Source organism: Anas platyrhynchos, chromosome 1 (genome assembly GCF_047663525.1).
Source record: "Anas platyrhynchos isolate ZD024472 breed Pekin duck chromosome 1, IASCAAS_PekinDuck_T2T, whole genome shotgun sequence".
In the NCBI taxonomy this organism is placed as follows: domain Eukaryota; kingdom Metazoa; phylum Chordata; class Aves; order Anseriformes; family Anatidae; genus Anas; species Anas platyrhynchos.
Window position 1 is genome coordinate 33,592,021 of NC_092587.1, and position 72,089 is coordinate 33,664,109.

The following is a 72,089-nucleotide window of genomic DNA, read 5'->3' on the forward strand; positions in this document are numbered from 1 at the left end:
TTCTAAGATTCAGTGTAAGCTTTATTCAGTGTTGGCTGCAATTTATTTTCCCATCACATCAGCTTATGATTTAGTTTTCAGCTGTGTAAACATCAATCTACCAGCTCCCTAATCTCTGTATCTTCAGAGGAAAGAGAATGAAGGTAACACTTGCAAGTTTTTAAAAACAGATGTTTGGTTATATCAACAGTTTTTAAAAGAACTAGTAAGTCATCACAGCTATCTTGCAGTTTACAATTACCACCGTATTTAAGCACAATAAACATGAAAACTCAAACTAGCAAAAGGACTTATGAACATTCATTTCTGAGTATTTAAGGCATCAAATAAAATTGCAGTCATTTGTATTTTTAGGTTGCTAAAAGCAACCTGCTGATGGGAAGGGTCTAAAATTCAGGCGTTGACCCTGAACCTCTACTTGGGTACAGGGATCCACATCCCTGGAAGATTAGGATCTTTATACTTTTGGACAGAAAGTCCAAAAATAAAGTATTTAAGGGTGAAAATGAAAGGGATAAATAAGCGACGCTGCCTCCGTTCCCAACCTTACCCCAGTTACAGAAAACAAACTTAAAGCTTGTTTTTCATGACGGACCTTTAACATGGAGTCATAAGTATAAACATTAATTCTGGAATGAAAGATGTACTTACTTTTTAAAACTTTTTTCTTTTTTAGATATGTCAAAAAGCAAAGCAATCACACACCCCTCCAGCTTTCCTCCCCTTAAAAAAAAAAAAAAAAAAGAAAAGAAAAAGCTGGGATCAGTGGTGGGAAGAAATGATCTCAAGTTACTGACTGAATCAAATTTAAGATTTCTTGCCTTATTGACTTATAGCTTTGTGCTTAACTCAGGAAAAATTAATCTCTTTCAAAATGCACTTAATTATAATCAAATACCCATATCAATGTCTGTCACCACATCAGCACATCTGGCAGCAATGAAGACAAATTAACAATAAGAGTCAGAAAATCTGGCAATATGATAAACTAAGGCACGCAAAATCCATTCTCTTCACTTAGACCACCAGTGACTAAGGATGGATTAACTTCCTGTCTCTAATACTGGCGCCTAAATTAAAGGAAAATTGCATCGCAATCTGGGTACCAGGTTTCTGGCTGCAAAAAACAAAAAGCCCTTAGCTCAGCTACACTAGGCAGCGAAACCTTTGCTCTAGCTTTAGCCATGTCTGTGATGGCCTCCTCTAACAGCTGCTTTTAATTTAGTTTAAAAGAAGTGATTTGGCAACCATGTAAGTTTGCACCTTCAAAGTAGACAGATTTAAAAAGCCAGTGTCCTGTAATATTAACCATTTTGGAGTCTCACTGTTTTAATGCAGTGATGACAACAGGATTCACAGCCTTTTTAAATAGTAGACATCTGTAAATAGAAATCTAAAATAGAGTGTTTTCACTTAGTTTTAATTACCATTTTAGAGTAAGAGAGCCTCTTTCTCTGACTTTGTATAGTTAAAGACATTGGGTTCATTACTGCAAATTTAATCCAGCAACAATTTACAATTGCTCAACTTGACTGAGCAATTGAATGAAGCACAGATCTCATCTATAACCAGAAAAGGGCTGCTGAAAAAGGAACAGAAGCGTGAGTTAAACCAAAGAAAACATTATCTTGTACTTTGATTACCTTTTCATGTTGGGCATGGAAGTGGTTGCAGAAGCAAAAAATAGGAAGAAAGGGTATGGGAAAGCAAAGACTCAGACATGCACTGCATATTTGGCAAACATTTAACAGTACACCACTTAGAAAAGAGTGATGGTACCAGGCAGACTTCCAGCACCTTTTTTTTTTTTTTTTTTTTTTTAATTTTCTAAGTAACTTGATATGGATTTGTGCATATCCTCCACCAGATGCATGCACACTAGTTGCAGGCACAGACAGTGTTACAGTCTTGTGTGCATGAAAACTGAGAATGTGTGCATACATAGTTGATTGTGGGAATGCAGAAAGTGGAAGATTTGCATATTTATTTTCGCACAAATAGATTGAAGCTATCTTACCAACCACCAGGAGTTGTGGCAGGACCACACCCACTCTTAGAAGATGAACACATTTAACACAGTAAATCCAGAAACACAAGTTTCAGGCAAATCAAGGTGAAAACATGCAACAGAAGGCACCTACAGATGCAATACTCCTTTTCTCTATCTACAAACAGAATTCACACTTCTCATTCTTCATACAGTAATGTGGGTCAGAGACCACATGGCAGCATAGTTTATTAAAAGTAATGTGCAAATAAGATGCATGATACCTGCAAACAGCATGGAGTTTCCATTTATAAAAAAGGTACAAGTAACAGTACAAAATTAGAATGCTCACTACTCATTTCAATAAAATGAAGTCTGACATAGAAATACATATGCTGTATTATTTACACCATTAATTTACAAGATATTATTTGCATAAAACAAAGCTATAAAATAATTAGAAATATAGTATTTTTATAAGGAATGCTTTCCCTGTATAAAAACTTAGAGCATTTTGGCAATTTTGTTTTATTTGAATAAAAATGCATTTATTTGTTCTGAGTTCATAGCATCATGTGGTTTCTTTCTTCCCTTCTTCCTTTCCTTATTCCCTTTTTAAATAAAATTCCACACTGAGGTAGTAGTATGTCAAAGTATTTCTTTGGTTCCAGATATCAATGGCAGGTCTGAAAGAAGCTATGTATCCAAATCACAGGATTGAAAAGTAGAAGTCCTGAAGTTTTCAAGTGACTGTTTGTAAGTATAAATGCTATCTTCTCCTCTAGAAACTGTCCTTTCCTTTCCATCTTCATCTGCCTCTGAATCAAAGTCCAATGAAGCATGAGGATTAGTATGGGAGGTTTTTGGTTGGCAACTTGCTGGCTGTCTATGACTTGAAAGAGAGTCCAGCTGAGGCCTCCATAAAGGCTTTCCAAATGTTCCTGAAAGATAGCAAATGTGTAAGTACAGAAACATTGATGCAGACAGATTTGTGTTTCACTGAGGGCTTCACATTAGAATGAAAGCCAAGGACTGGCACAAGCAAAAGTTCACAAAGGTGAGATTTTATGTAGCTATTATTCTTCCTGTTAGAAGAAAACCTAAGTGTGATCACAGCTATATGGCAAGATTCTACCACCTGAGACATTATAAACATTTCCAACGTAAATGACTTGACAGCCACATACGACATAACTTCATTACCTTTGTTTTCATGACTACTCCCATGCCTGTTTTCTTTGGGGAAGGACAGAGACCAAACTATAAACAAATCACAAGATTGTTCTAATGCAGAACTGTTCTAAGTCAGAACAGTCACTCTGTCCTGTTCTTCAGTGAACCAATGACACATGAAATCTGCAATGCAGTTCAGCACAAATTAAAAGAATAATTAGAATATGGTTATACAACACCCACCATCATGCAATCTGAATGCTAAAACAGTCTTTCTTCTGGCTAACATTTCCTATTAGTAATAAAGGTCCTGTCAGCCAAACTGTGCTTTCATTCACACCTGTTCATTTCTCTGCCTGCAACTGGCTAGAACAGATATAAACCAAAGGAGAATGTTGCATTTCAGTTGAATGTCTATTTATAAATATCTGTATTCACTAGCCAGAAAATAATCAGTGTTCCCCTCACTCTTCGCTATTGGTAAGGTGCTAGTGTTAACACCTCCACAAGAAGGTCTTTCTCTGATGCCCTAATACAGCTGATACAAAGCGTAGTATCTGTGATACCTAAAACACTTTCTGCAGAGAATGTGTCACAGGCTCATTTTTGAAGCCATACTTCTAGTTTCGCCTATTTGCTAAAAGCAAAAGTTTCAACTGAAATTTTAATTTGAGATGTTACTAAAAATGGATTTGGATGAGATCCATATTTGTATCAGTGATTTGCAAAGCAATTTTGCTCCTAACACAACATAAAAGGCTGTGCCTCAGCACCAAAGCTACAAATAAACTGTCTTTAAAAAAAAAAAAACCCAAGCTGTGAACTTTCTGCCTCACACACCAGCAGTGCTGTTAATGCCTTTCTTCATTGTGATTGTAGGGGTAAAAAGGGGGCTGGATTTGAAGACAATGATGCTGAAGAAGCAACTCCAAAATTAAAGGCAAGAAAAGTATCAAGACCTCTTCCACACCCATCTCCGAGATCTAACCACAGGATCTTTTGAGTGAAGAGGTCTAATGATAATGAATATCCAAGACAGTGATAATGCAGCTTGGGTTGGTAGTATCTCAGAAAACTGACAAGTAACTCTGTATAGGTTTTTAGGGCAGAAAGGGTGGTATGAACCCTCAAGGCTGTATCCTCACACAGCAGAGCCACTTTCTTTCTGAAGGACATGTGTGGTAAAGCCCTATCTGCAGAGTCCTACCACTGCAATAGTGGCAGGCAGCCAGGAGGCTGTGTGCAGTCCCAGGGCCTCTGCCAGATGTTGTGGCATCTGCAATGTTTTATGTTCTGAACATCTGGCTTTTGAAGGGGTAAAGCTTTAGAACTTCTACCTCCCTCCCTACCCCTGGAGAACAAAGAGCCCTGTGATACACATTCCCACAGGTTCCCTCGCCTCAGCAGGCAGATCCAGGCCCTGAACAAGTCTGCTGACACACGAGCCAGGAAAGAGTCGACAGTATCTGAGTGCACTTGGCACTCAGATATCACAGGCATGAAAGCAGTACGTGTGTTTATATGCATTTTAAATAAACCAACCAAACCAACCCAAAAAATTAGTGAGCTTCAAAATTAAAGCAACCATTTTCCCCTTCAGAAACTCTTCTGTCATTCACACCAAGAAAAAAGGAGACTGGAGGGGTGGACAGAGCATTTTTCTGTAGTGCCTTATGTTGAAGAGTAAATAGTTGTGGCTGACAGCATTACAATATATCCTCACACACTAGAGTCAGTCTCCTCACCTGCCCCAGCCCTCCTGTGCACCTTTTGCCTGGTAGGCAAAACTTCTGTTATGCCTGAAGTTTGAGAAGATGTACTTAAGAACCCTAGCATTTATGGAAATCTGCCAGCTACGTTAAGATAAAAATCACACCACTGAAGAGATGTGTAAATGTGAGCTATTAAGACATTCTGGTAATCTAAAATCTGCTCATTACACAGTTTTACTGCAATCACTTTTCTGTTCCTGAGCTTCAAACGTTCACTTTGCTGTACCTAACACTCCTTAGAAGAGGGCTCACAGTTACAACCAGGGGTGAATCACCTCACTGGGCTACCACGTCTGTGGTACAAGTCCATGTATCTGAGGACTTCTTTGAAGAAGGTCAATTCTGCTTCTGAATAAGCCCCAAGCCACCCTCTCTGTAACACAGGAGAGGTCCCACATCCTGCCTAACTCCCAGTTCGATCCAGAGGGCACACCCAGTTCGGAAGCATCCAACTGTACTGGTGCACTGCTGTGGAGATACAGCTTATACATACAGTTCTGTATCTCATCATGTTGGGCATGCCTTAAAAATAGACACTGCCATATTGTGAATTACTTGGGAAGGAAGAGGAGAGGACACAAGAACACATGCAAAATGTCAAGTACAACTCTCCAACTGCCTTTCCTCAGCTACTTCCCATCTCTCCTCTCCTCCTTTCAATAGTACTTGTATTCCACATGCTGTATTATCTTACTGAATTTGCTGACACCTGCTGAAAGAAACCCATACAACATTGAACAAAAATATTTTTTCACAACACTAGCTATATGAGCAAAGCACTATTGAAGAGTTACTTATTTTAGGAGGGGGAAACAAAAAACTGAGAAATCAGATTTGCGTAGTGTTGCAAATAGGGAACGGCAGATGATAAGAACACCAACAGCTTGAGTAAAAACAGTGAGAAACATACCCATGAAAGTGCTGTTACTGATAATAGATGATGGTTCCAAACTTCTGTTTAAATCAAATTTGTCTGAGTTAAGACTTCTGCTTTTTAGTCCAGTTCCTTCATTTTGAGTATAAATGGAGGTAATCAATTTGCCACTTGCAGCCTGCATTCCAACAATGCCAACACATTGGTCAAAGGGATCTTCCAGTGGAGGCGAGTATTGATAACAGTCCTTTTTCTTTAAATATCCAGACTCATATGGGTCCAGGTTTACTGTTCTTTGGTCAGGACTGCAACCTAAAGAAGATGACAATTTTTTTTTATAAAGATTTATCATTGCGTAAAATTGAATTAGAATTATTTTGTTTTCCAACTTACTTGTGCTGCAGGCTTCAAAGGCCTCAGAACCATACGTGTTTCCTTTTAAATACAAAGTCCCTGAAGTCCCCAGATAGTGGCATAGGAATGGATCTGCAACGCCCTCCATGTCTGTTTCACTGCCATTATCTAGGTGGCAAATACCTTAAAAATATAATTGACATGTCAGCATATGGTCTTTTATTAAGCTTCCATTTATGCTTTTTTGAGTAAATTCTGCTAAAAACCTAAGCTTTTCAATTAAATTTCACAGTATATTTAGAGCTTGCTTAAGTTTAACCTAACCTTTTGATGAAAAGGCTAATTCTAGAAAGCATTCAATTAATTAGCTTGACTGAGAACGTTGTCACACTTTGCTTCATTATATTATCAGAACCAAGGACTTGCTTCCTCTAAAACACTGGAAGCCAGGCTCATTTTCTGTTGCATAGCAGCGCGCACTGCTCCTTTTGGAGCAGAGAGAGGTAATGATAAATTTATGGGTGGAAAAGTCAGAGGGAGTCACTGGCTGCTCCAACAGCTCTTCTGCCTTACAGCTCAGCAGCCTGAAAGCTACGGATTTGCTCCATGGTCCTTGCTCTGCAACGAGGCAGCTCCTCTCACTACCTCACAACTGCTCCACTGACATCAGCTGACGGCATCTCTATTGCTAACTCTTTCCCAGTAAGATGCATTTTCCTCCCAAACTGAGGTATGCTTTAGATTCTTAGTGGCCAAATACGTAAAAATACTGCAGCTTTAAATCTACACTCACCTTAAATTGCTTGTTAACTTTGACCCTAACAACTTTTCTAACAGGAAACTTTACCAGTTATATTATACTAAAGTTACGCCGGTATTAGCACGCATCTCTACATTGCATTACAAGCATCCTTTTCAAGCTGCAACAGAGGAAGACACACAATCCTTTTTGGACACTCTTGTTTCAGAAATGTGAACATCAGTTTAAAGTTACCCTTGAGACTAGAGAAAAAGATTTAAGCAAAACCATAGTGTCACCTAGATGGACAGAACCAAGTTTCTGTTATTAGCTTGTTGATGCAAGCACATGCAATAAGTCTTATACCCTCTCTTCAACTTTGGTGAAGATGTTTCACTAGTGCTATTTCAATAAGTTTGAAAGACAATAGCCAAACTGTAGCTACTCAAGTGAGCTGGAAAATCTGCTTAACATTTCATACTTACCATTACTGTCCCTCTGCTGTAAGAAACACCCTCCCACGGAAGACGTGAGAAACTGATGATGACTGCCATTTTCAGATGAACCATATCCATCCTGCCTTTCAGCCAGTGTGCCCTGGGATGACAGGTAACTTGGAATGTCAGCAGGCAAATTTGTTTCATCTGTGGTGAAGCAAAACATGCACAAAAGCCATCAGCATACTTCAGGGTTTGTAGAGCATTTTTAAATTTGTCAGCACAGTGCTGAAAGTAACAAGCAATTCACTCTTCTGAATGAGTAAAAGCACATAAATGTTCCTACAACAAAGTCATTGGAAAGTAACCACAAACATATTTTTTTACTTCCTTCCAAGACTAACCTTCAGTTTACACACCTGTATTTGTGATGCTGCAATCTTCATTTCTCCTTCTGGTGTGATAGATGATGACCACCCACACCAAGGAAGTGCCCACCACGCAGCAAACCACAGCTATGATCACAATGCCAACTGTGGCCCATCCATCATCATCAAGTGATGGAGCAATGTTTTGAGGAGAATCACAGGTGGGAGTAGGAATTACGTTAAGACGAATGTTGCCTCGTTCTGTTCCAAGTGTATTAGACATTTCACAAGTGTACTTCCCAGCATCTTCTACATCTGTATCTACAATAATCAGTAACTGATTGCTTGCAGCAAAGAAATGTCTTTCTGTTACCACGAGAGGGCTGTCATCCTTAGTCCAGTTCAGTCGGGGTGGAGGGCTACCACCAGCAATACACTGCAAGACTGCAGTTTCACCTTTTGTTACAGTTCTATCCAGCAAAGGCCGCAAAAATGATGGTGTTTCTGAAAAGAAAGAATAGGCTTTATGTGACCTTGAAAGAATGGGAATATGCCCCTTTCCTTCACAGCTCAAGAGGAAAAGCTAAATTAAATGCATCAGTAAGGGCTAATGAAGCTTACTGTCGTTCTGAGAGAAAACACTTTCAAGGAATTTGAACGAAGAGCCTGCAGTCTGCATGTTAGTTGATCAGATTTAGATGCTTGTTTTCCTTACAAAGATAAAATCACACACACTTAAGAGTGTAAAAGAATAGGTTAAAGATGGTTAACAAAACATCAGGAAATTAAAAGTAAAAAAAAAAAAAAAAATCTCTAAAGAAAGACATCAGCCCATTTTTCTTTTTCTACATATTATAAGTTGTTTCATCTATATCTGAGAAATGAAGCATAACTATCCTTTATTACTGTGCATTATAATAGTGATTGTGTGCTGGAATACATATTTCTAATCTATAATTATGTGTCAATACATAATATTTCAGAAGATTATAATTACTATTCTATTACTACTATGACTAAAAATAATGCTATTTTTAGTCAGCATACAATTTTAAAACTGCTCAGCAATAGTTCTCATCTTCGAGAAGACTTATGTCTTTAAGGATTGCCAATTTTTTACCTAGTACTGTTAACGTTGCATTAGCTGAAATGCTTCCAGCAGTGTTTTGAGCTGTACAGCTATAAACGCCTGTGTCCTCTATTTTCACGTCAACAATAAAGAATACGTCATCTTCAGGCATGACATGCATACGCCTCTTGCGTGCTGCAGGAAAATCTGTTCCACCATCTTTCTGCCAAGCAATCTGGGGGACAGGATGTCCAACTGCAGCACATTCCAAACGTGCCATTGCCCCAGCACGAATGGTTAAGTCCATGGGAATCTTCGTAAATGAAGGCAGCACTAAAGGAAAATTAGTGATACCAAAATGAATAATAAATCATATATGAAAGACAGATTTATTTTTTAGCACAGCGTATTCATTATTTTAACACCCTTCTTAGGCCTAAAAAAGCACTAAACCCATACAACCTTAATTTATCAATAGACAGCTAACAGAAAAGGAGGGAGATATGAAGTCTACAAGACTACCAAGATCAAAATCTAATTCTGCTAATAGCTTCCTTCATGATCTTGCCACAGAAACTCTTTAAACAGTATAGACATACCCCCTGTGAAGAAAATATTAGTATTTAGATTAGTATTTTCCTGTTGTGTTACACAGACTTTGTCACATTTACTAAAAATTTGGTTTGTTTATTTCGCTATACTAGTTCAGCACAGTGGGCCCAGATGTAAAACTGGACGGTGATCTTGGAACCAGATACATTTCAAGAAGAAATCTCAGCTTATTAAGGGATCTTCTAAAAGATGCAGATGATGAGAATGGAAAGAAATATGTTTACATATCTTGATTAAAATGATTATATTTCAAATCCACAAGCAAAAAGTAACATACTTACTGTTTACTGTAAGTTTGGCTTTAACAGAGTAGGATGAACCAAAGTGATTTGAAATAACACACTGGTATTTCCCTTCATTGCTGAATTCAACGTTGCGTAGCCGAAGGATGGTAGTATACTCCATCACTTCACCACCCTGTGCCCGGAGGTGTGCATAATTCTCCATTTCAGCATCATGCAGTAATTCATTGTCTTTCTTCCATGCAAAAGTCATTGGGGAATCACTGCTGCTGGCTGCCGAACATACAAAACTCAAATTGGAGCCTTTAATTGCTGACTGAGTTTCTGGCTGGACAGTTATCTGTGGCTTAGGAAAATCATCTGCACAGAGGGGAGAAGGGAGAAAAACAAAAAGTAACACTGAGGAAGAGAAAAATATATGTGAGCCCTGAGGACTCTTTTTAGAAAGAGTTTGTAAGACTTGTTTTTATAGGTTTGAGAGAAGAGTCAACTAAGTATTTATAAAATGGATACACAATGCTTTCATTTTAAGTTTTGTCAACCTTAGGGCATTTAAAGATGCCGTATTTATGATTTTTTTGTGCCAAGTCATCTCTTATTGAAGAGAAAGTACATTTAAAAGCAGACTGCATGTACAGTTTGTTCAACAGAAGCACTGAAAAAGAACTACCCCTTGACATCTGTAAGAACTATTTCAAATGTCAGTCATGAAGCCTACCCTTCATATTTACAACACCTGAGGTTGCTATGATTTTTTCTTTATTGAAAGCATAGTTCTTCTGCTATCAGAAACAGCAAGTTAAAGTCCAGGGTTTTCCCAAAACCCATACACACACAAAAAAAAATCATGCACAAAAGTAATTTTTCAGATTATTTGCAGCTGTTCTGTATACCTTGCAAATGCAGCAGTGCTGAATCCCTTAAGAAGACACCACACAAAAATATCAAACGGTTATTTTCTGGAGGTCCTTTCATGGAGAGTAAGTTACCCTAACAACACTTATGTTACTTCACACGGTTAGTCACCTTCTGAACTAGTTATTTTGTCAAATGCATGTAGACGCATATACAAAAGGAATGGGCAATTAAATGCTTGGTCTCCCAGAAGTAGAAGGCTTAGAGTATTCCCAGCTCCCATGATGTCTCCTATCTACCAACAAAGGCTCAAGCCCAAACTCTGCACGTAGTGAAGGAAAAGCCTTCCTAAACCCAAACTACTCCTCACCACAGACTTGCTCGCACTGCAGAGCGTTAAAGGCTTTACCTCACCCCTTCACCTTTTTATGCCTCATCTGCTTCAGAGCAACAAACAAAAGGATCAAAATTTCCTTGAAAAACCTCAACATAGCATGTTACAAAAGAACATACAGATAGCCCGTACCTGAACCATCTACAGAACACCTGGAAGTCTGGAGCTGAGCTCCAGCTACAGGGTAACATGGAAGTCCTCCTGATCTGGGACTCCTGATCTTGATGTGCATCTTAAAAATCTCCCAGGCCACTTAGTATTACCTCCTTTATACCTGTGTATTAATCTGTCCCCAAGACAGATTACAGCAATTGCAAAAACACTTGATACTTCATTGACTTTGCTCAAAGATAACTAAGAAAACATAGTATATACTTAAATGAGCCACATGAAACTACAGCAGGACATATTTCACTCTGTTTCAGTTGTATTATCAATGGAATAACAATATAATTTAATGTGGCAATTATTTGGGGGAAGCTGTGAGAAAGTCACTCAAATAATCAGATATTACAGAATACAAAAGAACATCTCAGGATAAAATAGCAAACCTGGTTTGTTTGTTTGTTTGTTTTTCAGTACAGCATGTTTATTTGAGTACATGTATCACACAAACACAGTTACACAGACGTATCACAAACATACACTCTTTCACTTTTGAAGAATATATTTCTTACTTTATAGAAGCCACTCGACTATTATATAATGGATAACTATTCCTCACCTGGGCTATACTTTTTTTTTTTAGCAACATTGAGTTAAACTGAATTAATTCAGGTCACAAAAGCATCTCTTCTACTTTTCTTCCAAAGGTATCTTTGGTACAGAAATGTTTCGTGATTTGTTTCAACTTGAAATACATGCTTTTAGAAAATATAAATTATATGGTTTTCCTATTTTTTAGCTTCACAGAAGCTTGTCTAATATGTGTCTTCCTTTAACAAATACAGGATGACTCCCTCCTGTCTCCTGTTTTTAAAAGTGTAACTTCACATGATTTGAAGGATTTGTACACTTACACAAATAATATGTAATAGATTATTTTAGTTTCAGTTTCAATCTATTCCTCCTGAAAACTCTATAAAAACAAAAGTGGTCATTTTAAACTTATAATGCATGTACATCCAGAAGTCTAATGATAGCACACTTTTAAAGATTTAATAAAGTAAGCAGTGAAACACCCACTGATTTCATTAACAGATTCTAGTTACTTCTGCATCACAGTTACTTTGTGTGTTAAATGTATCTACTTACTCTTAATACATCCCTTTTTGCCAACACATTTTAAATGTTTTAAAATTAATTCATTACAAATGGCATTCAGCAACTAAAAGAAAGATCGCTGTCCCCTGTGGTTTAAAAAATAAGAGATACATATTTAAATCCCTCAACTGAATATATTGCCTGAGTTTCTCATAAATAATTATATATTATTCATATATACTTCATTAACTATCGAACAATCAGTAATTTCCTGCACTATGTCAACTTCTACTTTTCAGCACTAGCTAAATTATGCACTATCTACTCATTATTTAACATTAATATATTAAAACATTTGAATGCTAACATGAAAGGATAATTATTATTTTTTTAATGTATTATTTTATATTCTGTGCCTGCTTTGTCACTAAAAACAGGATATGTTTAGAAATAGCAAAAATTAAGCAATCCGGTTTGCAACAAAATGAAAGTTATTGAGAAGACAAATATGATAATTGTTGTCTCTAAAGAATATAAAGTTTGAATTGCATTAAGAGAAAAATCAAATGTGCACAACAAAATATGACATCCTGTTAGCTTTCTGTTTCCTGTGATTTTCCAAGATCTCACATAATGTATCAGAGTACTCAAATACACTTGTATCTTTGCTCTGAACTCCTAGTGTATGTTCACTATTCTCTCCCTCACGTACATCAGGGTGATAATGAATGCTACTAAACATATGAAGAGATATGTTATTTTAAGGCAAATGCTATCACCTCAAATTCTCACACTGTCAAGTAAGAATATTTTATTAGCATTCACTATCTGGTATACTAAAATACAAAATATTAGTAGCACAACTGTGGAAATTGGATATTTCAAAATACAGTTGAAATACAAGCAACAATTTGATGATCCCAAACACTGTTAAAGTAGACTTCAGGCACACACAAAAAAAGGTCAGAATATGGCTATTTTACCTTCAAATTTTCTCAGCTTTGGAATAACATCAAATCCGATGAAGTATGAAAGTAATTTACAAATAAACAAAACCACAAACGGCATCCTAAGTTTGCCAAAATATGTCTCACTTAAAAATGATAGTTATTTAAACAATATCAATCCTTTAAATCTAGAAAAGCATATACATTTGCCACCACAAACTGTTGAGCTTTCGCTTGTACACTATGCTATGTTCTATATAAGCTGTACATGAAACAAAAGTCAGAAAAATGTCAGTTCCCATCTTGTAGAAAGCCACAAACTTTTTTTCTACATCAGAGTTTGGGAACAGAGAAGAAAACGTTAACAAATATTAAACCCTTTCCATTTTACTAGTGAAAAAAAAAAACATATCAGAGAAACCACAACAAAAAAATTGATTCATTTAGCAGATTTTTTTTCTATGAAACGAGGAATAGAGAACATACTCACCACAGACAAATCCATCAAGGCTGACGGCAAAAATACTTCTGCCTTTTAGCAGCTGAGGATGGGCACAACTGGCATTTACAAAGCTCTGAAAGTTGTTCTCTGATAACCACTGTGGTAGCCATTTTAACTGGCAGTCACACAAGAGACTCGATGTGTTTAAGTGCCTAAGAAAAAGCAATTACATTCAAAGACAGTTTGCCTTTTTTTTCTTTTAGACAGGTCCTTATGAACACAAGTCAATACAAAGCTAAGCTTCAACCTAAATACATACATAATAAGAGAAAGATACCAATACTATTTAGTTCAAATCTGATTACTGTATTGTCAGGACTTCAGTATTTTACAAAGCAGATATGTTATCCTCAACTCCTTGTTTCTACTACATACATGATTCCAGGCAGTTAGGCACATTTCTAGTGTTTTGGGTACAAAACTATCATCAGCAGTGGAAGACACAGAATGGGCACTTAGGACAACAGTCCAGAAGGCTCTCTGAAAGCTAACATCAAAAAAAAATCTGAGGCAATTTCCTCATATTCCATTTTTTTCCCCTCCTTGGGGAAGGATGGTTAAAAAGAAGATGTGGTGATGAAGAACAGTCAGTGGTGCAATAACAAGTGTAGGAATGATTATTGGCTTACCTAATTTACATGAATAACTACATCCACAGAGAAAGAAAGAAAAAAAAAAGGCAAAAGAATAAGCCAAAGGTATATTCTGTTTGTATACAATCAATAGGTAAAGTAGGGAGAGTTTCAGTTTCAGCTGAAAACTTAGAATGACCTTTTTAAAGAAATAATTAAAACACAGTCAGTAATGAAACTCTTATCAAAGTCTGCAATATTACCTACTCTTAGAGAAAAAGGAAAAGTAATTTATGGATCCAGCAAGAAAAATAGCTGTAAAGGTAAATGGAGACATACTAATTAGCATAAAATTGTTGTGTTTTTTTTCTTGAAAAGGAAGAAGCTCTGTGCTATCTTTTCACCCTAACACTGCAGAAACAAAAATCCAGGGATATCAGCTGACCATTTCACATCTAAATGAAATAGGTCATCTTTCATTGAAGTTCTAAGGGCATTCTTGTTATTCTCAGGAGGCAGTAAAAGCACAGTAGTTTTAGCTATTCTGATGCACAGGATACATGTCATATTGTTTTCAGATTTATTCTCTAGGGGCCTTAAAATAAAACAACTAGATGGGAATTTTTATTAAATAACTGTACTTCTGCGAAAGTAAACATAGCTGTAGACATACATATTGTTTAATATAATTGTCTACATATTGTTTAACATAATTGAGGTGCACCAAATGTTTCAGAAGTAATAGGGAAACAACTGCAACTTCTCAGTAGTTACTTCACTTAAGTGTTCATTGACCGGTATCTTGTAGCATCTTGTATCTCCTGGAGCAGTGTTTTAGCCTGTCATTCTATCACATTTGATCACTCTTCAAATCATCTCCATCAAAACCCGTCAGTCCTGGGCTCCCACAGCTTCTCTTTTGCCAAATCTAGCAATTGCCCTGCAACTGGCTAGCTAAGTTCAGCAAATTAATCAAGTAATACAACCAGATCCAAACTAAGGAAGTGGAAGGCAAAAAATGGCTGGCTACGTGTAGGAATATGGCTGCTGCTTTCTACAACTATGCCACAATATGAGTCAAACTGAACTTTAAATGAACCAAATACGTAAGGTTTCTTGATACCCTCTCTACTGTGCCCAACACGGTAATGGTAATACTGGAGAACACAAGTGAGAGGCTCCAAGTACTCATAATAAGAGCTACATCATTTTGCTATTCTCCAGTTTGTTGCTGCAGTACACAATAGAGAAACTCAGAACAACAGATCTGACTACAGAAGACTGATATGAATAGAGGAGAAATAAGGAAGTATGAACTGTGATCAAAACACCAGGAACAATTACTAAATTTTTCTCTTCAGCAAAATGCAGCTATAAAATCTAATGCCTCGATCTACAGAAAAAGAGAGGGGAAAAAAAAGCTCACTAAAAAAATACAGTCTTCCCATTGACCGCTTCACAACTTTTGTGAAGATCTGTTCCTTTGCTACTACAGGATAGAAGGACCCAATTATAAGCACTGACAACCAGGTCTTTACAAAAGAATTACGTTACTTCATTTCACTGGTCCAGTAAGCTTCAGCTCAGCAATAGCATTGCTGATGTTATAGCACATTACATCAAAGTCTGCCTTACCTAACATCTATTAGAGATCAGCCAATTTAAAATCAGGACCCCGGACACCAAATGTAGCAGAAAATGAACATTTCCTACCCTACACTATCTTACTTAAATATATTCATCACTTAAAAAGTAAAAAGTAAGAAAACTTTGACACCTTCAGAGATGTTAAAGTAAGAGTTCACCACTGCATCAGGCAACGTCTCACAAGGCTTTTTTATTAATATATTTATATGGATATACGCATTTAATAGATGTGACATTTTTAGACAGAAACTTACAATTCTTTGAGTTTCTTCATTTGTGAGAATGCATTTCCTTGAACTGACATAATTGCATTGTTACTTAGATCTCTAAAAAAAAAAACAAAAAGAATATAAAAATCATTAGGGGAGGAAAGAGTAATTTATTAAATTGAATGTATTTAGAATGAAGACTCCAGGAATAGTTTGCTACATTACTGATACACAAATGGTTCCCTAGCTCAAAAACCAAAGCAATAATATTAAAGAATTTTATAGCATGCTTAATATATGTAACACTTTCTGCATTAATATCAAAGCTCATATTCAGCAGATTTCCGAATTAGAAGAAAACTCTTAAGAATACTACATCATCCAGGGTAGGAGTGTTCCATTCAAAGTCATGAGTAAAGCTTGTCAGTCCTATTTTTGATTCAATTAGTATCAAAATTCATTTTTTCCAATGTTGGTTTAAATGTGAGTATCTACTACTTACAGGTGTTCAAGTGCATCCAAGCCAGAAAATGCTTTCTTTGTAATGGATCTGATCCTGTTTCCTTGCAGTATCCTGAAAAATATTAAGAATATAATGCAAAAAAGATGGAAGCATTTTTGGAGCTAAACAATTGCATTTGTGGCATTTGTTTCTAAACTTGGACTAATTAGCACCATTCAATCTTCCCCAGTGCAGGCAAATGTCTCACCTTTAAAATATACCCATTTATTGTACTCAACATCTCAATTTTACAATGATTTTAAAAGATGTTGAAAGTATAGAATTCAGTGATGTAGGTTACTTAGAAGTACACACGTAAGCATCTTTTTTTATTTGTAGACGTGCATTTGCAAATTATATCTTTTTTGCACAGAAACCTTTTCTATTGGATGCTGCATTACTTTATTAAAGACTATTCCTGTCACTATGCCTCTGTAGTATTTGATAATACACTTATCACTTCCTATATTATAGGAAACCCTCATTCCTTCTAAAATGTTTCTATAAATAGTACAGCATTTAAAATTTGAATGTATATTTCAGATTAATTTGACTTGAAGTCTGAAAGTTCTGTTTATAGAAAGGAAAATTTTATAGCAAACAAAACGGTAAGGGAGAAAAATCATCTCAGCTATGGAAAATATAACATCATGTTGGACTGGCCCCTTGGAACAGGCATAATATAAGCTTTTTTTTTTTTTTTTTTTTTTTTAAGGAATCAGACAAAATATTGTAGCAGTACTCACAGCTTTGTAAGTTTATCCAGACCAGAGAAGGCACCATTCATATCTTCAATAGTCCATGATATTTCATTGTTTTTCAGATCCCTATTTAAAGGGAAAGGGCATAGGGAGAGAAATCAATGAGAACTATCAGTTATGCCTTTTTCCACTGAGAATTAGAAAGATCACAAAACCAAAGCTTTGAGAACTGTCAGAAAACATACCCACATTCCCCCATTCCCCTGCAAGGTTTTTCAGATATGGGACTATCACTGAAGGAACATCAGATCAACTGCAGCCCCTTTCAATGAAAGCACATTTGCGCCTTTATAAGTTCTTAACATTAACACACAGAGAACACATGGATTTATTAATAAATCAATCATTTTTATATCCTGTAATGTCTATAGTAGTAGTTAAATTACCTATGAAGCACAAAGATTAGAGAGATTTGTGAAAAGATGGTGTCTCAACAAAGAAGCAACAGGGTAGGGCTACAGGAGAACAAGTCTAGGGTAAGTCTACTACCTAATTCCTACCATGTCAATGTAGGCAACTGACAAATCTCTGACTTCATCTTTTTCTGACCCATATCTCTCCACATACTTAAAAAAAAAAAATAATAATAAAACAACAACAACAACAAAAACATAGCATACACCAAGTGTATGAGGAATGAATATACCTCTGAATGTTAACAACTATTTCAAAGCCTAGAGGGAAAAGTAACTATTTCATTGATCTAGGTAACAGATGAATTGGTGATACAGAATTGGAAGAATCTAATGAAGCAGAATATTTTAAGATTAATTTACTTCTTTATTCTCCCTTTAAAAATGCTATTTCAAATATATATATATATATATATATATCAAATGCTTACAACAACTGCTCTACCAGTGTAAGCATCAACATAAGCAGCGTTGAGTTGTGCCACCCTAGCTCTACCACGATGGAAAACATTGATTCAGTTAAGACACAACTGTGACCCAGATCCCAAAAGCTGTGGGTAGCAGTGCTGCCTGCTGCCTTTGAATTTGCCTTTACTCTAATAATGTCACAGGAAGTTTGTCTTATAATTACCAGCATCCATTGCACACAACCTTAAAGAAAGAAGTCTTTCCTTTTACAACTACTCTGAAAAGAATAACTTACTGAAAAAAAATATATGCTTATCTAGGAAAATTAAGAAAAAGTTTGTGCATTATTTTAATTAAAAACACACAAAACAAAACCCTTCTGTGCACTAGGGTTTTTGTTTATTTGTTTGTTTCCTTTTCATTTTTTGTTTGTTTGTTTTACATCAAAAATCAAGTCTGTCAACTTACAAAGTCTGTAGACTGGAAAGTCCCCGGAAGGCACAATCAGCAATGTAGTTTACTTTGTTGTTTCCAATATATAGTCCAACCAGCACGCTTAAGCCAACAAAGCTTGAATCATCTAACCTTGCTAAGTGATTGAATGTCAAATCTCTGCAAGTTCAAGGAAAAAAGGACTTTAATGTTTATGTTGCAGCATTTATTACTCAGTTCAACCCAGGTGATTCTTTCAGGCAGGGAAAATGTTCTTTCCCTTACAACTATCACAAAATCCACTACAGTATTTTTGACCATACAGCTTATGTAGCATTGCTGATTATTCACAAATTACTGCAGGATGAATTTCTTTTATTTGAAAATGACTGTGTTACAGCTTTCATACAACTGCCACAGTAAAATGAAGCAGTCATGGTTGGCTTCAATTTCTTCCAACAAAATGTAACTGTCTTACACACAAAAAAGTTGCTGTCACCTTGGAAACTTTGTTATGAAAAATTCACAGATCAGTGGTAAGAAGCTCATGCTTTGGCACGCACCCAGGTTTCAAAACTGGAATAGAATAAAAGCTACTCACAGCTCACTAAGTTTTTGGCAAAATTCCCAGGCATCAGGACTGATCCTGCTGATGGCATTTTGGCTGAGATGGAGCTGCTGCAGCATCAGCAAGCCATAAAGCCAGCCTTTGGTTACCTCTGTTAAGTTGTTATGGTCCAGCTGCCTGTACACACACAAACAGACAAAAGTCCTAAGATTCAGAAACTCAGTGCTGTGCGTGCTTTGCCATGGGTCCACATCTGACTTCACGACACCAGCTAGATAGCTGCAGCCTGTTTACATTTAGAGTTGTATGCATGCATTCAGAGTATGTTATTTTACACGCGTAGTGCTTAATACTAGCTGCTTTTCAAGCCACACCAGAACAGTTTATTTCAAAAACATCTTTAAATCTTAGCAAGCAATTCTGTTCTTTATGTGCTATTCTGCTTAATATGCTATCAGCAGAATCTATGAAAGTTGATACTTACAAGACTTCCATGTTGGTTAATCCCCAGAAAGCACCATCCATGAGCCTAGTAACACCATTTCTCTGTAATTTTAATGACTTCAAAGCTGGAAGTCCTTGGAAAGTGAGTCCATCTATTTTTTTGATTTTGTTGCGATTCAGCTCCCTGCATCAATAGATTTTACAGTTACAGCAAAGCAAGTTTACCTGCATACCAACAACCTTGCCTACCTCCCTGGAAACAAACCTTATTTAAGTACATGTCTTGCATATAAAACAACAGAAACGAGATGCAATACAAATTGAACATGTTACTGTAATATGTTATGTTTAACTATTTGAATGCTGTTCTACCTTTCCGATACTGAGGACAAGTACTTGATAGGTCCTTGATGTTCAGCTATAAAGAATACTTGTACATGTAGAATGTTATGATTAATTCTGTTCTCAAAAGTGAAAGTAAATTCCTGGTGTCTATCCAGAAGTAAAGTTGTAAATTTGGGCTTGTAATTGCAATCAATAATCCAACCTAGCCGGTATTAAATATGCTGCACATTTTTTCTCTCTTAATCTGGAGTCAAGCATTCTTCCCTCAGTCTCCACAACTAGTTAGGGATAGTTTCTTCCCTCTTTCTCAGTGGTTTTGGCACTCACCCTCCCACCACTATACACACACCACTTTTAAGTCAGAGACTGTAAATGTACCCAAGTTAGTTATAAGTCATAACTAGCTGGAGAACTAGCTGCAGTGACGGTAGCACTCTGTATTTTCCATTTCCCTGCTCTTCACAGCATTTTCTTGGTTTTGGACGGTTTCAACCATAACACCTGCATCAACCCCAAACAGATTTCTGAGCTACATGAAAAAGGAAATCTACCCCCATGCAATCACAGAGAACATTAACTACTTTTATAATGGTGAATTTTAAACTAGCTACTCTTTGCTAAGTTAACAGTTTTCTTGTAATCCTTTTTTTCTTAGCAGCAATTGATATATGAAGAGACAGGATTGTACAATACTAAGAAAAGGCCCTCATATAGCAGTGAGTGATCATTTGCCTCTTCAAGATAGTCTTTGGTCTATCAACCTGCATCCCATCAAACCAAGAAGAATCCTCTTCTTCCCTCCAGGATATAAAGACCTCAATAATTCTCTCTATATACTTATCATTCTACAGTTGCTATACAGTTATTTTATTATACAACTATATTATTACACAGCTATTTTGCAGAGTCTCGGTCTTGGAATAATTCAACTTTCCTCTCATGTGTATACAAGCTCTACCTGATAATAACAAATACCCGACATAAAACCCTACTCCTCAGTGTCTGACCATCCACAAGCTGTAAAGAACATTAAGTATAACCTTCAGTTCTTCCCACTCCTCCTCTGAATACCTCTTTCAGGTGATAATACAATTTTTCTGCCTTCATTGCAAATTAGCTACCTGACATAATTGGATCTGCCTACTGACTGAATTGTGAATGGGTAGAACTTTTGTAAATAAGAATATTATCAACTTACAAAATTTCTGTTCAATCTGAAGATCAAAAAGTCTACTGAGATCATTAACAAATCATGAGCTTTTTATGACTATTTTCACACACTTCTGCAGAGGCTTAAGTCAAACAAAGGTTTAACTTTTAAAAAAAAAAGTTTAACTTTAAAAAAAAAGTTTGACTGTGTCTTTCCTGGGTGCAAATGCAGTTCCCAGTTCCCACAATTCCCAGTTCTGCCAAGCATCCTAACACTTCACTGTTCTCGTGACCTTTTACTTTCAAACTTATTATAAATTATAAACTAACAGGGTTTTTAATTTTCAACTCTTGACTAACTTATATGGAAAATAATTATTCACGATTTAACAAAGCACAGTTCTAGCCCATCCTCTTGTCAACTTACTACACTCAGGTTTTCCAAAAAGTGGAAAAAGATGTTTCCCCAGCCTCTTTCATATTCAATAGCCTTATCTGTTATTTATTAAGCAAAATATTTATAGACAGCACTATATCAGTGAAATCGATGGAGGTCTATTTGCTTGAGCATATTACTTATTGTCCTACCTTCTGAAAGCAAATTAATTCCCTCCATTTAACCATAATGGTTGGACTTGATGATCTTAAAGGTCTTTTCCAAACTAAATGATCCTACAATTCTAAATATTTCTATAAAAATAAAGACAGACTGATGTAGTGAATGAAGTAAGTATATTTCACTATTTTCCAATGTTTTCTTACAAAAATACTATCACCCTTTCTCCATTTTGTCTTGCCTTTTTTTTTTCTTTTGAAAAGCAAAAATAATTTTAACACAAAGACTATTCACATCTCACCAATATATAAAACTAGTTTTGTTCAGTACAAAGCTGTGGTTAGCAAGGGTTGTAGTAATATGTTTTCTGTGTCTGTCTCACTCTGCATCTGGTTAAATTAAAGGCTAAAGTTCAAGCACTGCCAGTGCTTTGGAAAATCTGAAAACAATTAGCCAATTGTAGGTTGCACTTACAGGTGCTGCAGATGGGAGAGTTTAAACATCTTTTGAGGGATTGCTGAAATTTTGTTCCTGTTCAGTTTCAATACTTGAAGTGTGGTAGACAAATTGTCAAAGGTACCAGGCTCCATGGAGGTTATTCGGTTACTGTTAATGTACCTGTTGAAACAATGTCTAGAAAGTTAAATTTACAGGTATTTAATAATTTTTTAATACCTAATAGTGAAACACAAAGCTCTTACACTGCCTATTCCACGATAAACTCAATTTCATTAATCGGAGCTCTTGACAACTTAATCCACAGTCAAATAGTATTTCACCACCAGTATTTTCGCTCCACTCTACAAGAGTGTGTTATCGGCAGATGATAGCATGTTGCCAAAATATATTATGTTGCAACCCCATTACTTTATTCTCAGCATAGCTTTGGCTTTGCTGCATTACTATAAAAAGAATCGACAGAAATTCAAAAAGTCCGTAAGACCCCATGTAACTCAAGACTTGACCAACCCCCCACAACTTAAGTTCACTTTGCTACATAATTATCTCTCTCCAGACACATCTATTTGTTTCATCTTCAGATAATGACCTTCACCATGGACTAAAACACTTCATTGCACCAACTGATGTATTCAAATTTGTAACTGATAATAAGAACGGTGCGTGAAAGTAGGAGTATTTAGTGGGTATCTAATTAAAAAAACATTTAGTGCCTCAAAACACAGCCAAAAATTTCCATCAAGATTTTTTGAAAGTAACTTGAAAAGAAAAAATGCAATACTAGGTTTTACTTACAGATACTTGAGCTGTAAAGAAGGAAATGAAGATATCTTTAGCTCTGATATGTTGTTGTTGCTCAAATCCAAAGTTTCTAGACTCTGGAATGGCTTCAGATGTTCAGACAAAATGTTGGCAATCTTGTTACTGGTCCTGAAATTTAAGGACAGTAGTTGAAAGTCTCTTGTCATTTTCAGAGTAAAACTTGTTAACTATGCACCACTTACAAAAGTTAGTATTTCATTTCCCTGGTTGTTCTCTAAGCAGACCATTCATTTCTAGTCATCCCAAATCCCAAACCAGAATGCTATAAATAAACGTGTTCATCAACAGTTCTTAAAAAATATTCCCAGGACAGTGGATGTAAAAAAGTACTTTCATCCAATTACTGCATTTCACAACTTTTAAAACAAGACATGAAGCTTTATGATCATTTATTTCTGAACTATGCAGAAATATCTGGTATTTGCACTGAACAATATATCACAATATTATAATGAAATCAGATATTATTTTTTTTAACCAAACTAACATCATAGTAGCCATATATTCTCCTTCTTTGTTCTGAAAATTCCTACAGCATGAAAATCAGTCTGAATTTCCATTAAAATAGAGCTAGATGAGATGAATGACAGTGTGCCCTCCCCTCCCCCCCCCCCCCGAAAGACATTCTATAATTTTGCAAATAGATCTAGTATTTCATCCTGCAAATTTTTCTAGTGTCTTAGCAAAGAATAAAACTTGTGCTTCTCACAGCTCTTCACAGAGGGTCTGGACTTCATGTCTGGTCAGGCTTCAGCAAAGCATCACACCCAATTCCACAACATAAACTGCAACTACTTAAAGACATGGGTATTCTGGTCTACTATAAGGAACACACCTACTTTTACTTCCAGTAAAATGTACTTTTTCCAGCAATCCTATTTTGTGTTCATATACAGCTACTACCAGGCTTTTCATTCCAGTTGCATAATGTGCAGAATTGTATGCATACATCAGCAACATGAACAGGGTTACTCGTTTGGGGTTAATGGTACATAGAGGAAAAGTGATCATGATTAATTAAGCGAATGTAACCCAAAATGATCCTTGCTACCTTGTAAGTTCAAGTCAGTTCTGGCTGCAGTACACTCTGTACCTAGTATAATGAATGACCAAAATTTAGGCACTCTCCCCAGCTTCGAGAGATCGCAGGCAAATGCGATTTCAGGTTAAATTATCAACAAAAACATTGATTCTGGAAAGTGTTTGCCTTTATTGGAAATAATTGCTCTGGATTAATAGTAAGCTACTCATTTAGGATAAGCATGGACAATCCTCACATATGCAAGGGAGGGATTACTACTTAAAACAAAAAAATCCTGACTCAAAAATTAAACCATAAGTTAGATTAATGGGCCTTCTGACCACATGTGGGAATGGGTAAGTGATCTTGCAGCCCCTCCAATGCTGCCCTTGTATCGTGTTTCATTCCTCAGGCTGTCTGGTAGAGCTACCTTTTTTTTCTTTTAGCTTTTTTTTTTTTTTCCAACTCTTAACTGAAAGTATTTATAATAAATGGTAACAAATTACTTTAATAAAAAACAACAACAAACACCACCACCATGTGTCAGTTCCACTGGCCAAATGAGACTGTGAGCTAGATAACAGGTCATAGAGAGTTGCCTTTATGCATTAGTTTGTTTATAAGGTAATTACTAACAAGGTATTAAAACTGCCAATTACTTGAGTGACGAATAAAATTTTCCTTGCAGTAAAAGTGTGCTCCAGCAGAAGCCAGCAATTTCCTGAACTGCACGCCTCCTAAATTGCAGTGTGAAAGTGTTCAGTTATAGACATGGCTTACACAGTGCTGTCTTTGTGTCAGCATTGCTTCATAAAACAGAAATTCCTTACAGCTGGCAGGATAATAGCCCCTGTATTACAAAGTTTAGTTGGACCTAATGGAACTGAATAAAACTCTTATACAGCCTTCAGATTAGCACTTAAACTAACTGGCAAATTACCTGACACAGGTCAGGTTACAACAAAAACAAACAAAACAAAACAAAAAATACAGCTTATTTGTTTCAGGGAATGTTCTTTCTCAGTGATGACAAAGTCATATCAGGAGGAAAAAGTAACTTCTTTTGTTCACTGAAACAGAGCTACACATCAAAGTTCTCATCCATTTCACAGTGAAAATCCAATGAGCCCCCACTGTACCCCCTGCCTAGTAGAAGGTACTGAAATGCAAAATATCTGTTTCCCTTCTTATTGCCCCAGACTGTTTTCTCTTGAAAAAAAATTCTCAGCAGTTCTACCTTAAGGTCCAACTTTAGTTAAAATGAGAATTTAATTCTAATTCGATTTTTCTTCACAACATCATTTAAGTAAATCAAATAAAATTTCTACCAGCTTCCTCATCAGTGCCAAATACATGTCAAAATTAGTCAAGAAGGACATGTTTGAAAATGCAAGCATGCTTAATTGTCACAACACAACCAAAGAGCATCCTCCTGTCTTGTCACAATGACGTACATTTGCTCACCCTACAAAAAAATTCCAGTGAAATTTGCAGTTGCTGTGCTCAAAGGGAGCTGCACATACTACACTGGTTTCATTTTTCACATCCTCAAGGGAAGATGATCTCCGTCTGGAGATCCCCCTCTAACAAGCGAACCAGTGCACCAAGTTCTCACAGAAGCATGCCTGTGGGAGTCAGATCAGTTTCTTCATATGCACAGGGAACAACAGCATGCTGCAGCTTCCTTACAACTTTTCCTGATTCAGGTGAAGAGACAGGAGCACTGAGAAATATAGGCAAAACCACCAACATACCTGCATGAATTTGGATATATGTCTCTTGCCATTTGAGTGTCTACACTCCAACTTCCAGGAGAAAAAAAATAAGTGCATGCAGACTGATCTAATTATTCTCACACAAGTCCATGTGAATAGCATCTTAAGACAGAATATCAGTTTTTCATTAGGGATATGAGAAACCCTAGCTTTTCCTCTATGCATTCATGACTTTAGCCATACCACTAGTCCAAAACATTTATAACAGCCCTATCAATCATGATCTCAAGATTCATTTCATATAAACAACAGCTACAACACATTTGACATATTGACTTGTACTTTCCTTGCCTCTAGGGAAATATAAAGTGGGACAGCAACTGCTGTATCCATTTTGTTAAGGATCTAGTTAACACTACTTCAACACATTTCTTACATACTGAAAAAAACATTTTTTAAGATCTGAGATAGTATGACTAAGAATCTTTTGATTGTCAAAATGCAATGTGTTCAATTTCAGAGAAGTAACTATGTAAACCTACAAATTAGACTGCTCATTGCTCTCATTCTGTAACACGGAAGCTGCAACTCTGAGATAGATTAAGACCTGAAGTCTTGATCTGCTGTGTTTTGAGAACCTCTTCATCTTTTTATCCTACACCATGATCCTGACAAGGAGCATGTGTATGAGTCTGGAGGTGGAGCAAACTGGTAAAACTGCAATTGTCTAGAAAGACAATTTTGGAGAGCTTTGTCTGTGCAGACTGTTTTCCAAAGTTGTTAGGTATAAAACAACTCTGTTTTAACACTTTTGTAATTCTGGACTAAGAGTAACTCCTGTCCCCCAACTAACCCCTTACTGAAAGGATATATTAAATTTGTCTTAGGAACATGCAAATGCAATCATGCTGGAGTCTCTTGTTAAAGACTATGAGTCTTTAAGGAGAAAAAAAAATGAGAAATAATAAGGAGAATAAGGAGAAAAAAAAATGTTCTGCTAGGGCCAGATATGTCTTTCTGAGCATTGCTGAAGCCAAGACGCTGGGGTTCATAGATGTTTAGTTTGATGATCTTATGTTTACACAGCTTCCAGATTAGAGCTGGCTTGGAGGCAGCCATGTCAGCACAGGCAAAGCAGACATGACTGTCCACATCCGAGCACGTACAGGGTGGTCTCCATTACGTTGCAGCACAAAGCCTCCTTTCTGATATTTCTTTAAATCTTTGTGGTTGCTCCAACCTGTCTTCTTTCTGTTCACCCACTGGTGTCATACAACTGCTGTCATACAACTATTGCTTCTTGCACTTCCCCTCCACCCTCCCCCCAAACTCCTCCAGACTTTTGGAGCTCCCACAAGAAACAATGATGTGAAGACAATGAGAAGAAAACTTAACCAAAAGATAAGAAATAATCTTCTATTACTTCATCTTGTAAAGATGAAAGATCAAGATTGTAATAAATTTCCTTAGAAAGTGTTGGAAGACTCATGTTTTGTGGCTTTTAGAATGAGGTTAGAAAACTTTAAGGAACGCATACCACAAAAAAAGTCTCAAGAATAACTCCCCAGAAGAGAGAAAAAAGATTACATTTTTCCACTGATTTCTACACAGTTGACTACTAAAATTAGACAGAACTTAATGAACAATTGCATTACTTAAAATATTGTAGTTGCAATTTCAAGCTTAACACTCCCCTTACAAAAATTCCCAGATGTGAATGAATGGGACTACAAACTTCTCATCACCAGACATCCAATTAATTGTATTGAATTTAGACCCTCCAGTTTTTTAAAATCTTTGCAACAGTTAGATATGGTGAAAAAAAAGGTTTCACATGAAATATTTCTGAGATGATAGTGCCAGAAATAGAGCCAGGAGCTGGCTCACTTCTAGTCCTACTTGTAAGTCTACAAGTCTGCTGCCCAGTTGACACACAGGCTCCACATGTTCCTTGAAGCAAGCAGGTCTTTCTTCTGAAGGCCTCGTTCATTCCACATTCCTTGTCTGTTATTGTTCTTTCAGGCCAGATGTCAGCAAGTCTATGGTTTTATTTTTTGTGCTTTTTGATATATAGTCGTAGCTTTATAGTATAAAACCAAAACTCAGAAGACCACAGCCTATCGATTCCTTGTCCAAACCTTGGGAATTATGAAACCACACATAAACTGAGAAAAGGTGTAGAGAAAGATGCAGAATAAAACTACTCCAGGATTCAGAGATGATTTCATCATCAAAAAGAAAACAGAGGCAAATACAAACTTACAAACACTTGATACTTCACAACAATTCTCTCCTGATTCCAGTCATAATATCAGTACGTAATATAAGTTTCCTTCCAAACTCTTCTCTTGATACCCTGGCCTCTTCCCATTCCACTTCTTGGCCTTTCCAAAATAACCATGTTACCTAGCATGTGATAGCTAAATGAATGCATAAGCTCATCACTTTATTTTAATGAAGGTAAACAAAAGCAATGAAAACACAGCTATTTCAGCAGGAGCTGACAATAGAAATAATAACCCATTGCAGACTCGCTGCACTCCATGATTGTTAATTAATGCTAAAATCTTACACAACTTTAAGTATGACTTAGATTAAACCCAGCGTAACACCCTCCAATGTTATAAACCACATTCTTGATCTGATTTATGGACTCATTAAGTAAAAACTTCTATCCTTTACTTTCAGAGACTATTCTCCCTTTCCTAGAGTGCACTGAAGACTAGGCACTTCAGACTGACCGCCCTTCTAGGTCCACTCCAAATCTCAACTGTTGAGGGATCTTCTCCTTGTCCACTTCTATTTCACTCAAGGCACTGAGTCACCACATACCACTCTTCCTTGCAATAACCATCTACCACATCTCTATGCTATAAACCCAGTACTTAACGCTTGGCATCTCAGTTCATTCCAACTTTTAATGGTAAAATTTCCTGCCATTCTTCCATTTTGTCCCATGAGAATAGTGCTCTCTGTTTTTCTGATCCATTATTCTTTTTAATTCATCTTTTTCTTTAACGGTGTTTCTCAGAAAATCATGCCAGTTTTTCCACTGCAAATAGCTCACAGAATTTGCATTCTTTTCCATTCTCATTGCAAAAGCATTTGTCTAGGCTCTCACTACTTTATATTTCTGCTACAACAAACTCTGAGTTTCTAGATACTTCTTCCCTTTCCCATCATTCAATCTAATTGCTGTCATAAAAATCTAGTTTTCATGTCTGCAGGTCTGACTAAGGCAGGTTCCTTTTCAAATTCTTTCATTTACCTCCTCTTAGTCTCCACACCAAATGTCAAAGACTGCAAAAACTAATTCCAGTAAGTTTCTTTGCTCTAGCTTTTTGCTCACAACTTCAGCCCAAGTCACACATGGTTTACCACCACTCTCATTTTTGGGACTTCCTCCAAGTTGCCTTATGCCTGAAGCCCAGTCTGGCATTCCTCTATCCCTTTTTTCAATCCTTCTTCAAAACAAACTCTTCCAGGCAGCATCCAAATCTTAATCCTTCCCATAATAAAGTGGTAACTGAAGAGATGACAAGGCTGTAAAATATTTGACCAAAATTTTCTTAATATTGGGAGCCAGACTTCAGTTCAGTATGCTAGATTTATAAACACACAATACCACTTTCTCTGGCAAGCATAGAAGGGAAAGGCATCCACTCCTACTGAATGCAAGCTTTCATTTTCAAGACTTGCATCTAACCTTCTTTCTTGTGACTGCAGCTTTCTAAATATGAACTGAGATAGCAGTCTTCTGAATTCCACATACAGCTGCTTTTCTCAGCCTACTGCAAGATGGCAGTCTGATTTGTCATTCCTACTCTTACTCCAAATAATCCTGCAAACAAGGGCTATGAAAAAATGTCTTTACTGAAGGCACTTTACAAAAGCTTTCCTCACTGAGATACTGCCAAACAATGAAAATTATCACTCTTATTTCCTATATTTCTTATAGGCAGTTTAGCAGATGTATAAACTATTTTACATGTTTGCTTCAACTAATTCAATTCTACTTCTCAAGATGACTGTTTGAAGCATGATCTGGAATGTCAATATTTAGATATACATTTCCCTATTTTAAACAGAAAAGGGCACACAATATTACCCAGGGAAGTGGTGGAGTCACCGTCACTGAGGGTGTTTAAGGAAAGGTTGGACGTGGTGCTTAGGGACATGGATTAGTAGATGACATTGCTAGTAGGATGATGGTTGGAGCAAATGATCTTGAAGGTCTTTTCTAATCTTTACGATTCTATGATTAAAATAAGACTACTACTAAATAGTACAAAGGATTAATCACCACTTTTTTCCAGTAAGTACATTTGTGCATAAAATTAGATAGGTATTTTTGTCATGTCAATTAATCAAACCAGGATGAGATAGCACACAAATTAAGAATGAAAAACAGTGATCAGTACATGTTCAAGTACTGCTCCTCCAAAAAAGAAGTGGGTGCAACACCCTCTTCTCATGGTAAAAAAAAAGGAAGAAAACACAAAGATGCCAAAAATACAGATGAATTTACAAATCTTTCATCATAGTTCACCATCTTATTTAGCAAAGATCTGAGAAGCCACTTCCAACTTAAAAGAGTTAGTTTAGTTACATGTAGGAGTGGAAAAAAAAAACACCTTTTTTCAGACTATGTATCTGAGTTAAGTGGTATGGAACACTCCCATTTTTATTACTTTTAAGAACCTGACATTGCAATACCATAAACTATACAAAGTAAAGGTTTGTAACACAATGGAGTTAGCTCTGCCTCCACTGCCTGAAAGCATAAGGCTTTACCAATCTCAGGGAACAACTGTGTTTTAAGTGGAGCAAAGCGCGCTGTCCACAGAGGAAATTTTACTGATGACTGAAATCATGATTAATGAGCAACTAAGCAAGATAAAGGGAAGAAGCTAATATAGTAAGACACAGAGATAAAGCTAGGTTATTCAGATAATATAGCTTTAAAACTTCACAGCTTGCTTATGCAACCTAGTATATTAAACTTGCAGATCTTCTCCAGTAAGTTCACCACGGCCACTGCACAGATTAGGTGAGCAACAAGCAGAACCAGCCTTTCAGAGCAAATACCTGTCTGCACCTGAAAAAACTTTTTAGTCATTCCCTGTTACTTTTCGTTTGTTTTGCTTTTTTTTTTTTTGGTTGTTTAAAAAAAACCTTTTTTTTTTCCTCCAAACCTTTGTTCTTGACTTAGATAACTTTGCTGCTTTATTTTCCCTGTAAAGATGAGGACCTGGCACTTTTTCAATATAGCAAGTGACTTTTAACTTTGCTTTTCAGAAGTACTCCTTGAACAGCAAAGGCCTGAAATTAAAAATTGAATAATTAGTCATTTTAGAGTGGCTCATCAGAAAACTACATTTAAGTTAGAACAACTTTGCTTACTATGAAAAATTGTGATGCCCTACAGTTAACTGACTATTTACTTCCTAGTTCTTTTGGCCCATTTTATCTCCTGGACATTTTTTTTTCCATTTACTTTTTAAGCATCCAGGATGCAACTTCATGTGTCTTCAAAGCATTTAAACTCAGCATATATCAACAAAAAGATGTTACAAATTGAATGCTGTTGAAAGTCTACTGAAAACCAACCCATGGATTCAGTCTAGCAGCTAACAGACAAGTGTACACTTTTCAAGAAACCTCACATTTCAAGATACTGTCGATGTTTTTATCATCTTAGATAAACTGAACAGCTATGTGGTTCCTTGTTTCAACCGCCCTAAAGGCTTCCTGTGCAGATGGGTTTAAAGAACCCTCCCAGGTAGCAAAAAAAAAAAAAAAAATCTACAGTGTTGCATATTCTTTGTTGCATATTAAGTAACAATGTAAAACTTGAAAAATAGAAAAATACTGTTGAATCATTGCTCCTTTGTTCTGTGTCATGAACTTTGTATTTTCCACTCTGGCTTACTAAAACTGACGATGTGTGTTCTAGATTAACATGATCATTTTTTACAACATCAGCTACAGGAATACTTCTATCTAGATCACCTGTTCCACATATATTAGTGCTTTTAAATCAAAAAAATTCTATTCATCAAGATGGAAAATCTCTTAATTATTTAAAGCACTTCATAATGTTAGAATTTCCCTATATACATGTTGCCGCTTAACCTGGCTGGCAGCTAAGCACCGCACAGCCATGGACAACATAATAGAGACTTTGGCATTTATGTCTTTTCAAGTCCCTATTGCTGAGATGATTATTGTACAGCATAACCTGGGTGTAGGTAATAAGAAACTTTTTTTTTTTTAATATTAATTATAGTTCTTATATTTTGATAAGAACAATATAATTTATTTGGGGAGGCAGAATACTCTAATACATGAAGTTGTTCCATCTCTCCAAAGTCACTGACTGCTGTCTTCCATTTTCTAAATCACTCAAAATACAGTACACTGACGATGCTGGATGATGTTCACTATTTATTTAGTTATTTATGTTCTACATATGAAAGAGCATGAGTTTACAGTTTTCCAAAGATATTAACTGAAGTAGACTCTGCAGACAAATGATAGTTGGTAGTTAAATGCCATACAGGACTTTCATATAAGGATGGTGCACTTATATTACTCAGTTTCAATTAATTTCTTCAGCTTTAGTTGCACCGCTTTGCCCTTAGGTTAAAGCGCAACCCGAAGCATCTTTAAATGCCCTTTATCACTGACTGTTGGGAGGTTCCCAATTATTGTGAATGTAACCCAATTTAATTCCAAGTCATCTTTTATTAAACCAAATCATTTCTTGAGCTCTTAACACACCATGAAAACACATACTAGACCCACAGGCCTTTTTCGTATCACATACATTATGCTTATGCATGCATACACAAAAATGACAACATTGAACAAAGCCTCAGTCTTGTATGATCATACCTTGATTCTGGTATATAGTAACAGCATTACCTATTTCAAATTAATCAAAGTTAAAGCATAAAAAAGTCACACTCAAACAACATTTGTTTGTTTTACTTATGTGGGTTAAATATCTCTTCCCAAAAGTGGAACCAAGACTTCTTAGTACTTTGTGAAGGCATCAAGTCTACTGCAGTAAGCTCAGATCCTGTGTGCTAGCACGTTTTTTTGTTTGTTTGTTTTTCCCTCTAGGAAATCATTAAAGAGCTTATCTATACTACAGAGACACTATGGAAAAGTTCTGGTAAGTCTTTTGAACATTACTAGCTTACAACCAAAGCAATCATGCTGAAACATACTTGATTTTAGTATATACTACCTTTATACCAGTACATATAATGGACATCTGAAGTGTAAATAAATAAATCACTTCCACTCTTCAGAGTACAAATATAAAGAATCCGGATTCAAACTAGGTTCAAAACTTTACAGCAATGAAAGACCTAATAGGCAAGGTTTTCTTCCCATGTATCAATATCATGGATTCTAGCAGGTTTTCATGATCCACAGGACAGAATTAGTATATCTTGGTTAAGGAATACCATTAGAATGGGAAACAATTTGAGAATTTTGCTTGTTTTCCTAGAACCAGAAAATCTGTGTCTGGTAAAGAAATGGGCACTGAGATCCACTTATCCAGAAATAATGGAGAATAACTCATTCATTCTCCCCTAAGTAAAGAATTTTCTAACCCAGCTCCCTGACGGTGGCAGGGGGGTTGGAACTAGATGATCTTTAAGGTCCCTTCTAACCCGAGACATTCTATGATTCAAAGCAATTTCTACATCGATTTAACCAATTTCAAAAGAACTTCAGGAATGCAAGTTAGGAAACATAACTTATTTCAGGTTCTATAGGTAAATATGGCTACATTAATACAGCTACATTACTGTGGATGGCATCCATACTCTATATATTTGTGGTAATCAGTTAGCAAATCTAGTATTCCCTCCAAAACCTGATGTTGACCAGCACCTGGAGTGACCTGGCTGCCAGCTACAGCTACTGTTCTGACTGGTGAGCTGGAAGTCCCTGGAATCAAATGCCTCAACTTCTCTCTTTCTGCCTTCTCTCCCAGCAGATAGTGAAAGACTGTGTGTCTAGGCAGAAAGAAAGCCTGACATTTCAGTTTCAAATAATTGACTTAAATGGTCAATCATGCTGAAGGATATTATCAAACTTTTACAAGTAACAATCACTGTAAAACATGCAATGCCCAAGTACATTTGCCAGACATTTAAAAAGGAACCTAATTTCAGATACCTAAAAAGTAGTTTGAAGTAGATACCTGGATGGGCTTTAGTGGGCAAGTCATCCGAACTTAGAAAAGACTTCAGGAAGAACAGTTTTCTCCATTCATTCTGAAGAAGATCTACAGTTCCCAACTCATCCTTATTGTGTTGAACTCTCAGGAATTTAGGATAGGGAAGATAAGTCCTACTCTTTGCTCTGTCCAGCAGGTATTACATCTATTAATGTCAGGGAAACCATGACAGCTTCACAGCCAAAGGCCTTCAGAACAGATTTAGCTCAAAGTACCACCCATTTAGTTCACAGGAGTTTCTAGATTCCCAGAAGGCTCAGCAGCTCTCCTATGTAGTCTGATATGATACATATTCATCACATTTTATCTATGCAATGAGCATGTTAGATGCATCTCCAGCCATATAATGAGGCTACCTGCATTTGCTTGTATATTCCTTCACACAGACATATGGTCTTTCCAGGGAAGTGGTGGGGGTGTGCGGGCCCAATACCTTTCTCTCCCATGGTATTCAACTCTGTTGGCGTCCATACAAAACAAGAAGTTGGCATCAATGTTTAATATTACCAACAGACTTTGACCATGAGACTGGGAACATCTATTGCTCCAGGTATGTTTACCCTGCATAATTCAGCAGTATGAAAATATCTAAGCTAGATAAATATCAATTAGATAGCTAGAAGTGAGGTAGCTCCAGAAATAGAAACTACACTAACATGATAATCCACCCATGCTTGTTTATACTGCTAAAAGAATTCAGACATTCAGTACTGTACCCAGATACCTGCAGTATCATTCACTGTAGACACACCATCAGTGCAATTCCTTTTGCAAGGCAAAAAAAAATCTTGCAGAACAGGTAAAATTAAGTCTCCACTGCTGATTTGACAAGTACTTGGAATAATTTTATCCACTTCACAGAAGAAAGCTTCTTGACCAGTAAAGATTTTGGCCAGAAAGGAGGGCACCATTTTCACAGCATTTCTTGAGGAGACCTTTGAAAAAAGAGCTGGCTTTTCACTGACAGTAATGAATGGACTTATACGTATCTTATAAGAAACATAATCAAATCAAGTTTCAGAAGAATAACCACCTCTTTTCCACTACTATATGAAGCAGGAACAAAGACTCAACAAAGAAACAGTGGTTTGTTTTGGAAAGGTTCCATAAGCTTCTTTGATTTTTCAAGTTGAAAACTGCAGAAAGTCATCGGAAGTGTATTTCAAGCAGTTATTCTTTGAAGAGCATAAAAATTATATTCTAATTGTTCCATATGCGTTTCCTTCGCTTGACATAAGTATCATATTAACTAAGTTTGATACAACCCCTCCAATAACTGAATACATTTTTTTACCTCTTAAAAAAAAGAACTATAATTAGATAGAAACATCTGCAGATTTACGAAACTGGTTTATTACGGATTTTTTTTTTTTTGCCAGACAACTGCTGCATATTTATTCTTATTTACTTATATCCTTTTTTTGTAAATAAGGCTTAACATCTTTATACAGAAATAATTTTTAACCTGCAAGAAGTTTGAAAAAGAAACCTTTGCTAAAGGAACAAAATGCTTTGTTTTTGGAACAATGTAATACCACTCTAATTATCCATGCCATATGCAAATTATGTAGAAGGAATAAGCAATTGTTTTTAACTATTACATACTGACAATTGTTAGCCAATGTAAAACTTTAATGTGGTTGAAATAGTTCTTTAAGTACTTAATCTCAATGAATCTTTACAGTGGTCATACAATTAGTATTAAATCTGAGTTTGGGCATACCTATATTCAGTAATCTCCCAAAACCATACAGAAGTAATTGAAATTTGAATAAGAACAAGCTATCACCCAACCAGACCAACTTTAACCGCACTGGTTGTATGAAAACAACTTTTAGAACCTTCTTCCCCCCCCCCCCCCCCCCCCCCCCTTGTATGTGTCATAGTACAGAAAACAGATCTAGTAAAGTTTTTTTTTTCCATGTTTTACCACCTGTGCAAAAGAACCGAGCTAGTAACCTATGGATATGGAACAACCAATCCAGCAGCGACTGATTTTCATTCTCTCAAAGGAAAACAAGAATCTTTGCACAGCTGCAGAAGAATGATTTTAGGTTCATCTAAACTAGTTAAGTTTCCATGAAAAGGACTAGAGGTGATGTTAAGACAAATTCTCAAGTTTGTATTCATCACAAATAAGGCAAGACGGTATAAAACTTTATTAAGTTAGTATTTCCAACCTTGTGGTATAAAGAACCTTAACAAGGTAAAAAAAATGAACAGGAATACATTCTTTAGATCAATGAAATGCTTAAACTACAGAATGCTATGCCAGTGTAAAAATAATGTCAACACTAATGCAAAATTGAAATAGATGATACGCTTAAATTCAATAGTTATTTGTCAGACACCATCTGCTTTTTCTTTCACTCTTTTCTGATTCTGATCTGTAAGAAACCACATCAGTATCAAATGTCACTTAGTTCTTATTCAAACAGAGCAGTCCAGACACAGCGGCTGCACCAGCTGACTTAGCTGACCTGGGCCTAGAGTAAAAACAAACCCCTATAAATCACCAGATGTAAGCAATTGAATAGTGATCAATTTAATTAGCTGAACAGCTTTCTGAAGTTTACTGTATTGTTTTAACCCTTCAGGCTTCTTCAAAAAAGGTAACTTGCAATTTGTATTCATGAGTGGGATTTAGCCAGAGGGCTACATATTACTAGGCTTAAACACTTTAGATTCCCATTGATAAAACTCAAACCCCACACAAGAAAACATGTTGGCTTTTTTTCTCCACCTAACAGTAGGATACAAACTTTTTTTTTTTTTTTAAAAAAAAAAAAAAAAGCATTATTCTCAACATTTTGGAGAAATTAGAACACAAGAAAAAAAATTAACTTATTTCAGGTGAAATGCTCAGGAATAAGATTTCTTCTAAAAATCAGGAAATTTGGTTTGGGGTCCTATACACCTTTTATAATTGTATGCCTGTATTATAGATACCACATCAGGCAACCTATTATTTTTTTCAAACAAAGCAATGAATGTGTACATAATTGTGTCACAACCATATGTATTAACTGCAACTGGAAAAATTTTATGCCACACATAAGAATGGTCACAGAAGGATATTTTAAAGATATTGACAAAACATCTTCTAACCTAGGTATTTGTCCTAAAGCTGCGTGTCAAGGGGATTTCCCCACACTGCCCACTGAAATTAATGGATTTCTGCCATGATTTAACGCAACTGGGATTTCAGCCAAGATGTGTAAAGAGTTACACTCTATTATTAAAGTCTGCATTGTATGAGTTTACGTAACATTTACTAATGTTTGTTCAGTGCCTAGCACAACAGGGCTGAGGCTTCTGGGCACTACCACAACATAAATTTATTCTAATGCAGTCTTTGTATCTGAGGGAAGCATAAAAACTACAAGGATTAAGCTCAATTATACACATTTTAAACAACCTGCTAAATAATATGACATAATCAACTTCCTAACCACAAGCCGCTCTATTTCCAATTATTTTACTTTAATCTCTGCAATGCACGTATTTCCACTAACTCTAGAGAGTTAGTTCCACTACATAGGGACAAGAGCGAGATCTACTTACAAAGACAGAAGAGTTATATTTGCAGATACTGGCCCCAGATTTGGAATCATCTCCAGTTCATTGTTGTTCAACTTGCTATTAATATTAAAAAAAAAAAAATGAGTTAGCTTTACCGTAAATCAGAAGACTATACATTGGATTTTTTAAATTGCTGGTGTCAACCCAAATTTTGAAATTAATTCCAGTTTCACTTGATGTAAAATATCAGAGCATAATTGTCAACCTATTATCCCAAGTTACTGATATCCTAGTGATACAATTAACATACACAAACCATTTTTTTAAAACTAAGACAAATTGACTTACACTTCCCGAAGACTATGGAGGTGATCCAAGAAACCGGTCTTGATTGAAGATAATTTGTTGTGACTTAAGTCCCTATGAGGTTACAAAAATAAACAACCTGTCAGTTTTGCCATAAAATATTGCATATAACAAGACAATTACAATCAAAAATATGTTATCATTCATTTCCAAGTACATAAAAAGTTATTTGTTTTACGTTAGTAGAACCAGAATAGAAACACATTTAAATTTACAAGGTATATAAGTGCTAACAGTTTGATCACTGCCGACAGTGTCAAAGAATTTCCTGAACCTTTTAAAAGAACTGCTCATTTTGTGTTTTGTGTGCGCCTGCGTGTTTATGTATTGAAGAAGCATGAAAAAACACCTCAAAATGTTGATTTATACACATCAAAAAACCCTCTCTTCCAGGAAAAGTATCTGGCTAAAGCAACCTGTTGGCTACAAGGAAAATTCATAAAGACTCATTGCCATTTCAGCCTTGAGTCAATTATTATACTTGCACCATCTACTCCTCTCACTTGCTTCTGCAAAGCAACTCACAAATCTTCAGTACCTTAAACAAGAAAATATACACAGGAAGGCCTAACTTCATCTTGAATTTTAAGGTGTCTGTGCACTATTCACATTATCATTGCCTTACTTGCCCTTGAAGCTCTCAGCTTGTGCCACTCCACACTGAAGATCCCAAAATACAAATTGATGCAGTTTATGAGAGCCCATGTTAGAGCCTTTGCCAACAACAGTTTTCTGTGAAACAGGCTAGGGTACTAAGAATGCAACACACCTTGACCATTGTCAGGGAATTACCTTCCCTACAGACACTGTGTATCTTCACCATATGGCCTCTTGACCATTTGAAAGCCATCATGAATCACAGTCCTAAGAAACATTTGCTGTGGTCTCGGAAGTACTGGAAACATCACAGAAAAAAAAAAAAAAAAAGAATGGCTATACAGTAGAAGACAGAGAAGTTAACTACAGAAATTCAAACTTGCAAGTCTATAGAGATCCGTGCAAGCAGTACAGATTTACATCTGGCCACGTTACCACAGCTAGCCCTGCTTGAAGACCTCCCTCTTTTTAGTCATCCATTCCCACAACCTGCAAGTTCCTGCTCCCATACTACGACCTGTCATTACCTTATCTGCACTGACAGCGCTGTCTGCAAAGTGCTTGCTGTACATCCTAACACTCAATTTTTAACACAAGCCAGGAAACAAAAGTTCCACTATTCTGAAGGAGTTCTTAACCTCACTTCAGTGAGACCCCCAAAGAATTGCATCAGCACACTTTTTCCCTGTGCTAATTGAGCACTGAAATCTGGAGCACTCAGCAACACGCCTGGTTGTGATAAAAGCTGAAAGTGGCTTGGAAACAAGGGTGCCAAGCATTACTAGAAGGGTCTGGAAGCCAATGCCTAGGCCAACACCAAGACAGGTCCTCATCAGGCCATGCAGAAGTGAAGCACATTTCCGTTTGATTCTTGGGGAAACTCCCATAGTCCCATACTTTTTCTGGAGAACATAATTCAGTACATGGTTGCCTATGCTGAGAGTGCCAAGCACAAGTCTGTGACTGTCACAAACATGCCTATTCTTCATCTACAGTCTTGGAAGTGATGATACCTGATAACCAGCATAACCATGCCGCACATGGATCAGAACTGGTTTAAACCAAGCCAGCTTTGCAGTCTGTGTGATACTCTGCTGTACGACTAAGCCCTGAGCAAGTGTGGATCTACAGAAATAGTTTCTCTTCACCCACCACCACAGGTCCTTGGACACAGATGTAACACTGAGACCCAGCCAGGTACTTAGGCTTCTTAAACAGCGCAGGGAAACAGCATAATCGTGCTTTAGCCTCCCCCGTTTGGTGCTTTACACAGTACTTTTCCAGTATTGCCAGGACTAGGTATCTGCTTTACAGGACTCTAGCAGCATCTTCCCTGCTATGCCCAGGATGCAGGCAGCCAGCCACCTGCCCCAGTCCTCACCTACGGCACCAGCACAGCCTTGGCAGAGGCTCAGCGACTGCCCACTGAGACCCCCACATGAGGGAGGACTCGGGTCACCCACTTCCCAAGTTAGCAAAGGATAGGCAATGCCACCCGTCCCTCCCCCTTTTTAAACCAGTCTAAGTTAAATAATAATAATAATAAAACTCAACAACCACCAGCATTACAAACCATCCCAGCCACATGCACACATTACCAAGGGTACCCCAGCACTCAGCCACTCACTGCAGCAATGGATCAGGCCCAGGGAGCCAGGGTGCAGCCGCCACAGCCTGGCTCTGTCGGGCACAGGGAGGAGATGAACGTCACCTTTCCCCAGCTGGGGCACTTCAAGAATGCACACAGGGCAGAGCTGCAGGTGTGTAATGCGTTTTTCAGCACAAAAAAAGTTGGGCGGGTGCCAGGGGGAGCCACCTAGAGAAGAGGCACACCCTTCACCACATTCAGGTGGCCACAGAAGGATGCCTTCTGAGATGCAGCTCTGGACTCCCACACCTAAAATACACCTGTGTCTTCTTCCAGGTGTCTAAAACCCTCAAGATTTTCCTCTTTAAAAAAATGGAAAACCAATACAGTGTTAACGTTTTCAAAAAAGCCACAAATGTTAGTTTCATCACTATGATTCTGAGTTCTCCTGTAAATGAGGTTAACCACACTTGAGTTAGAGGACTGCATCTTTCACTGCTTAAAAGTCTAGTGCAAACATTTGTCTGGCCATAGACTTGAGAAAAATCCGTTTGTTTAACATTTGAAGACATCAGCTGTACAGGTTTGATATTCTCATACTGCCTCCTGAAATGTAAATACTGAAAAAATATGCTGTTACAAAAGATCTAGGTTGTAACAGCAACGGGAATCTAACTTGTTCCTTTAAAGCAGACAAGAGTAGAGACAATTTTTACCCTTCAACTTCACTCGGTATTTGGCTTTAGCCTGTAGGGATTATAAGAACTATGCAAATAAACAGCCAAAATTTAGTGAAGCCATGGCTGTTAGTGCCTAATTTGTTACTGCTCTTCATACTTTAGACAAGACTTCAGAATCAGTAATTATTTCAACAAAGAGCTTTCAACGTTAGTGCTAAAAACCTGCATTTCTTCATTTCATCCAAAAACCCTGCAAAAGGTTTATTTAAAACATGTTTGCCTAAAGGACCCACCAGACAGTAACAGACGTGAGTAGATTTGTTCTGCTGGAGTTATAACATGTTTAAAAAAAAAAGAAAAAAAATCTGGCAGAGTCCTTAAACTATAAAAATCCTGCAATTACAACCACTGCTGTGCATGATCACCACACTGGAGCCAGACACTTTCACTCATAGCTCAAGCTCACATCCATCTGGAGTCTATCAAGGCAACCGTGAGCGTAACAACTTGCACTAGGTTTCAAACTATTCTTTCGTGTTTGTCTTTTAACACTAAAGATTTTAACACTCTCAGATTTTCCATATAGCACCTACTTTAAAAAATACATCCATACAAATTCCTTATTCGTGGTTTACTCACAACAGGTTGTCAAACACAAACTGCACCTAAAAAAAAAAAAAGCCAAAGCAGAACTGTAACAACAAACTCCAGACAATACTGAACTGCATGTTTCACATAGCTGTATACATGTTTGTCTACCAATTGTTGGATAAAGGATGCATTGGATTTATTTTTGTAAATATTATTTCAGTACTGCTGACATAGAAGCTTCAAGAAAAAAAAAAAAAAAGCCTTACAAGTTACATTTGTAAGTTAAATCAGAAAGGCTGAAAGTGAACCAAGAGTTAGAACTTTAGTAAAAGACACGCATTGTAAGTGAAACTCAAGCCTAAAGAAGTTTCTGAGACTTATAAGCAATGGATATGAGGCATTTTAAGATATAAAACTCTAGCATCCCTGTCCAGAGCTACAAGAGCATTTCAATTCAATGCATTTCTCCATGTGTCTTAAAACACATACAAGGAAAAGATTTGAAAATGGATCAGTATTTTTCCCTCACTTAGAAATGAACACTGACAAAGTACTAAGATTATTACCACGCATTTTCCATTTCTGAATTTTCCTTGTCTGTTGAAACCACATTACAAGTGAGGAGAAAATCTCCTCTGTGATTTCTTCTACTTCTAGAATTTCAAAAGCCATTACAGATGTAATAGCGAATACCCTCAGAAACTATATTTTTATTAAGAAATTCTTTATAACAATAAAAAATATATATGCCTGTTCTTCACCTCAGATTCTAATGAAAGTGATCAAGTTTTTAAGGGATTGTACCTACTTTAAAAAGAATGCCATAGTTTGAGGCCCTTTAAGAACCTGTTTTATGAAAGAAAATATTTTCTATACACCATTCCTTTCATATAAACACCTTTCATAACTCAGCTTCTGCATTCAAAAACTAAAACGTAACTCTGAACATCAATCTTTATATGATAAAAAAAATGAAAGGAAGGCCTAATGCATAAAGGGAGAGGGTGAGTGTTTCTTCACACATTTTATAAATATAACTTTTAGACTCTAACTTAATTTACAACACTTAGTTACAATTATCATCTTCTTCCTTAGAGAACTCCGAAACCTGAGCCCCAAGTCAAATTTTAAAATGCAAATCCAGCAACAGCTTCTTAATCAGTCCCACTGGGGCCTATAGAGCTGCTAATTCAGCAGAAATCAGGAGAGCTGAAAAACAAAAAGCCAGGCTGTAGCTGTTTTAAGACACTGATCCAAAGTGACTCATAAATCAGCTTGCTATGTTCGAGTTTTAGTCTGGAAAATATTGAAAAACAGCTGTGAAAACCATACGGCCCTTTTTTCTGGCAATTCTGGTAAAGAACTAGAGGATTTATAAAATGTAAATACTAAAGATGTAATACAAACACAAGTGAAAGCCATCTTTCAGATTTTCCCTTCTGTCTTGCTGACAGTTTTTAGCATTCCTAGGTGAACCTGGCAAGGCATACACGACAATGCCTCTGAGAATTTGCAAACATTGAGGACACTGGCCAGTGTTCAAACTCTCTTCCTCCCTCCACTTCTGGCTATGAAACATCAGCAGCTCTAACGCAGCAAAACGTTCTCTCCATCTCAGGACACACATAGTAGAAGTAAATTGAAATTTGACTTTAAAACCATTTGTACACAAAGTCACTATAAATATTTATCTGTGGATTGTTATCATCTGTGAAGGCAGCATTACAAAAGATGGTATTTATGGCTAAAGTCACAGCAAAGCTGGCAATTATACCCTGTTTACACCCCATTTCATAAAGCCTTTTACGTACAAAGCACTAGCCTCGCATTTGCTACAAAAAGGGGGAACATAACTCAGTATTCAGGTTTATCTCCTGATTTCCCCCTTTGCCCACTAGAATGTCACACAGCATTTTCCACATCATAAACTCTTGGTTTATTTCACCAAAGGTTATGAATACAAAAGGAAGTGGAGACTGAAACAGAGCTTCAAAAGCCAGCTTCATCAGATGTCCTTTCTGCCTGGGTGTGTAGACAGCTGGTCAGAGGAAGGTGTTAAGTCCAACATGGGCCTACACCTTTGCAAGCACAAGAGCTTTCCCTACTCAAACACAAGAGTTTTCACCTTGTCGGCTATAGTGGGTTTACGTTGAGAACATGGTGTAAGAGTTGTTTTCTGAAGAGTATTGGAAATAATGCAATTAAACTACTAGCCTTTGGCTATAAATGCTACGGACTCCCATGGAAAACACAGTCACCATATACCAATAAAATTCATAAACAGTCTTTTACAATTTGTAAATGCATAGTTTGTTGCAACAATAATACAGGCTATTCAAACCTTTTTTACGTATGTAAAAAAGAAGAGCGTTATAATTGTACGTGTTGTGCAATCAAAGCTCCAAGCAGCTGAGTAGCTGGAGGTAACAGGCAACGCCACACTCCTCTTGGTCCCCTTATTCAGAAGAGGGGAAAGAAGAAAGAGCAGGGTACTTCTAAGGCATTTGACACAAACAAAAGAAATATTTACACAAAAGCAACCAGACCACATGGCTTGGTGACACCTACAAAGATGTACTCCTGTGAGTTTAAGACCAAGTGACACAGCTGTCCAATGAGTAATCACAGCGGGGTTTCTTACAACAGACCAAAGCTTATTTATACAAGTGGAACTTATTTTCTCACACTTTTAAAGGAATGTGAACTTACATAAGGACAATTTACACTACCAAGGGAATTCTAATTAGAAAAACCTCCCCTGTGCTAACAAAAAAGCCCTGCAATGTGTTTTATTGTCTCTTGGTAAAGTAAGTGGAATAGACAAATTTAATTACTGCTAATGCAAAATACTTTTAAAAACAGCTCTACAAATGAAAGTTCTGTGACTTTTCCATTTGTTTTTTGTTTAGTGGCCATCACATCTGAATTTTATCTTAGCAGCACTAAACTAGGCTCAACTATGAGATTCAGCAGTGAAGCTTAACTTAGCATCAAAAATACCTTAAGTTTGGTCAGAAAACTTCAGTTACGTTAGGTAACTGAAATAGTTCAAAAGAACAGGAGGGATGAAATCTAATAAGAAGCAAAACCAGTTGTTGAATGTAAAGCAGATCCGGTATTTGATTCATATGCTTCAATCACATAAGCCAAAAGAAAAAAAAAAAAAAAAGTTTCTTTCCCCTCACACTTTCCTACACTGCTCATGGAAACATTCACCTCCTGGAGTCACTCGTATGTTTAGTTCCATATGGTGTCAATACAGCCATCCACATTTCATGAGTAAAGCAGCATGACCTCCAGACGAGGCAATTGAACAGAATTAGCCACAGCTAATTGAAAGTCTTCCTGTTTACTTTAAAGTCCTTATCTCGATCTGCTTTGGAAATGTAATAGAAAATTAATACGACTAATATAGAAGATACCAGAGTGACAAGAGATTAAAAACAAATGTGCGAAGTCCCTCAGCACTTTTCAAGCTTTTAGAAAGTTCTCATGATTTATGCTTTGTCCATAAAAGTTTGTCACTGCAGGTAAGTTTTCCACACATGGCATTTCACTACGTGCTAGTAAGTTTCATAAACCCGTGTCACCGAACCAAACTTGGCGAGGTCCAGCCCTAGTAAAGTTGTTTAAACCAAAACCATCAGTGAACGAAGCCCAAGAGCTGCACAAATAAAACCTAGGCCAGCATGAAAGTTTGGTTTTTATTTCCTGACTCAGAAATCGATTTCACTTGGCGATTTTTGCACGTTCCTAGAGAAAGTCATTACAACAACTTTCCTCACCCCCCTCCTTCACGGGGGCCAAGGCGAGCGCCGCCGGCCGGGCGCGGAGGGCTCGGGCTGGCCGGAGCTCGCTGACAGCCGCCCCCCTCCTGCCCCCCCTCCATCCCTCTCCTCCCTCCCCACACTCGCCCCGCTCGGCCGCAAACCCGACATTTCCCTCCCCGACCCCCTGCCCTCCTCGGCCGCAGACCGAGGCACCCCGAGGGGCAGAAGATGGCGGACGTGCCCCCCCCCCCCAAGTACGGAGCCCCCCATACTCACAGCTGCACCGCCCCCCGCGGCAGCCGCTCGGGCACCCGGCTGAGCTCCAGGCGGCTGCAGGCGACGAGGTGCCCGGCGCAGCGGCAGGGCACGGGGCAGCGGGCGGCGGGGCTGCCCCCCAGCACCGGCGGCAGGAGGAGGAGGAGGAGGAGGAGGGCGGCGGGCGCGGCGCGGTGCCGGCGGGGCATGGCGGGCTCGGAGCCGCTGCCCGCGCTGCTCCCGTCCGTCGAGCAGCCCGGCTGACACAGAGCCTCTCAGCGCGGGTGCATGCCCCGGAGCCGCCGCCGAGGGAGGTGAAGGCGGTGAGGGTAGAGAGGAGGAAGAAAAAAGAAGAAGAAGAAAAAAAAAAAAAAGTGAAGGGAAGAAGGGGGGAGTGGGGGGCACGCAGCGCCGCCAGCCACTCGGCAAACTTTGCAGCGCCTCAGCCCGCCTCCGCCCGGCCGGGGGAGCCCCGAGCGCGGCGCGGCCCGCCCCGCCCGCAGCCCCCTCCCCCTGCCGTGTGACAGCAACAGCCCCGGGCCGCCCCCCGGCCTCGCCCCGGCTCGGGGCGGCGGGGGCAGGCGGGTCCCGCCGGGGGTGCCCGGGTCCCGCTTCCAGCCCCGGGAGGTGGCTGAGGGCCGGGCCTGGCAGCGCGGCGGGCCCCGGGGCCTGAGGGGGAGCGCGGCGAGGCCGTGCTGCGCCCGGGATTCCCAGCGAGCCCGCTCAGCGCCGGTCGGAGCGGTCCCGGAGCTGCTCCGGAGGCCCCGGCAGGTTCCCAGCCAAGGCTGGGGTCACTGGCATGTAAAAGGTGAGGTGAGGTTAACTCCTGCCTTCCGGGTCCTGCGCGGCTAGTCCAGACACAGTAATTAAGCCCATTATGTTCCCCACAGGATCCCAGCTCCAGAGGTTCAGGGAAGTAGGCAGGGCGTACAGATTCCACATCTCTGAGGTAATCTATGTAATTTAAGTAAATACCTATTGTTCCAGTTCCATATGGAAGCCCGGACCCTGTAGTGGATGCAGTTATTGGAGACGTCGCACGCTCCTGCTCAGCAGCAGCAGAGCATCAAACTGCGTGGACCCTGCACCTTGTGTCCCACCTGTACATACGCACATTGCACCTCAGAGATGGGAGATGGCCTAGGCATCGTGTCCTGCAGCACGGAGAGACCCTTACCTCCATTACCAAGATACATATGGCTGAAACTTTTTTGTTGTTCCCATAAGTACCCCAGGGAACAGGTTACATTACAGAAACAAAACTACATTTTATTTTAAGTCAGAAATCCCAAATTTGCAAACCAAGCAGGCATGCCATAACTAAGAACACTCACGTGCTGCTGTCAATGCAACTATTTCAGGTGCACAGGGTACACAGAGCGATGTGGTATTTTCTCAGCCTCTGATCAGTTGACCGCTGGTGGTCCTTAAGGAAATCGCTGCAGAAAAGCAAACAAACACTGCAGAAATAAACATTTTTGTACACGTAAAAGCAAACAAGCAAACAAATGAAACACAGGATAAAAACTAGTGTGTATTTGCAAGTTATTCTAATTTATTTCTTGTAAATTATAACTATCTTGGGAACATTGGTATGCCATAATCATTCTTTTTGCAGCCGTCTTCTTCCCTTCAAAGCCATTAGGTTGACATGAGATTAACAAAGCCTGTGAAACAGTGAGCTGTTCTGTATCCAGTAGGAAACAAGTGGACAGTGCCAAATTCAGATTTTCAAAACTATACATCATTAGCAATCTTCTGTTTCAAAAGTGCTAGCATTTGTTCTAGCTGTGCAGTTGTCTCACACCATTATACAGGAGACTTGAACATGTTGCATTCATTGTTTAGGCAAAATAGGCTGTATTTGCTAGTTCTGCAAAGTAGTCAAAATTCAAGATGATGATCCTTATGTTGCACCAGAGAATTATTGCACACCTTACTAAAATTAAAATTGATTTAAAGTAACCAAGCTCTGTACTACAGTTCCCGGAGTACACAGCAAAGTGCCTCTTACTTGGGAAAAGCGAGCTTGTCTTATCTTGAGTGTTGGCAAGGGCAGTGATTCACTGGTAAGTGGCAACAGAGTCATTAAACTGTCAGTTTTAACATACAAGGGTAAGAAAAAATACAAGCAAAGCATTCTGTACTTAGTTTATGATAGCAGTGAATAATATATCTGGTATATATGTGAAGTATGGAACAAGAAAAAATCTGAGAAAAAGCAGGGGAAAAAGTGAAAATACTGAAAAGGGCAAGAACTTTTGTTATTTTGAAAACCATTCATGCATTCATGGAATACTGTGCCCTTATAACACACAACCTAATGCATATTTAGTGCTAGTAATATATGAAGCTGTTTTAAATTAAGAAAGGTAAATCAATTCAGAAAATTAAGCCATTTGTCTTTGCAGCTTCTTTTCTCTGAATACTCAGAAAAGCATTTTAAAACTGATTATATTATGAATTCTGAAATGCCTGTATACCTTCAGAGCCCATGAGAGGAAGTCTTTCTTTCCACAGGGAGATTTGTTCTCTCCAGAAATCTCAGGGACCAATTCTGCAACTGATATGAACGCTGCAAGGGCTGGCAGCCCCCAAACCCAGGGGTCTCTTCATCATTAGTTTTAGTTGAGAGTGCAGTATGATTGTACATAAGCAAATACTAATGGGAGACTTCCCATTCTTCATGGGTTTGGCTGGGCTATATCTGCCCTAAGTAAGCTTCTATCAAAACGAAAAGTCTCACGTTCCCCCACCCTATTATCTCTACATGTAACAAGGCTTCTTAGCGACCCTTGTTTGTCATTGGCATTAGTGTAACTGCAAAGTCAATATGATGAAGAGAATGATTTGACTACAAACCCATCAAAAACAAAAACAATCACCCACCACCACCACCTTCCATTCTGAGCTGGAATAATTCCCTCTTCCAGTTTTCCATGTAACTGTACAGGGAAGCTTATCAGTCGTGATGGTTGTTTAGGCAAAGACGGGCCCTCTCCCGTCTTCAGGCAGCCAGAATATAGGTCTGCCTGAGGGGACAGTGCTGAAAAAGGGGAAGCATGGCTGCAGAGAAAAAATCTTGTAAAACTAGACCCTCAAGCTCTCTGTTTGGCTAATGAGATTTGTTTTCTCCACAAGACTACCAGTGTGGTAGCCTGAGTGAGTTGGGAGTGGAGGAAAGGAAGTTACACAGTGAACTGTAGACCGTTCATTGGGATGTTATGAGTGTTATGGGATGAGACTGATGGTGTCTTTTTCTTTCCTTGATTATTTTAAATCAGATAAACGAGCGTTTACAGATTCAAGTCCAAACGTGTTGTTTAAAAGATGCATTAACTTCAGGCAAAAGACACACCCATAAGCTAAGTATGATTTTTTTTACATATCATTAGCACATTGAAAATAAGCACTGCTTTCAAGTAACCTACCTCTACAAGAAGAATGCTTCAAATGGTTTAGCAGATGACTGAAAGTAAAACCAAACTAAGATCCTATACATTTTCTGTTATGTCTTAAAGTTAGAATGTCTTTTAGCAGTACTAGGAACTTTAACAATTTGATTAATCTAAATTCAATTTGTTTAGTCAGTTTTCAAAGGAGTCAAGCCACTTCAAGAGACATAGTTCTATTCAGTTATGTGAAGTTTAATTTGCAGAATTTATGTCAGAAGGTCAAAAGGAGTGAATGATTCCACTTCCACATCCACTAAATGATTGTGTTCATTAAGGACATCATAGTCTCCTTGTGTACTCCTTGATTACCAGGTAATCCAAAACTGTGTCTACTATTTGTTTCAGATATTCTACTTTTCATGGGTAAATAAAGTGAGTTAGGTAGTGTTCAGCAGCAAGAAGCAGAAGCAAAACAGAACATTACTTATGCTTTGACACATCTCAGTTCAGATAAAGTGAGATAGAAATCAGTGGCCCATCTATCCACCTTCCTATCCATAAATGCCCCTGCAGGAGTATTGGCAGAATTAGTGTCCCGTCTATTCATTCCTAAATCTTCCTAGTGACGTTTTATTTCTAGCTGAAGATGTTTATGACTGACTATTTGGGAGAAGGAAGTAAGAATTCATCCTCAGACCATCACCACTCTCTATTGCAGGTTCCCCTTACTTAACCCATTTAAAAAAAAAAAATAAATGAAACTGTAAAGCTAGTAAAACTTTTTCTAAAGCCACAGCTGGAAGGAGAGATTGACTGTTGAGATCGTTCTGCTTTGAAAAAAGAAAAGAGAAAAAAAAAGTAGAGCAGAACGCAGAACTTTTTTTTTTTTTTTTTTTTTTTTTTTTTTTTTGGTGAAGACTGCTTGTGTACATGAAATAGCTTGCAATAGGCAATAGAAGGTTTTGCCTCAGGCACCTGTCTGGAAGTTGCTAGAGAGTCCCACAAAGAGTCCCTCCCCTGTTGGAGCAGAAGACCTTTTTCACTTTTTCTCTTTGTGTATATAAACAAGAATCTCACCCCACATCATGTGATATTTTTCATGGAAATGTTTCTAAATACAGAGGTTTCCCACCCTCCTTTTCGTCTGCCAATTTGGTATAGGAATTGATATTACTTTTAGTTAATAATAGCATTAAAACTTTATGACCATTTATTTCAATTCCTGTGATTAACCATTGTAATTTCACTTGCATTTGCGGAAAAGCAATATACTGTTCTTAAATAATTTCCTAGCAATTGTGAATCTCCTACTAGTGCATCATAAGTCCACAGTGAATATCCCAAGGTGCATAAAGGAATTTATTTTTGGTAGTAATTAAACTTGACTTTATGTGATCCAACACTGAAACCATGAAAACCAAATTATGCATAATTTGAATGTACTGATTACAACCAGAAAAACCGTATGAACTCTTTCTGAAAACTTTGCCTAAGGCAGAAAATGTTCAACATTTATAGAATTCATCCAAACACTGTTTGCCTCCTTTACAAATAAACTTAAACATCCTAAGGCAATCCACATTAGTGACGATTGTTAATGTCTTCAAGTCATGTCCTGCATGGGGCTAAGTGGGAAGTTAAGTGCATGATTGGAAGGACAATTAAACAATCAACATCTACAATGATGTGACTTCAAAGGGGAAAAAAGAAGAGTTAGTTTTATGTCATTAAGGAGCACTCAAGTTGAAATGTTGTCAATTTGAATAAAAATAAGTAGAAGTAATTTCAGGATAGTGCTACTGTAGTAAAACACCTGCCAGGTCTGTTCTACTAGTTGTTTTAGTACGTTATTATTATTTTTTTTTAAATAATCTTTTAAAATAAATAATCGTTTTGTGGTAAGAAAGATCAAGAAGTGGCCAAAAGGGGAATCTGAAAGACATGCTCAGTCAAATGTAGCTGTGTCTCTCCAAGACACAACCACCTCCAGTTCTTCCCTCCTCCCCTCCTTGCAGTGTGTGTGTTACTGCAGCTGAAGCACTAACACATTCCCTTCTGCAGTGGAGATGGAAATGTCTGCCAGAGGGGAAGCGTGAATGTTTGAAGGCAGTATTTGTTTAAATTATCGTGGGCAGATATGGTACGCTTTTTGTCAGTGTTCTGAGGCCTCCAAAATTAAGTATGCACTGTGTTTAGATGTGTGACTCTCATTGAAGTCAGTGGCTATATGAATTTCACAGTGTGAAATCAGTGGGACTCAAGGCCTAAATCTTTGAAGAATTTAGGTTTAATTGACTGTTCCAGAGGGAATGAGCTGCAGCTGGGATTCATCTTGTGTAATTTTAGCAATTTAGAAGTTTGGTATCTATTCTAAAGCAGTTGTCTTGGCTCCTTCTGTAGTCAGCGGATAGAGGAAGACACCTCCAGAGAGTGATTACTACCTTTCTAAAATGAGCAATCAAGGCATTTCGAATGAATCAGCCTCTGGAGGTTTCTCTCCCTCTCCACTGCGTGGAAAGAGCCTTATGACTAGCTGAGATTAGATCCTGTATTTTTAGATGATTCCCACTGTATGCGTTTACACATACAAATAAAATAGCTAAATAGACTAATATGTATATATATTTCTTAAACCTTTTAAACTGTAGGTATCTTTAAGTGTCATTATAATAGTAACAAGCAAAATTTCTCGCGAATATGAATTGGTGTAGTTTTTAATTTTTTTATACCCATATAATAGTTTGCTTGTGGTCTGCTGGTGTAACAAGTTCTATTAAGGATTTATTAACATTAAATCAAATGAGATTTAGTAAAACTAAGGGGTAGTGCTATACTTCAGAGAAGTATCATCCGAATACAAAATGGGGACCCTGTGAAAAGGATCTAGTAGCGTATCACAAACTAAACAAGTATGTGTCAACAATGAAACATCACAGAAGGCATTTAGGATATATCAGTTGGAGTTTTCTATGTGAGGGAACTAAATAATGACAGTTGGACTGGTGAGGGCTGAGGTGAAGTATCATATCCCATTTGGGGTCAGATATAAGGGGAGGGGAGGAAAGGAGTGGAGTGGAGAGGGTTACAGAAAGCTGATAACAGGCTCAGGAGGACACGGTTTATAGCTCTCAAAAATGAATACCCAGTGTTGCAGCACAGCAAGTAGCACTTGAGATATTGCACAGCTATCCCGTTGCTATCATTGGGAAGCTGGTGAGTTATAGCAGACTGTGTGTCATCTGGCCTTGCTCCCCCCTTTCAGCTGTCTGCCGCCTGTTGCTTTCCCAATTATTATATAAAGCAAAATAAGCAAGCACTGACCTGGTAAGAAGTAGGCCAAGCAGACATTGCACCACTTACTCAGATGCTCAAGCAGTTACTTGCAATAGCCATGTTTACCAATAAAGTCTGACTTTGTGAGCCAGAGCATCAAAGAGCAGGCTGGGTCTGACAGCAGCAAATACTGCGTGCTGATCTGCACGGGCCAGGCGCCAGCTAGAGCCCAGCAGGAGCTGCAGAAAACACCAGCACTGTGCACCAGCTGGCCAGATTGGTGAACAACCTTCTGCAAAACTCTCTTTGTATTGATCTTCTTAGTATTAAATGGGGAGAAACTGCAAAGGATACCATTTTCATCACTTTGACACCTTTTATGAATCTTACACGAGCAAAACTTTGTGTGACCTCTTTGGCATCTCTCACATTAGGGCAACATGGTTTGAGAATCTTCTGAAACGCAGATGATACCTTCCAAATAGCCTTGCTATCTGTCAGCTTTCCAATCCTAGGTGCGCTGCACTGACTAATGGCCATGACACTTCTCTTGGCTTGGGCCCTCCATGACTTTCTCAGGTGGGTTTTCTTCCAGGACAAGCGAAGAGAACAGTTACCAAACATTTACACAAATGTTTTCTGTTGTGAATTTTTCCTTTGTTGTTTTCCATCCCGGGTCCGCAGCCTAGACAGCTCCTCTCACTCACTGTTCCCTTTCCTAGGCCTCTTTGTACTCTCTGATCTATCAAAGGAAATATTTCGGAGTGTGGAGAGTTGCACATGTTGAATCTCAGTCTTTTTCTGGTTATTTGCTGTCATTGCCAGACAAGAAACTTCTGGTTCAGGGACTGTCTGTGCAGTTTTGTCCTCTGTGGCTGTTGCTGCCTATGGAGAAGAACTAAATAGCCTAAAAGGGTGCAATGCTTTAGCAGTGTTACAAGCTAAATAGGTCAGTGTCTCACTGGGCTGTTCTTTTTGGACTGTACCTGACCTGAGCAGTAGAAAAAGCAACCTTATATAGAAAAAAAAAAAAACAGCATCCTACTACAACCTAGGTGGATAAGAAGACACAATATAGGTTTTTAGGTGCCTTTGCCAATGTGTGCCATGTCAAAATCAAAGTGATACTAACATCTGATCAGGCTGGGCATAAATCTGGCAACAGTGGTTAAGAAACCATGGCTTTGGCTTTCATTGAATTGCAGATACTCTATAATTGAGTTATCCTTTCAATGATTTATAAATCAAAAAATGTCTTCTTAAGCTTGGCTAAGTTAATTCTACAGTACAATTTTCCCATTTTTGTGAAACAAAAGCTAGAAAATAAACAGGAAGAGGCTTGCTGATCATTTTAAATGTAGGGAAAATTACATCTTATTTTAATCATAATGAAAAAAATCCACTGCACTATTATTTTTCATTCTGATTTTTTGTTGTTAGAAAAAGGCTGCTAATGATAAACACAAAATTACTTTCCTAGAATTTTGATAATTTCATACACACACTCCCTGAATACCACATGTGAGTAATATTTCAGTTATCCGACTGATGTCACTGAGATGGAATTAGACATGCTGAAATTTTCAGTGATGGATATTTCACTGCAGCTGTGAGCAATGTGTTCCTCAGAGACTAATTCTCCTGAGGCAATGTTAAACCCTTGGACTTCTATATTATTAGTAAAATAATACAACTTTAAAAATACTATCAAAAGAGATCTAGCCAAGAAACTTAGTCATGTGTATATTTCAGTTCGTATATAAATTAAACTCTTAAATTATAAATATGTGCTTTTTACCCATATATATGGCTATGTGTCATAAAAAATAAACCATAAATTATGTTAAAATGAAATCGACAAAAAAGGGTATTCAGAGGTATTCAGAGTTAAGACTAAACCCATAATCTCTTGCATGGCTTTTGAATGTATGTTGTTATTTTAAAAAATGGCAACAGTTAAAGATAAAGTGGTATGATTTTTTTTTTTTTTTTAAGCATAGCTGTCTGACTTTTTTTTTTTGTATTTTTTGTCTCTTAAACTTACTATAATGCTTTCCAAATTTCCAAATACTTCATTCTCTAATTTATTTTCTTAAACATTTTTTTAAATGAATTATATGTATCTACTTAATTTTAAAATGCATTATAGAAGCTCACATGAATGAATAATTCTATATTACCGACTACTTTGCAAATGCAAACAACCCTTTTTTGCTGTCGTTATTTAATGGCACACGCTGATCTCCAGAGCTGTCTGAGTTCCAGACTCTTGTAAAAAGCCCTGATTCAGAAAAGCATTTGCGCATGTATTTAAGAATAAGTCTTGGATACAAAACTGAAAGCCTGTTGGGATGGATGGTGAGCATGCCTCCTTACCGGAACTCTTTCATGAACTAGGATCTAAGTATGCAGATTTCTGGTGGAATAGACCTGACTACAGTCAACAGGAAAATGATCGTAGCTGCAGCTGTTCAGTAAGCATGGGAAGTCTGAAGCTGTCTCCAGCACCTCTTCTTCAGCAAATTGCACATCTGATACACCAGAGGACTTTTCTAGATCCATGGACAACTTTTCAAGTTGGGAGGATGGGGGAATGCTGTGCAAAGAGTATCCCTGTGAGCAGTTCCTCATAACCGTTTTCTCAAGCAGTTGTGGCTGCAGATTTTCCCATTCAGTGCCACTACCTGCTCAGACCTGCCCCTGCTACCCTTTCCACAGCGTGAGCACAGCTGCCTGTGGTGCCTTGCAGGAAGCTAGATATTACCTTTTTTTTTTTTTTTCTGAAGTTATTTTTAACCTGGCTTTGTTCATTCATGTAGCTTGTCATGCAGCCCCACAAAAAGTGCCAGGTGTCGTGATATGTAACAGGGAGCCAGTAGCAAGAGGTCCTGACTGTACCTTAGGCTGTTGTTACTGCTGAAAACAGCATATGAAATCAACTGTAGCCTGAAGAATCTGATTTATTATAGTGGTAAATCCAGGTTTTGGGCACCGAGTCTGAGATAAGAAACAGCATAGTCCTTTTAACCTACAAACTTCACTCTGCTTCTTAAATGCATTCAATTTCTTTCCATTAGTATCATTGCCCTTGAAAAGGTGCTGGCTCAGATATTGTCCCCCTCCATTGGTTTAACTTTGTGCTGGATCACATATGATCTATCCATAGCTCACACAAATCTAGCATAACATCCTAAAGATAGCATTAAACTGTATATTGTTCAGTTTTGCAGAACACAATTACATGGTCACACCTGATCTGGCTCCATTGTGCACTCCAGAAATGCAGAGGTCGGGTATTACTGATCATGAAACCAGAATTACAAGAAAAACAACCTCATTTTCATAAGCCTGATAGACATTCATATTGCCAGCAAAAAATGTATAGAGGCTCAAAAATTGCAAAATAGTTGAAAAGAGTCCAGACAACGTACATCAGTGCTTGTACTGTAAGTTCTTCTTCCATTTCTAGTGTTGCAGAAGCTTGTCTAAGCCACAAAGTTTGCATGTATGCTACAGTTCTCTAATGCACATTTTTAATCTTGCTTTCTTGACTTGAAGTTAAAGCTCAGACCCCCATTTGTATGTTATACCTGTAAATTCATATATAAACACACATTTATACACATACACAAATATGTTTTATATGTACTTTAACTTTCTCCACACATGATCAGACATATTTAACTTCATATGCTGCATATGTTTTTGTTAGAAGAAGGAGCACAGTCAGTTCCCAGCACAGGTAGTGCAGCCTTCAGCTGAGACTCTATAGCAGCCTGAGGCTCAACAGCCTGGCAGGAAAACCTGCAAATCCTGCTGCATCCCACAGGTTTCTGTGACTGATAGAAGCACCATCTCTGCTGGGGCGTTAGAAGTTCCCAAAGAAGTAACCTTTGCTTCACTCTTTCAAACTCACTAAATTGTTACACAACTGAATTTTCAGTCTTTTTGATGCTAAACTTGAAATATGTTATTGCCATACACAGACCAAATGAGCTTCAAATAAAGGGTATAACACTGAAACTAATGGGAGTTTTATTACCTGGCTTTAAAGAGGCTGTCATTTCTCCCCAAGGTTGCTAAACTGTCAGCTTTTATAAATTTTGTTCTAAAACAATGTTTATATAAAGTCCAAGTTTGTAGGTAAGGGAGCTAGTGAGAATTATGCTGTTGTATCCCATAGTTAACAGTACAGTGATATCTCATCGTATCTAGCAGTGACCTTAAAAACAGTCCTACTGCTGCCATGGATTCGGTGAATTGTTCTGTATTTGGTCCATTCTGGGAACAAAGTAGAACAGTCAATACATATGTGCCATGAAATCTGATTTTTTTTGTTTTGTTTTGTAATTGATCTGTCACAGCAGCTGGAAACTTCAGAAAAGAACAACAAAGGGACTGGAGACACCAGAGAGAAACGTCCTGTAGGATGTCAAGGCTTATATTTATTGTTCTCATTGGTGATCTCAAAGAATGGACAAAAATGATAGGACAGCAAATAATAAATGCAGCCTGGAGATATTAGAAACAGAGACGAGAGGTAATTTCAGGCTCTGTTCTGCAAACAGTTATGCACATGCTTAATTTTAGAAGTGTGAATGATGTTTTAATTCCAAAGGCAGGCTTCTGGGTTTGTTTTCAGAAGAAAATTAATCTAAATAGCCAAATCGATATAAATAGGGAATTGTATCCTGAAATGTAGATTGCAGTAAAGGAGAATAATTGGAAGGCAGGAAAGTTAACACAAAAGTAGGTGTAAAAGCGAAAGATCCAGTAAGCATATTTCTGAGCTTACCAGGAAGCACAGACAAAAGACTCAGTCCTGGTTCACCCAGAACATTTGACATTTTCTTCTTGGTAAATACTTGCAAAGATGTGGATGGGAGTGGCCTGCTACTTAAAAGTTTAGAAGTCTTTACAAGTGATTATGTTTCCTTGTAAAGAAGCAGTAGAATATTCCTACATTACATTGAATAATAATTATAACTGGTCTTTTAAAAGAAATAATCATCTACTATTTATTTGCTTTTTGAGGTTACCTTTTCCTGGGAGATCAGAAGTAGCTTTCAGAAGCCATTTACAATGCATAGCACTAATTAGAGCTCGAAAGAGCAGGCCTATTATCACTTACTTTCTCAAAGTGCCAAGTAATTTGAGATGCTGAATGCCCTCAGTAACTAGTTGTTTAGGTCCATTATTGAGCTGGTGGAGTTAAGAGGATCCAAGTGCAAATACAAAGCAGTCCTCATGATGTGTAGAATAACTGTGGATGGAGTCGGAGACGATCAGCTACCTGGCAAGGCTTCAAGTCAGCGGGATACTTGTTGCCTACTCCTGGGAGAAAAAGAAATCCCCAGAATAAAGCATCAGCTAGGCAGTAAAGATAAACAGAAAATATGTTACTAAACACTTTGTCCTTTCTGAAAATAATTATATTTGTACACTTAATGCACTTCAGGTATTAATCACTATTGATTTTTCAAATAGCATTGTCATATACCAGCAAGTAAAGACATTTCATTTACTTGGAAAGGCTTACTCACGGGTAGTCATTATTTAAAAGCTGATTAATCAGCATATTAAAGGGTTCTAATCCTTATAGAAAGCCCTTTGGTAATTACTTTTTCAGCCCATCACTGACAGCTTTGCTTCACACGAAAAAGCGTTTAGTCTGCTGAAAAGTTTGCACCTTTTGGGCATCAGCTGAAAGAGGCCATAAAGATGTTAAAGATGTTAGCTGAACAAAGGAGAGACTCGATGTGAAGTCTAAAGCAGTTTATTGTGTTAAAAAATGTAATTTAACAATTCAATTGTTTTGTTTTGTCTCTTCAGAAGTTATTTCTACTTAAAATATTTTTTTATAACTATAAACTATGTAACGGTGCAGTTGTAACTATAAAATATTTAAAGCAAATAGAATGAGGAAATTGAACCCAGAAAAATTCCAACATATAACAAAATTATTTTCCGTGTTATAATTTATAAAAGTGTTAAATTTTTTAAGAAATATTTATTTTTCTCCTTAAGGAGTAGAGCAAAAGGGAGTGAAACCATTTAATTGCTGAAGGGAAGGAAGCATGATTAAACCGATTGTACTTGAGGACTGCAAGGGCTTGACCTTGATGGTTTTAAAGGGAACCTCAAGCAAGAATTACTGAAGGAAAAGATTATTGTTACAAAAAGCAACCCTATCCCTGGTTGCAGTCGTGGGAACTTACCATTAATCAAATGGTTTACTTTCCTCCGTTTTACCACTAAAAGGGGAGGACCTTTTTTAGGGGGACACAGATTTGCGTTTAAATAATGAGAAAAGAGGGCACTTTTGGTAATAGAACCTATTATTAAAAAAATAATAATAAATAAATAAATCACAAAAGCTGTTTAGATGCAACAATGGATACCAGTAAGGAACTTAAAATATTCCAGTTCAAACTGAAGGTAGTTTATTTCCTTGTCTCATGACCAAATATGCTATTGATCTGACAGAGGATGATGCATGTGAAAAATGGAAAACAGATCATAAACTCCTGAATCTGAAGGATTAATTGTGATTGGTAGACACCTGTTTGCTTTACTCACTCATTTTTTGTGAATGTTCAGACTGATCAGACTAGTGAAAGGCAGGACTAAGGCCCATGTGCCTTAGAGCCAGCGATTTCATACGTAACTTGTCAAAGTCAAACAAAATAGATGTAATTCCTCCATCAAACACACCCTTTACCTTTTAATGAAATATGCAAGAAAAGTAACTTTGCTGTTTCTGAGTTGAAATCCAGTAACTGAAGCAGTAGGTCATGCTCATTTTTCAAACTAAACAAGACCCTTTCCCCATTGCCTACAGAATAAATGTGGTAAATTTCAAGCTAAGGCAAGTCAAAGGTACAAAGCAGCTTAAAATAGGGCTTCATAATGGGTGCAGGCCTAATTACAGAAAGTCTATTGCCTCTCCAAAATAAACACGTAATAAAATAATAAGTAATAAATATGTAATAATTAGCTCACACCTGCGTATAATAAATCAGGTGTTTCAGTTCAGTGAATGATGGCACTTTCTGGGAATCACGTAGCCTGTGGAGGTGCAAGGTTATTTCTGGAATCATTTTGTTAAATTTCAGTAACAACAGAAGGCTGTGCTTTGTTCCTCCCTAAATTTAGGTGGGTATTTTGTGATTCTTGGATGCACAGACATGAGGAAAGCTAGGGTCCAGTTTAGAGCCCGTTCTTTAATGTGCCCAGTGTAGTCCCTGCAGTGTGACCACCCAAGTTGGCTGCCACGAACCAAGGCCCCCAGCAGCTCTCAGCTACAGCTAGGTAGGACAGGAGGGAAGCTATTTGCGCCTCAGGCTTTGAAGCAGGTGCTAACTCTTGCTTGGATCTCCAACAGGAGATACATGGGGATAGCTGGGGAAGTTCCTGTGGCTAGCAGATGGGCTCCCTCATCCTCTGCTTTCCATCTCTTAAATGTGTTATCCAAAGCCAGCAGCTTCCACAGAGTGAAGAGTCATAAGGTGCTGGAGAGACTCAAGATATCTCTAGACAGGTCCAATAGGTCTCCGTTCTCTCCGTTATGTAAGCAATTAAGACTGTCTTAGCCTTGGGCAAAACATGTGTTAAAAGTTCATCAAACTTCTCTGGAGAAAAAATGGAAATTTGTATTTGCAATTTTTTTTTTTTTTTTAAGGGAACTGCCAAAGTCATCATCTCTCCTGCCCCCCTCCACCCAAAATAAAATAAATTCAAGTATATACTTAAATTTGCTTAATCTCAGAAAAAAAAAAAAAAAAAAAAGGGACAAAGCTTATTTCTGCTTTGATTTTAAATGAGCAAGGACACTGCTCCACATATATTTTCTTGATTATAAACCTGGTAAGTTCAGCTTCTATTCAGTCACATAAGAGTAGTCTCAGCACAGAGTTCATAAAATCATAGAATATCCTGAGTTGGAAGGGGCCCACAAGTATCGTGGAGTCCAACTCCTGGCTCTTGACAGGACCACCCAAAAATCAGACCGTATGTCTGAGAGTGTTGTCCAAATGTTTCTTGAATGCCAGCAGGCTCGGTGCCGTGACCACTGCCCTGGGCAGCCTGTCCCAGTGCCCGACCACCCTCTGGGTGCAGAACCTTTCCCTAACCCCCAGCTTGACCCTCCCCTGTCCCAGCTCCATGCCGTTCCCTCGGGTCCTGTCGCTGTCCCCAGAGAGCGGAGCTCAGCGCCTGCCCCTCCGCTCCCCTCGTGAGGGAGCTGCAGGCCGCCATGAGGCCTCCCCTCAGCCTGCTCTGCTCTGGGATGAACAAACCAAGGGACCTCAGGTGCTCCTCATAGGTCTTCCCCTCTAGACCCTGCACCATCTTTGTAGTGCTCCTTTGGACACTCTCTAATAGTTTTATGTCCTTCTTATGCTGTGGTGTCTCAAACTGCACACAGTACTTGAGGTGAGGCCTCACCAGCACAAAGCAGAGTGGGACAATCACTTCCCTTGACCAGCTAGCAATACTGTTCTTGATGCACCCTAGGAGATGGTTGGCTCTTTTGGCTGCCAAGGCACACTGCTGGCTTATGCTCAGCTTGCTGTAGACCAGAAGCCCCAGATCTTTCTGTGGGGCTGCTCTCCAGCCTTTTGTCCCCCAGACTGTACATATATCTGGGGTTACCCTGCCCCAGATGCAGAATCCAGCACTTGATCTTGCTAAACTTCATGTTTTTGGTGATTGCTCAGCCCTGTAATTTGTCAAGATCTCTCCACAATGTTCCTCCAGAGAGTCAAGAGAGTCAGCAGCCCCTAACAATTTAGAATCATCCTCAAGCTTACATAATATACCTTCAAGTCCTGCATCCAAATCATTTATGGAAACATTAAATTGAACAGGCCCTAAAATGGAGTCCTCCAGAACCACCGCTAGTGATGGTCGGATGTAATCCCATTTACTGTAACCCTTTGAGCACAATCTATCAGCCAATTGTTCACCCATACTATTATGCATTGTTTAGCTGTATGTGGGACATCTTGTCCAGAAGCATACTGTGAGAAGCAGTATCAAAATCTTTGCCGAAATCCAAAAGATTACATCAACTGGTTTCCGATGGTCAATAAGGTGGGTGACCTTGTCATAAAAGGAAATTAAGTTTGTTAAACAGGACTTTCCCCTAGTGACCCCCATGTTGGTTGTGACTAGTGACTGCATTGTCTTTTAGGTGTTTGTCAATAACTCCCAAAATAATCTTCTCCATATTTTTACCAAGTATGATGGGCCTGTTATTACCAGGGTTTTCTTTCTTGCTCTTCCTGAAAATTGTAACAACGTTTGCCAGCTTCCAGCCCACTTGGAACCTCTACAGATTCTGACAACTGTTGAAAAATAATTGAGAGGTCTTGCAATATCGTCCAGCTCTCTGAGTACCTTGGGATGAATCCTATCAGGTCCCATAAAACTATATGCATCCAGGTGGAGCAGCAAATCCTGGACGAGTTTGGGGTTGTCTGGGAGTTATCATTACTTCAGTAACATTCCTTCAGCTCAGGGCCCCAGGGATCCCAGAGCTGTCTTCAACACTGTCTTCATCAGTGTTGAAGGCAGAGGCAATGAAGGCATTAAACTTCTCTGCTTTATCTATGTCCCTGTTTGTGAGGTGATCATCCTCATTGAGTAATGGACCAATGTCATCTCTGGTCCTTTTGCTGTTAATAAGTAAATAAATAAATAGATAAATAATTGTTGTCCTCCTTTTGCTGTTAAATAATAAAAAAAGGGATTTGCCAGCTGCCCTGAGCAGAAACCTGCTTCTGTTCCCCCCTGTCTCTTAGGTCCCCATTTACTGCCTGGCGGCAAGAGGGTAGGGGATACTTCATTTCTTGTGTTGTGGCTGGCTGACACATCAATTCCAAGGACACTAGAGTATGATTCCACCAGTCATCTCCCCTTCTTCTTCCTTTGGGAGCTCTCTCTGGGCATCTGCATCACTTTTTGTGGCTGGAGAGTTCACTGCGTACACGGAGGACATAGTTTTCTGCTGGGCATAGGCTATGACTGAAGCTCCTTGTGAGCGGGTTACAACCACTCTTGGAAGTGTCAGTAAGAGTGTCCTCCCTGTTGTTCCTGAGTTCTGGCATGTAAGGCAAAACTCAGTTTCCAACTCTGCCATTGACTCCCAATGCACATTTGAGTAAGTGACTTTGGCCCACGGAAGCAGTCAGGTACTGTAGGTTAAAATTAAGTTCCTGATTCCAAGACTGCAATTATCAAAATCCTGTCTCTGTGTTGGTTGCTGGAGCTCCTCAGGGCACACTGCACAGTGCGCACTGCATACTGCCAGGAACTGCATGCTAAGAGCTGTTACTTATTTTCCAAGCAGTTCACTAACCAAGCGCGGATTCATAGATTTTTAAAAAACATGATTATTTGTAGACTAACAACTGCAGCCAGCATTTGAAAAAAAAAAAAAAAAAAAAAAAAAAAAAAAACCAACTTGTGATGATTTTCTTAACCATTTCACTGCAGCAATCAGCATTCCCTTCACTGATCTCCTCATATAACTATACATATATATTAATTACTATATATATATATTAATTACTATTATTTTAAAATTATTCTTAATAATGGTGCTCTCACACTGTTTGTTGTAGCTTCTGGATGGAGAAGGCAGTGACTGCCTTCAACTCCCTCTGAACATAGCCATCAAAACTGTCCAGAGATTTTCATGGCAGACCCAGAGAAAATCCTCTACTGTGCAGAGCATGAGCTCTGGATTGGAGGTGCTTTTTGAGATGCTGATTTTGGAGAAAACACATCTTAATCATGATCCTTTTTTTCAGAGAAAATATAGACAGTCCTCATTTCATACAGTTTATAGCTTATCCCCAGTTAGCATGAGCTCAACACTTAGATGGTGGGCGTATACTTCTTGAACAGCTGTGCCATAACTTTTGTGTGCGCTCTGTGAAAGCCTTTCTTGACTTGCTGGGGCCAGACAGTAGTGTGCAGATGTTTGATAAACCCACCCTTTCCTTTCATGTCACCATGGATTTGCGAGTCTTTTTCTGTGTTCTTGTTTGCTTTCTAGTTCATGTTGCTTTTACTGCATTTGCCTCCAGCTTGCTCCTGACATTGCTTGCTATTATCTGATGTTTGCAGGTCCTGTGGGAAAATCAGAAGTGTTTGGTGTCACCGATGGTCCAGATTCTTATTTAGTCCAGACCCTGTCCTCAGCTTAACTACATAAATAATGACTGATCACTAGCAATTCTCCAGTGCTTGTCTGCCTATTGCAGGGCTCTTGCCCAGTCCTTGAGAGCTGTACCCGTATCTGCTGACCTGAGTATATTTGCTTTGGATCTTTAGATCATTATTCTGCCCTGTCATTTACTGCTTTTTTGTTCTGTCATTCATTCTTCTGTTAGAGTGTGAAATGGAAACATTGTTCTCTGATGCATCCTTTTTTAAGGCCCATTCTTGTATGGTTGATAACTACTGTGACACTCTAGGATGTCTTGCAGCTCTGTCTTCATTTGCTTTCAAAGCACCTATTCCATGATTAGTTGTGCTTAAGTTCCCAATTGACACTGACTGATTTGTGTTCTACTGCAGGGCATGGAGGCCTGTTGTCTCAACAAGTCAGGTTTGCCACACATCTTCCAAAGATCAAAAAGGGAGTCCCCGCGTGAATTCATGTGTAAGCTGAGAATCCGTGCACACAAGTAGAAATGATGATAGAGTAGTGCAAAGAAGCAATAAGAAGCTCTTGGTCAGCATGATGTTAGCGGTCTCAGCACAATCAGAGCAACTTGTTGACAGGCTTTATAGGCATCACAGACATTTTGGCTGTGACCTCAGTTTTGCCTTCCATTCAGCCCACTTCCTAGTAAATGGAGTGCTAATCTGTTGCGATCTTGTAATTTCTGTAATTTTTTATAATGAAAAAATGTATTACAGATCTCATTTTTTGTTGTTGTTGACTGATGGACTATGAATATTTTTTACAGAACCACGTATGCTACTAATTTAGCATTTCTACTTGTGAAGTAGCTGTTCCGCCAGCTCATCACAAACATCCCTTCCTCTACATGCGATGAATGCATTTGTGCCAACTGCCATATCCTCTGTGTCCTGGTTTCAGTTAGGACAGGGTTATTTTTCTTCCTACTAGCTGGTAGAATGCTATGTTTTGGATTAGGATGAGGAGAGTGCTGATAACACACACTGATGTTTTAATTGTTTCAGAGCAGTGCTTACACCAACCCAGGGACATTTCAACTTCTCACTCTGTCCTGTCAACAGGCAAGGTGGGGGTGCAGCAAGAGCTGGGAGAGGACAGACCCAAGATAGCTGACCCAAACTGGCCAAAGGGGTATTCCATACCATCTGATGTCATGCTAAACAATATATAGGGGTGGCTAGTCAGGGGAAGGGAGCCAGACTGCTTGGGGTTAGGCTGGGCATTGGTCAGCAGGTGGTGAGCAATTGCATTGTGCATCACTTGTTTTGTACACATTATTATTAGTAGTACTATTATCATCATTGTTGTTATTATTATTATTGTTATTATTATTTTCCTGTCTTAATAAACTGTCTTTATCTCAACTCACAGGCTTCACTTTCCTATTTCTCTCCCCCATCCCAGAGAGGGAGCGGAGAGAGTGAGCGAACAGCTGTGTGGTGTTTAGCTGCCAACCAGGTTAAACCACAACACTCTGGAACTGCTGCTTTATCCCTCCCTTTCAAACAGAAGTCCATCTTGTAGCTTTGTCTATAATAGAGACTAACTTCCTGAGGCATTTTCTCCTTGACATATGGCTAGCTCTGGAGTATGAACTTTCCTACTGTCTGCCATCCTCACTACTCTCAAAAGAGAAAAAATGGAATTGCATTTTGCATATATTTTCTATTTCATAGAGCTGGCAGAATACTTAACTCCAGAAGGCATGCTTTGATGTGTACCTCTGTCACTAGGAATGCTGTTACTGAGTTCTTCCTTATCCTTGCAATACAATAGTGTTTCAGTAACATGAACTGTGCTTAGTCTTGCAGCACGCAGTGTTTTCTTTGAAATGGTTACCAGTGCTTGCAGTGAGGCACCACACCCCACTAACTCATACTTCTCTAGAGAACATGGCCTTAGGTTTTAGTGCTGCTCTGGACAGTGTAGTTCTAGTTGTTCTGTAGGTACATATCATGCACATTTGGACTAATACTTTTCCTATGTTCTCTTCTTGTGTCCCTAGGTGTTTTTATACTGCATAATTAGTTGCCTTAGTTTCTCACAGGTAATTACAGCATCTGAAAAGGTATATTAGCACAGTCTCCTTTCATTTTTTCTTCTGGGCAGTACATTCATTCCATGATTCTGTAATTCATGGCTTTCAGTGTCTCACTGTCTAACTGGAATCTGATTTCTAAATAGAGAACATTAATTTTTCCCCAGTCTGCTTTCAGCTCAATATTCTTGTCTTAGCACCTGTGTAGGCATCTGCTGCAGCTTGATGATGGGCTGTCATCATGGGCTGCCTCTCTCCAGATCTCTTGTTATCCAGGAATGAAAATGTTCCCAGCTTCTATCTTGATTCATGGGAGTCCCCTTAGTGCCTGCTTCAGTTTACAGTGAACACATTCCGGCCTCGGGATGATGCCCGTTGGCATTCGTACCAAGTGCTACCTGCCAAAAAGTGTGGGAAAGGTTGTCAGGTGGTGGGATGTCTCATTGGGCCCGACAAAAAAGAGCCCATTCTTGATGAAAGCTGGTTGGGAATTTTCCAGTGAAACTTGCTTTATTGGGAAATGTGGAAACTGTTATGTGTTGACCAGGTGGAATGTCTGGTCAAAACCAAAGGCAAGAGACCCACCACAGAACAGTCTGGCAGTTAATGCAGCAATGTGGAAGAATATCATTCATATCCATGCTTTGCACAACTAGTTCTTTGCACAACCCAGTGGATGTCTTAACCACAAGATCACCGAGTACTCAGTCACACCTCTCAGCCCCTCATGGTGCAGCTGCTCAAATTTATACAAGCAATTCAGGAACCTACATCCATCGTCTTATACCATACACACCTCTCTCACCTACTGGCTGCACTGCTATCTTTTTTATGCTTATTTTGATCAAAAACGCTGTGTTGAAAATCCCCGCATTAAAAGCTATTCATTAGATCTTCATTTTGAATCTCAAGGAAGATCTGAAACCGTATGATATTTTATGACAGAAAAATATTAGATCTAAAATTCCAGATGATGTCTATCAACATCCTCATTGCTGCATGCATTGCTGATTTCTAAATTCTTAATATACAATTAAGTAATAGCAAAGTTCTGTTTTTCGTACTTTTAGTAAGAAAAGTAGTATACGAGAAAAGTAGTATACGAAATTGTAACATACAACAGTAATGATTCTATTTTCCATACCGAATATGTTTCAGTTTCCAGGACTTTGCTTTCTCCGGGGGCAGCTGCTGTTCTCAGATGGAGCTGCACTTTCACGACAATAAGATTTTTTTTATTTATTTTTCTGGTTTTGTTGTTTCATTTAATGTAAAATGACTTATTCCAGAAAAGAAAATATTGTCTCATTTTCTCTGTGGAAAACATAACACTTCACATTTTCTTTATGTTAGGAAAAACTGAGCTGTTGTTTGAACTTGTTTAATAAAGGGGAATTTCTGATACTGGCAGAGAATAACTCGGTGGAAATATCTTTTTCTCTGCAGTAATCTATTAGGGTTTAAACAGCCCAAGATACTCAGAACATTCAACATACCATTAGTTTTTCACTTTTCAGATTTCCATTTGTATGAATATGAGAAAAAGAAGGAATGCCTTTTTCTGGTTTGTTCCTTTGCAGAATTTCAGTGCCTCTTTGCTACAGCTCTGTTCTTTTAGCTCTGTTTGCCCAATGTAACTTAAAACCAAAATGGAAGTGAATGGTTTGAAAGAAAGATATTTGCTTAACAGCTAGTGGCTCCAGCTAAAAAATCTGCAGTGTTGCATTGCTCTCACACACTGGGTGAGGCAGCCCTACTTTGACTGCAAAGCTTATAAAGTATTGGCTCCTTTTTTTATATAAAGTGGTCCGTTTTTGAGTCTTCTGCTTTGATTTTGGGAATGTTTTCAATATTTTTTTCTTTATTTTTTTTATTTTATTTTTACCCCTGAAGAAATTAAGCCTAGAGGAGTGAGCAGTCTTTCAGCATTCATGTCTTTCAGGTCATCCCCCATCATTTTGGAACCTACTACCAGTTTTAACTGAGACAGAGAACCAGCAGGTTATGTGCTACCAATTACCAGAAAATAGATAAAAGAGCAGAAGAGGGAACATGCTGAATGGAGTGAAGAATGGGTTGAAAGACTAGTTTACATTTAGTAGATAATTTAGTAGATATGGAAGAACTCGCATAAGGTCATGCTGTTAGAAATGTCCTATTCACACAGCATTCTCTTCTTCCCTGATGGACAATGTGGCATTTGTTTCCTGCAGTGTAGAAAGCTATAATAAGCTCATCATGTCAAGCTCTCACTACAGTCAACAGAGAAACACAGGCACTTATGGAGCTAGATTCCATCAATTTTACTGACTAGATCCCTAGTAGTCATAAGGAGGGTATTTTGGCCCCATTTTCCCTGCTTTAGCTCACATTGTTGAGTAGTCTCAGAGATCATAAATGCAGATATATTCCAGGAATGCACCCGGGAGTCTCCAACTGTTTAATGGGCATTCAGTCCACAGGACCAGACTAGTAGTCCAAAATAAACACATCTGAAATATGTACAGCACCAAGTAGCTTGCATCCACTGGTCCATGCTACTTGCTGATGTATTGTGAACTTTGAACAATGTGTAAAAATTCATTGCAGTATTCATTCTACCTAGCATCAGGCAAATAAATTACAGGCAAACTCTCAGTATTGGGGTATTTTCCCATTTTCCATTGCTCTGCTGCTCTTGCTATAGCAACAGAGAGTATGTTAATGTAATCTTATTACAAAGATTTTAGCCACCCTCTTGTGTTTAAATAAATTTAATGGTAACAAAACTGAGATCAATTTATTATAATTCTAACACTATTGGTACAGTAACAGAATCAAAACAAATTATTAAGAGTGTCAACAGTCTTTGGTTATGACATGGAGACATTTCCACCATCAAAAGTCTGAGATCTGTTATCTCTTTCATTGGAAAAGAAACCCTGGGGGGTCTGAAGAGCTGATTTTTGGCTGTTTGAAATATCTAGCTTGGGTGTGATTCAAAATAACTGAAAGTAAAAGTCTAAATCTGTTACAGTTGAAGCAACATCTTAAAAGAGTTATTCAAATCACTTACATTAGATTCCATTCTCATACAAGGAACATGACTGGGAAGGACCATCTGGCTCATAAAGTCCATATCCTTCCAAACAACTGAAGAGAGATTTACTCGAGAGAGATTTAGTCCCAAACTAAATTTTCACTGAGTTGAACATTTAGGCTCTTGAAAAAAAAGGTGACCTGGACTTTCTCTGCTTTCTGTGAAGGAGATGGAGGTGAATAGTTCTCTACGTATATGTTTACAAGTCTTGCACTGTCCAGGCATGGGTTACCCAAGTGTTTCCTGTTAGCTGCTGTCCCTGAAAACATGATTGTAAGGGTATATCAGTGGCAGCTCTGTGCTTTATACCTGCAAGTATACCATCTTCAATGTGTGACTCATGGATGATGTCCATACTGTAATTTGATTTATACAGAACAGTGGGAAAAGCCCTGTCTTTAGGTTTTCTGGTGCAAATGTTTAACAACTGCATGTTTCAAAAGAGGAAAAGAGCTGTCAGTGCAATTTGGAGCAAAATCTGTTTCTTTGCCCTTGGAATAACAATAAAATGGCTGATGTTTATAAACTGTTCTTTGGAAAATTCTGTCGTGTTAGAGATTAAATTGCAAACTGTGTGAGTAATATTCTGCGAATACCAAATACCACTGTGGGCTACTTAAGGAAAACTAGTCAGCAATTCAAGAAATGCATTATTTTGACATAGAAGATCCATTGGTAGGAATGCCAAAGAGGTAAATACCTACCAAATTCATTTGTTTCATCATAGAGCTATGAAATTTCTCTTGATTAGAATGGAAGGGTTAAATCACTAGCCTTGAAAAGTAATTAGAATGTAGAATGAAGAATTTTAGGTAGAAAATTATGAAAATATGTTATTTCAATTATCTTTTTCTGAAATCTTTGTACATTTCCCTATTTAATATTTTCCAGTTTTCAAAGCTACTTTTTTTCCTGGAATGAGTTGACTTGGCTGCCTACCTCTGATGAACCTATATGTTGCTCCCATTGATAGAAAGTCAGAAACATCCAAGTCCACATTTATCATTTAGACTGTGCTCTTCATTTGCTCAGTCCATTTATGTGGCACTCTTACCACCTGGATTTTGTATGGTTACAGGTAAACAAAACAAGTAAGCTCCTCTCTAGGTCAAAACATATGTTCAATTTAAGGTTGCATAAGCTTGGCATGTTGCAAAATAAATCATTTATTAATCCTATATAGCTTTTTAATTTAATGTACTTATATTCAGTTATTGGTTTCAACGGTGAAAAAGAAGAGAAATATACAAGGCAAAAATGGTTAATGTGAAGACATGAATACTTCTGGTAACTGGATTTAGATACACAGTTCCTCTTACCTTAAAGTGTTGTGTCATTCAAGTCATTTTTTCTGAAAATGAAAACTTTAACATTCCCACCACCACCACTACCCACACTCCCCAGACCTAGTAGTTCCTGCTGCCTGAATTAGAGTAGACTTAATTTTCATCTCTGAACATTCTTTGTTTGTAACAGGCCTAAGAAAATGGTCTGTGAGGTTATTCCCATATTCTCCATCTCAGGAAGCATTATAGATGTGATGAGGTGGAGTCAGCTCTGCCACTGAAATGCTCTGGGGATTCTGCATTGTGAACTGGAGAAAAGGAAACTGGAAACCACTAGAAAAAATATGAAAAAGGTAAAATAAAATACTTCTCACTTGTTAACCAGAACTAATTCTGTATTGTCTTTGCATCTTAATTTCTAGCCTGCAATCTACCAAATTTCCCCTGCCCTGATCTCTCCTAAAATCCATCTCCCCATCAAAGCATAACCTTATCTCCCTGCATGCCATTACTATGCTTCTTTACTTATCTTCCATCAAGAAAATAGCACTGTGGTTAGCTTCTGAAGGGTAGAACCTCTTCAGACATTCTCTGTACGCATTTCATACAAGATGCTGCTTGTGGGCTCCCTTGCATTCTTTTTGGTTTCAGCTCCTGACTGCACTGTTTTCTTTCAGAATATTGAAAGATAATGTCTCATTCCAGCCCTCTTCACTCGGGGAAAAAAAAAAAAAAAAAGTAGTAAGTGGAGTTTCCTTGTTTCTTCAGATCCAATCTCAGAGCAGCACTTAAGTCACAAGTTCTTCAGGAACTAAACATTGCCAATCCCATTCACAGATAGCTAATGGAACATTAAGTGAGAATAAAATAAGCTGGATTTATCCTTTTGATTGGTACACACTGGCATAAGAAACTGGATTGAAAGATCATTCACTATATCAGATGGATTTTCACACTGTCTAGCACTTCTCATTTCAGTGTGTATAGAAGTACCTGGATTATTAAAGATTTCCACATGCCAAAGACTTTACTGATGATAATGACAATGGATAGGCACAGACCTATCTTGATAACCTTTTATCTTCCTCTCAGAGCCTTACAATTTTGAAAATCTAAAATAAGATCTTCCAGTAAAGCATATTCGTCCATATGGCTGTTGGCTTATGAACGTGTCATATATCTTTGTAAACTGGCAAAAATATTTTAAATAGTTTGCATTCTTTTGAAGGGAAATATAATGTGTAAAGCAACATTTCAATGCTGTGTTTTCAATGTTTGGAATGATTTCCAGGACCAGAAAATTACACTTATAGGTTCAGCCCTAGATTCATATCAGAGTCTAGACTGCATGTCAAATATACTGAGCACTTGTAGAAAATTGAAAACATTTTATTGTTTTTATAGTAATGAAGATTTACATTTCTTTCCAATGCAATACTATAAATATGAAAGTATGTATATATAAAGAAAGAAGAAACAAAGATTCACTGATATTGAAAATGAACACTGAAATATGAACTGGCAAAGTCTGTTAAACAGATGATAGAGAAACCATATATTTTACTTAAAATACTGTACGTACTAGACCCCCATGTTTAATTCATGGAAACATTAATTATAGTGCTAAACTTCTCCTGACAGGCAAAGTATAACAAGTCTTTAAATAATAAAACACACCTAATTTCTTCTCAACCCCTTTTCTATAAACAAATGCCTGAGTGTGTCTCCAGAAGTACACAGTCTCATCTACATGGAAACCTAAATATTTAAAATTAGAATCTCTATTGAGGGGGAGAATTACTATGGGGGGACTTGATCTACAGCTGCTGGTTAATACCAGCCAACTTAAATCTTGTGCCAAAAATGTCTAGTGTTTGTTTTCTTTTGTGAAGAAGCAGATGATTATCCAGATGACATCCAGATGATTAAAAGGAAGCTGAATCTGTATCCTATCAAAACCCCTCTGAAGATCATCCATAACTTCTCCTTTCTCACACTACATATACTTCTTTCATGTGCAAAAAGTTACAAGAGTTTCAGACAAACCAGGGACTTTTTATTACATGAAAAAATAATACTGTGGTGTAGCACAACTAAATCTCTACAGTACATTGCAAGGTGATTGCTATGCAATCCAGTAAATATCTTAACCTCCAATAACAGTTATCCTGTGTTCTATCATACTTCATAAATGACCTCAGAAACAGTGACTGGTGTAGATATCATTATGGTCTAGGCCAACATTTGTAATATTTTACCATTAACCAAATAATAGTGCATTTACATTAAATTTGTTTGCCAAAGAAAGTATTTTTTATGAGTCTTGTTTTCAAAAACCAAAAGCTTCTAATCTTTTTCTGCCAACTACATGAGACTTATGCAGTTGAGAACAGATTTAAAAAGAAAAGTTTTAAAATTATTTTTAGGGACAATAGCACTAATTTAGCACCTTAGCATATCCCTTGAATGCCTCTTATGGAGGTATTCTGTGTGATTATTCTGTGCGTCTGTCTAGATTGTGTGGTCAACAATGCTGATGGCAGCACATGGATCTAGAAAATGAGTATCAGCATTTTACCGTATGCACTGGTAAAAGTCCATGAGGTGCTTGGGATCAGTGCTG

At 38.1% G+C, this 72,089-nt stretch overlaps 1 protein-coding gene and 1 long non-coding RNA gene across 2 annotated transcripts; one reads left to right on the forward strand and one right to left on the reverse strand.

Annotated features, from left to right (window-relative positions):
- Positions 1-2,190: 2,190 nt before the first annotated feature.
- LRIG3 (leucine rich repeats and immunoglobulin like domains 3) lies at positions 2,191-45,543 on the reverse strand. The gene is made up of 19 exons (XM_027456645.3): positions 45,202-45,543; positions 37,682-37,753; positions 37,376-37,450; positions 22,789-22,923; positions 22,009-22,152; positions 19,525-19,668; positions 19,074-19,217; positions 18,509-18,652; positions 17,205-17,285; positions 16,459-16,530; positions 16,002-16,073; positions 13,517-13,680; positions 9,667-9,987; positions 8,825-9,106; positions 7,756-8,208; positions 7,385-7,543; positions 6,200-6,343; positions 5,843-6,118; positions 2,191-2,928 (listed from the first exon to the last, which is right to left on the reverse strand). Exons 1-19 carry the CDS (start codon positions 45,387-45,389, stop codon positions 2,684-2,686), a joined length of 3,315 nt encoding a protein of 1,104 aa, XP_027312446.3. The 5' UTR covers positions 45,390-45,543; the 3' UTR covers positions 2,191-2,683.
- Positions 45,544-45,849: 306 nt separating this feature from the next.
- On the forward strand, positions 45,850-55,197 carry LOC140001806 (uncharacterized). Its single transcript, XR_011807331.1, has 5 exons — positions 45,850-45,988; positions 46,071-46,129; positions 48,465-48,549; positions 48,768-48,947; positions 54,246-55,197. It is a non-coding gene; the product is annotated as an uncharacterized lncRNA (long non-coding RNA).
- Positions 55,198-72,089: the final 16,892 nt, after the last annotated feature.

Bases quoted from the DNA above. Each gene is read 5' to 3' on its own strand.
- LRIG3 (XM_027456645.3), bottom strand. From the start codon at position 45,389: ATGCCCCGCCGGCACCGCGCCGCGCCCGCCGCCCTCCTCCTCCTCCTC. The intron at 13,681-16,001 runs GTAAGTTTCTGT...GCTTTTTCTTAG, and splicing joins ATGAAGAAACTCAAAGAATT to GCACTTAAACACATCGAGTC. The intron at 6,119-6,199 runs GTAAGTTGGAAA...CATCTTCTTTAG, and splicing joins CTTTGAAGCCTGCAGCACAA to GTTGCAGTCCTGACCAAAGA.